Source organism: Ylistrum balloti, unplaced genomic scaffold, assembly GCF_031769215.1.
Source record: "Ylistrum balloti isolate Yb309-2 unplaced genomic scaffold, AGI_CSIRO_Ybal_v1 Utg369862, whole genome shotgun sequence".
Lineage (NCBI taxonomy): Eukaryota > Metazoa > Mollusca > Bivalvia > Pectinida > Pectinidae > Ylistrum > Ylistrum balloti.
This window is the reverse complement of record NW_026782009.1, coordinates 660,803-719,289: the sequence shown is the minus strand read 5'-3', so window position 1 is coordinate 719,289 and position 58,487 is coordinate 660,803. Positions and strand designations below refer to the sequence as shown.

Below are 58,487 nucleotides of genomic sequence, written 5' to 3'. Positions count from 1 at the left end.
AAATACAAGCTAATTGCTCACCAGCATAGGTGGATAATTTATCTTTTGTTGTAGCACTGTCGGCTCTATACAATAACCTTTAAACAAAATTATGAACAACCTATCCACGATCAAGTCGCGAGCGCGTTTACTTGCCTCGGGGCATTCGTTTTTGTAGGAGGTTTGAGGTGTTCGGTACCACAACACTTCGCTTTTCAATAGTTATTTCTAAACGGGACTTCTTGTTATCATTCTGTGGTCGTATAGCCAATCATCCTGTCTGCTATTCTCACATTTCAATTATATGAATTAACACAAAGAGGAGTAAATATTTTTAATGTATGATATTTAAAATACTAGAATAACTACGTCTTAATTTTAAAGTAACACTCGCGTATTGCAGTGGGAATGCTTTTTAGGCAATGGACAAATACACGGCCTAACACAACAAAGGCAGTGTACTGTAGACATTTCGATATTATTAACACTTGTGTATATCTAGGGCCAAAATGATAGAAATTCGGTGATTAGATAATTAGGTAAAGCTTTTCATTAACGATACGTATTTACTGCAACACAAACATTAAATGGTACATTTTAGTACTTCCCAACATGTCTGCAACATGATTTATTTTTCTTTCCCTTTTTTATCAATTTTAATTTTTTTATTTTATATGTATTTTTCTTTTCATTTGCTAATTGTTCTAACAAAAAAATCATACAATGATAACTGAAAATTCCCCCTTGTTTTGCAATATTCGCATCGTCCGTTAGAAAATACAAATCATGCATTCGTCAACTACATTTACGTCACTGAAACGAACTCTTGTGACGCTTATGATGTTCGCAAGTTACACCATGAGAGTTAATTGTATTTTTGCTTGACGGGAAACTATGACTGGTGGCACAACTTGGTGTATTAACATTGTGGTATATCATTATTTGTTGATATGTTTTGTTTGTATGTTGTTGATAGAAGGTATATACTTGCACGTGGTTTATTTAGTTCGTGTGTATCTGTGATATGTAGATGTAGTTCTATAACTCATTAGTATACTATTAATTATGTCAATCTTTACTTATTAATGTTTATATTGTTTTCTTTGTGTATTGATGCTACGCTCAATCTTAATTTCATATTATTTTGTCATCATTCATTGTTGTTAATGTTCGTTTCGATAGGTTTGTTGGGGTATTGACGCCGTGAAGTATCTGTATACATTCTATTACCACATAAGTATTGGATTTAGTCGTTTATATCCTATCCACCAAGGTTTTATATCCTATCCACCAAGGTTTTATATCGTAGTCAGGTTTTCCATCTTATTCAGCGAATGACCATATCTTATTGAGCAAGTTATAATTAATTGATTAATCAATTAATATTTATCTGTTTATTAGTTGTATCTTATCTATTTATCATTTGTTGTCTTCTATTTTTTACATTAGTAAATGCGGACTACGATCATGAAATCACGGCCACAATCAACTGGGTACCTAGACGATAGCTTAATTAGTTATGTGATAACTGTGATGAGATTTACCATTTGGATTTTATTTTTCTCATTAGTAACAACTATGTCGTGTAAACAGATAGTATCAGTATGACAGCTTTCACTGTAACACAATTCCTTGGATACTGAAATGTTGTTATAAATCTTCCGATTTTCTTTAAGTATAGAACACACTATTAGACTGACGCAGGTTGATACTGGATAGGTCTATTGTCATCACCATAATCTCACAAGAATTTTTGTTTTCGAGTTCGATAGGAAGTTTAACTCATTCAATGCTCAGTATCGGATGGTTTCAACGATAGTGGCTCTAATTGTATACGATACATAACATAGGCTTGACCTAAATATACATGGCAGGTATTGTTGATAAAGACCATTGCAAATTTCGTAGAACATTTAAGGGCCTATGTACCAAAAATAACGTTAATATTTTTGTTGATATTTTCTTAACTGTCGTTTCGCGTTGATTACTTCTAAGCGTCAGTATTCTTTAACTGATTTTTTTTCAAACAAGAAGCATATTTGTGTTATGTATTTTAAGGGTCAATCATATATTCTTGACGCTGATAAATTTTCAATAAATAAAATAAAGTGTTTTACGATTGACTGAATTCCGTTTGAATAGCACTGTGAAATATCTTAATTATAATACCAATACCATTACAACCATTTATTTCATAAATTGTCTCCCACCCCTATGAAAAAAATGTACAGGGAAGAAATAGCGATTCAGTATATACCATTAGTATACCATGTTGAATTCCATGTCTTCTCGTGGGAAGAAATCGTACTGTATTGAATTAGGAAACAAAAATAAACATTCCCAAATTTATTGAGTATTTTTACTGAAATATTTTCTTAAGTGGTTATTTTAGAGTTCCTTTGTTTCTAGATATGGTGAAAATATGAAAAAGTTCGGTTTACCAACAATTAAGATCCTACTCTCCTCAGCCTTCTGATACGAATCGGATAGCAAGCTTAACTCGAGTGTGACATCCCAATTCTTCATCTTAATTGTATCAAACGTACACCTTAAAACATAACATTTTTTATAACTTAAATAGAAATATAGCGAAAAAGAATTCAAAAGAAAAAAGATGTAAAATGTATATTATATTCAGGAACAAAAACCTTATCTATGTATTCAGTTTATTAACATGCAAAGCGGACTATACTTGGCACTGATCGTTCCATAGTCGGTTCTACACACTAGGGTTACCGCAGTGCGAACTCCTTCAGGTAAAATTATTTGCTTTTTAGTTAATTGAAATTGTATCTTTCACTTTCTCTGAGTACAGTCCTCCTACACTCAGAGTACCTTCTTATGATACAATGATGTTGACTCAGCCAAGATTGGATAAACTATTAAGTAGATTTATTTTTGAAATCCAACAATTGTTAGGGTTGCTGAGTGGTGCCTGAAATATGACTTTGTATAACAAAAAAAGTACCAAAAGATTTAATAAATAAGAATTAACAATTGTATAATTTATAACGTATTTTCGTATAAAAGAAATTTCGTTTGATCTAGCTACTTTACGTCACTATACATCCCCATATTATTTACTCTATATTTATATCCTTAAGGTTGTCACTTGATCGTCTACGTAATTCGGTACCAACATCTCTTTCGCACATCGTTTTGTTCGGGACATGTTAATATCGATAACATCACTGCAATAACGATATAAACTTTTATAAAATTGATAAATACCTGTATTTCAATGGCATTTTAAGATCCTATATGTATATCAATTATCATGATTCGTATATATGGTATCCTAATGTGAATTGTATCTGTAGTTGGACAAAAAAAGGAGGGAAAAAAATACACAGAGACTCCCAAAAAAGTTTTTAAATAATAATAATAAAGCCAGCAGTTTCGGAAGAGTAAGCATTTTCTGCTTCACCGACGACACCGGTCATGTAAATCGTGGTCAGTACAAGTAAGTAATGCAACAAACAGACAAACTATCGAACATCAAACACGTTCAGCTTCATTTAGCAGGAAAAAAGATAATATTTCTCAATGAGATCACTATGACGACCGTAAATCTTCTTCATAATTCTCATAAACCTGCATCTTTTTTAAACCATGTGCTACGACTTTGTCCGTCAGTTGACGACTTCTTGCACGTGGTCATAATGGGAACATGTTCTTGTGTATCAAATTAACTGCAACATATAAACACCACAGGTTGGGGGTGAAGGGATGTTGTTATCCAGAAATGGAGACTGATTCATTATAGGGAAATCAAGATAATCACGCTTATCATATAGCTTGGTGGGAAGTTGTCCATCATGATTTCGTTGTAGGTAAGATTGAGATATCAATATATCTGAAAGTGACATTAAATGACTTTGCGAAGTCTTTGTGACCTGGTTCCATAAGTTCTTTGATAAATTTAGCCTCGTAAGAAAACTAAAACAAGTTAGCTAATTGAGGGACACAATTAGTTCCCATAGACTTGCCTGTAGTCTGTTGGCAGATCACTAAACTCGATGAACTAGAAACGTGATCATTTTTGTGATTTCGCCCTGCATATATTTCTTCTTTCCTTTGGACGTGTTTTTCACGAGATACGCTTCACAACCATGTATTTGTACATAAGTTCACCGCTCTTGGAAAAAGAAAGTTCTCACAACAACACAGCGAATGCGTTCTTTTATGGGTGTAGTTATATTAGAATTTGGGTCGACAAAGGCGAGCTCGTTGGACCAAATAAATAAATTGAACAAAATCAACACTGGATATGAATTTAAATTTGACTGTCTATATCAATAAACGACAAGCTAAAGAACTGATTTATTTATCAATCTTAATATACATAATGTTAAAATAGCATTTGCCAAATCAAATTAAATACAAAATAACAGTTTTGGTGCAGGAGAGGGGTAAAAAAAAGTCGAATCCCAATACCATTTGAAGTACAACATTGGACTGAAACACGAGAACCAGAGAAACATACTCAAACCGAATATCTGAGTAGAAACATACCCTAACCGAATATCTGAGCAGAAACATACTCTAACCGAATATCTGAGTAGAAACATACCCTAACCGAATATCTGAGCAGAAACATACCCTATCTGAGCAGAAACATACCCTAAACGAATATCTGAGCAGAAACATACCCTAAACGAATATCTGAGCAGAAACATACCCTAACCGAATATCTGAGCAGAAACATATTCTAACCGAATATCTGAGCAGAAACATACTCTAAACGAATATCTGAGCAGAAACATACTCTAACCGAATATCTGAGCAGAAACATACTCTAACCGAATATCTGAGCAGAAACATACCCTAACCGAATATCTGAGCAGAAACATACCCTAACCGAATATCTGAGTAGAAACATACTCTAACCGAATATCTGAGTAGAAACATACTCAAACCGAATATCTGAGCAGAAACATACTCTAAACGAATATCTGAGCAGAAACATACTCTAACCGAATATCTGAGTAGAAACATACTCTAACCGAATATCTGAGCAGAAACATACTCTAACCGAATATCTGAGCAGAAACATACTCTAACCGAATATCTGAGCAGAAACATACTCTAAACGAATATCTGAGCAGAAACATACTCTAACCGAATATCTGAGCAGAAACATACTAAACGAATATCTGAGCAGAAACATACCCTAACCGAATATCTGAGCAGAAACATACTCTAAACGAATATCTGAGTAGAAACATACCCTAACCGAATATCTGAGCAGAAACATACTCTAAACGAATATCTGAGTAGAAACATACCCTAACCGAATATCTGAGCAGAAACATACTCAAACCGAATATCTGAGTAGAAACATACTCTAACCGAATATCTGAGCAGAACCAAAACATATATATTTATTTATTCAACGAAATTTTATATTGATATTCTATATCAGTAAGTCTAAGTCCGTATGTCCTTAATATAGCAGACGTCATAACTCAGTAGACAGTAGCGGGTACATTTATTATAGCTATAATTAAGTTTTACTTAAACGATAAGTCCATGACATAACCTACCAGTAGTTCACTGACCGAAACAGAGGACGTCACATGTTGGTTAGAGACTGGAACCCACTGGACAAGTTCCAACTCGCCTGGTTTAAAATAACACACATCACAACACATGGAAACAACTATTCATTAATAATAATGGTGAAGTTACTTAATTGAACGCATTATTTGTATTCTAACTTGTCGTGTGCCCCGGCAGGAGTTCATTCCATTGTGTGTACAATGTGTTCCTTCCTTCTCCGTTATTTATACACCATGTATAGCTAAATAAATTCATTTAATTATATAGAATTGTGGGGGCGTGTCTTAGTAGGCAGCCCCCTTACCCCTACAAAACATAACAGTTACCCCGCTGATGGGAACTCTGCCCTATCAATTATTTAATATCATGCTTCAAACTTCTTTATGAGATCTACATTGATATCATATATTTTAAAATCAAACATGTATTCAGTTATAAATAAAGAGTGCGAAAGTTAATTTTCTGGAGTCCTCTTAACCTAGGAATTGACACCATGTATAGACATATGTACTTATAACCGTGTATTACAGAGTGTTTATCAAATCTTCAGTCAACATTAAGATATAATCACATTTGTTTAATACCGATATGATATCAAATAGAGATCGACAATACCACTAACACAGTTTACATATGTGCATAGACATGTTTTCAGGGTGATTTGGATAGATGACAGGGGTACCCGATCCTAAACAGAACCGTTATTGTGGTTCAGCATTTCTACCTTCCTAGCAGTCAATGAATTGTATTTTTCTGCTTCTGTTTAGTTAAATTAAGCGAAGAAAATACCTTATCAATACGGAAATAGAAATAACGTTTATACTCAACATATATGACAGTAACACACACAGTTAAGACAAGAGTAAAGGAAATCTTTCTATAGACACGCTAAACCAACTGTTTCGGAATATACCTCATGATTGGCATAAATTATATGTTTATGTAGTTATAATACTCGCTTCTCACCAAGTGAGTGTTTAACATATATTTTGACTGTGATTGATAGATTTGTGGAAAACAGAACATCTAAACAGCATTTTTATTAGGGGTAAGAGCAAAACAAGAGAACAAGTATTGGAATAAAAATAAATCAAACATATTGATTTATTGGAAGTACAAGCCGAATAAGTAATTTCACCTATTAACATTTTTATTCTTTACAGAAATGAACGCAGGTACTTATTGCAAGTCATTGCTGTAATTATATCGAACATTGAAATCAATATTAAAATAAAAATGTCAATTAACATTTATTATTTATTTTGTACTTTTGATTTGGTTGAATAACGAAAATTATGTATTGTTTCGAAACATGGTTTACTTTTGTTGAATACGGCTTTAAAAAGTAGACAAACAGTGAGTTCAAATAACCTGAATTTGAACTTTTCTCTTTGTTTTGCGATTTGCAGGTATGAATTACATCAGTCCACATTGTCCTGAATCTTGTCATTTCTACTTTACCTTTATGTATCTACTACATCTGATACGAATTTTCGAATGAATGCCAAAGAAATAGGTAAGATACTTTCAAATGTAGGAAAGCAACGATGATACAATTGTCGTATCTCAGGGCAGGAGTAAATATTATGAAGTTTTTAACACACACGCATCATCAGGGTGAATAGTGTATCATTTGGTGGTATAACACTCCTCAGTTTTCACACTAATTATCCAGCTTCCATTGAATACTGAATCTACTCCCCCTGCTTATAGTGATGACCTCTCTGCAGGTCGCTAGTTGGAGCGGTTCCTTCAATGGCGGGATAACAAAAAGAAGGCGTGGTCACTGTTACATGGTTTGGTAGGCGTGTCTGGAGGCGGCTACAGGTATATTTAATTGAGTCCTCATATTGCAGTTGATAAAATGCGACACTGGTCACGTGACATTCTTTTCATCTGCAATGAAACGAAATCGATTCGTTAAATCGGAAGGTCGTCTTTCAGAAGTACAGTGAAACAATTGTATCATATGGTCACGTGGTTGCCACCTCTCGACTAAGTTACCATAAAAGAAACAAGAGTTACATTAGACAATTCATACACGTGCGAACTTTCAGACTAGAGTACGGACAGAACTTGATATTACTAATGCTATAACATGGTGGTTAGATTTCCTCAGAACTGTACAGTGGGTGTCCAAATATTCCTCTCCGAAAGTGTTCTCTCACAAATGTACATCATATAAAACCACATATGGCAGCACGTCAATTTGTTGAAACTACAACATAATCAAAGGACAATACATCAAATGGACATCGAACTGAAGAACATATTGTCTAATTGATTTTGTTTAAAAACTTGTCTTTTATATGTAAATGAATAGACATAAGACAGTGTCAGCAACCAATGAAGTATTTCTACCAAGTAGTGTCTGAGAAATAAAGGTACAAAGACAAAACGATGGATCAAAACTTTCTCAACATTGGACTGATAAGCCGTTACCATGGAGATAACGCACGTGAGGACGTACCATCACCAAGTCCAGAATCCAAATCTAAATACCCAGAATATTGTAAAACCATGGTGGTGCAGGGTATGTATGTCATATGTAAAATTCGTCATCATTTAGAACATTGAAAACGTGAATCAGTAAATCAAATACTTATTCCTGTAATTGTTGTAAATCATTCTCCTTCTTCTTCTTCTTCTTCTTCTTCTTCTTCTTCTTCTTCTTCTTCTTCTTCTTCTTCTTCTTCTTCTTCTTCTTCTTCTTCTTCTTCTTCTTCTTCTTCCTTCTTCTTCTTCTTCTTCTTCTTCTTTATTGCCTCATGCTATTTACAATGACATAGGGTAACATTACAAGTAACATTGTGTGATATTATGTACAGTGATATAGGGTCACATTACAAGTAACATTGTGTGATATTATGTACAGTGATATAGGGTAACAATACAAGTAACATTGTGTGATATTATGTACAGTGACATTCGGTAACAATACAAGTAACATTGTGTGGTATTATGTACAGTGGCATAGGGTAACAATACAAGTAACATTGTGTAATATTATGAACAGTGATATAGGGTAACATTACAAGTAACATTGTGTGATATTATGTACAGTGATATAGGGTAACAACACAAGTAACATTGTGTAATATTATGAACAGTGATATAGGGTAACATTACAAGTAACATTGTGTGATATTATGTACAGTGATATAGGGTAACAACACAAGTAACATTGTGTAATATTATGTACAGTGATATAGGGTAACAATACAAGTAACATTGTGTGATATTATGAACAATGACATAGGGTAACATTACAAGTAACATTGTGTAATATTATGAACAGTGACATAGGGTAACATTACAAGTAACATTGTGTAATATTATGTGCAGTGATATAGGGTAACAATACAAGTAACATTGTGTGATATTATGAACAATGACATAGGGTAACATTACAAGTAACATTGTGTAATATTATGAACAGTGACATAGGGTAACATTACAAGTAACATTGTGTAATATTATGTGCAGTGACATTCGGTAACAATACAAGTAACATTGTGTGATATTATGTACAGTGGCATAGGGTAACAATACAAGTAACATTGTGTAATATTATGAACAGCGATATAGGGTAACAATACAAGTAACATTGTCTCATACTATGTTTAGTGATATACAACTAATATAATACATAAAACAACAATAAAGTATACATGTATACATATTATAACATTAATTTGGTAATGAAATTAGCAGATATAATAGATATGTATATATTGCAGAAAAATAATGCATTGTTGATAAACATTTTCAAAAAATTTGAACAAGGAAATATTTGCAACGATATCACGTGGAAAACTGCACAGAAAAAAACATGACATGATGTAAGGTGGTGAGGGATTTTGTCACCTTTGAATAGATGTTTTTATACGACAACCAGTTAGACAGTTTCTGTGACGTTTCAATGACTACAATGTTTCCTCTGTTAGACGAATGATAAATGTGAAGCGTCAAAGTCCGCTAGTCTTCATAGTCTGATGAGGTTAAAGGAAAGTCATAAAAACAACATACATATTTTCCATTGGTTGCAATAATAACATCTACCGACCCGTTGAAAATGTTCCGAGATATACGTCAAATACAAACATTTACGTCCTGAAGCCCTGAAATTGAGGGTAGGGTGAAGTAAAAAAACAAACAAAAAAAAACATGAACTTAGTGAAATAGCCCCCATTTTCATACGAGAACAATAATGGCGACAATTCAAATCACAACTTTCTTTTGCATAAACAAGCGTATACACTGGCGCGATGAAACACTCTATGTGTACGATACAAAGATGTTGATAAAATAGCTTTTGCACATATGATAAAAGTATAAACAATGAAGAGAGCATTAAGTTTAAACCAAAGCAATTTTGGACCGTTGGCAAATATGCAATCCGAGTGTTTATGACATTGCATATCTGAAACCAATGAAAGGAAACTTGGATTTTTACATAATAGTATAATTCTTTTCTACCAAATATCTTCGAATGTATTTGTACATTTGAACATTATTTTTATTTTCGATAATACAATAATGACAAAAATATACTTCTTTAAAGTCTTTGGATAATACCTTACGTAATCAAACTATGACAGTATACACATTATCGTGTGATTTTAGCCTACCCGTAATTACGTATGTTGTAGGCTCTCCATACATTTCCTGGCGCTATCTGAACTAAAGTATCTTTTTATTAGATAATTTGTCGATGTGTATATTTCTTACCAATATGATCTTAGTTTATATACTTGGAAAAGTAACTCTTATCTAAAGAATTAAAGGCAAATTTATTACCATCTTTTAATGTCAAAAACAAATAACAAAGTAACAACCACTGAGACAACACAGGAACACTGTTGCTTTCATACAGCAACGTTTCAAGACAGCATCCCAGCTTGAGCAATTTGTAGTAAGTAATGAAATATTTAGTCGCTCTTAAAGCGATGCGTTCACACAAAACACGTATGTAATCATTTTATTTTTTCTACTTTTTTTACAGCTCTTTTCTACTTTTGTGTCGAGTATTTGTCTTCTTACTTTTGTTACACACTTTTTAAAGAGTATGACCTTGTCTAATAGAATTTACAAGAGTGACTCTAAATTCGGTAAGGTTAAGTAGTCTGACAGTCGCCATGATATTGACATGTATTCGAATATCTGTTTCTTTTAAAAATTAATTTTTTCATAGTACCAATAAAATTGTCTGTGTCTGTTGATCGTACATATTATAACTGCATGGCATATTTGTATTGTGAAGTCATTTCATGAAGGCAATAAATGGTTATTTAACAGCATGTATTTATCATGTGATCGTATTTTTTTTAAACCTCTCTACTTAGAAAGCCATTTTTGCTGCCATTACTTTTTGTAATTTGTGATATATCAATATTTTATCATTGTTTATTTTTTAAGTTACAATGTGCATTTAACAGATCTTTAAGATTCCTACAAAAATGATATATAAGAAATAAAAAAGAATGTCATTGCTCATGTTTATATCTGGTATTTTTATCACTATTGTATCAAAGAAAAAATCTGACAATTGAGCGTTGAAATAAAAAGTAAATCGGACATGATTTACAAAATGTTCGAAGAAATCCGTAACAATATTACATTTACAAAACAATCCATAAATACGTGCATATGGTGTTGTAGATACTTTCTTTTCAAAAAAACACGGAAGGAGTTCAGTACACTCACAAAGTTTTCGGATATTTCAAGAATTTTAACATTACTAACAACATTATCCCAGTAAACCTGCTTCCCCTAGATATCACTATCATTCCGGTGTAAAACGGTTTTACTATCAAATACCAGAACAACTTTAAGAAAATACAGTTCGTGTTTTAGAATCAATTATAAATCAATATAAGCTAAGCATCTAACGAAAGAATATATTTGTATTTATGGATATTATCATTACAATAACCGTTTGTTGGAGTTGTTTCTGTCATCAGGTTTCTTTATCATATGTAGCTATATTAACTTTCGGTTTCAGATCAATATCCTTATTGTAAGTTTGTAATAGTGTCAGTCTTATTGAGAATATATTTTGTGTACACAAACGATCTGATCACACTTGAGGTAGAAAAGACAACCTCATGTCCCCGTCATAATACAGTATCTAATGAAATATTGACCGACATTTTATAAAACGCTCCGTAGTCTGTAAATAATGGCTTTGTCCTCGGAAAGTGTTTTTAGGGAACAAAACAGTCGAGAAGGAATCAAGTGAGCTTTGTGAATGTGACAGGCTAACGTGATCAATTGATTTGTCGAGAAGTCAATATTACGGCCACATTGCTATTTCAATTAAATCTTATAATTTATTTAATATCTTTATAATTGTAATTTAACTCTATCAAAACATTAACCTTTATCTATTATGCATTTTCCTAAAAATGAAGTCAAGCAGGTGTGATTATTATTCAATATCTTACTTATTTACATAAACATATCTATGAAAACTTGTTTACGCTATTAAGCAGAGCAGTCACTTTCAATGTGTTTTGATTTTTCAAAACTTCGCTGTTTTATCAAGCTTTTAAAGCAAAAATCATGTATTATAATATCATTCAATTTTTTTTCAAGACTTTCTTAAGACATTTTGTTTCTGCAATTTAAACCAATCTTCAAAATAGTAAAACAAAAACTTCTGGAAACGACGGCTTCAGCTTAAAGTGTGATTTAGCGAACAATTTTCTCTCTAGATGCAAGAAAAAATCTGACGAAATTTGCGAGGCCAACAAAATGTTCTTGTATGAACGTATGATGAAGCATTCTGATATAGTGTCACTTGGTACAGATATGAGTAACGATGATGACAACAAAACGTTCACATTCCACTGTGTCATCCATGTTCACTATCGACGGTATTTTAATGGCCTAATTGTATCTAGTAGTACTTAAGGTATACGTCCATGATGAATTCTATCCGTCCATGAAATGTGTTTTACAAACTGGATGACATGGATCAAACGGAATTCTGTAGAAACATTTGACAATTCTTTTGTTCAAAAACCAATTAGCCGGGATGAAATTTGACACAACAATCGAATTTTTTCACCATTATTGTGATTTTTTTTATTCAACTCTGCAACTATGTTTAGACAGGTTGTCTAATGCTAGCCATAGGGTATAATCAAAACTTTGAAACCTACACGATGAAATGGGGCGTGGTGGTGTCTTCCCTGAAGACTGGGACACCAACGACGTCCTGCACATCGAGGTTATATCAATGAATGGGAATTTAATGCAGACTGTCATTTCATTTTTATTTTACAATACCTGGTTTCACGTTACCCTGTAAAGTTAAACGTGTTGGTTGTTGTGAGTATTGCTGTCGACAATTGCTATATAGAAATTTTAAAAGACTGATCGACTGGTCTATGAATTAAACCGATTCGGCCTAACAAAGACTTCTAATTATAGAGCGGTCGTCATACAATGGTTCACAACTTTAGAGCATGCCAATGGGCAAGAGGTCAGTTTTGGGAATAATAATGATAAAACGACAAACGGATTATTAAATCACATGCTGATAACAGTTGTAATATCATAGCGATCAATGCGATCATGTTCCTTTAATTACGATAGAAATATGATATGCTTACGTTAGGAATTGTATGTATGGTCGGCAATTTGATCGAGAAAGGTCAGCACCTTTCCGTAAGGGGAAAAACAGTGATTCAACGGGGATAGGCTTCTAAGGAAATAACACATGGGTCAATATTATTAAGAACAAATGCTGTATACTTTAGCAATTAATATTAATATTTTTTACTTATTTATTATTAAAAATATTGAAAATCGTGTTGACATGTTCATGTATTTCTTATTTATTACATTCACAACGAGCTTCACTCTCCAATACCAATAAATACATTTACCAAGTATTAATACATTTGATACTTGTATTGCCTTAATCTAAGTAAGAATCTCAATGAATCTGATTTGAGAGTTATCGAATTCCAACCCAGCTGATACCCTTGCCTGTCTATGTGACTGTTCCTCAGAGGACTCTGTCCATGACTTCCTCCATTGTTAACAATATCCTTAATAAACATGAGCTCTTTTTCCACCAGGAAAAGTCTTATAACTTAAAACATCCCGACTTTTCTTAATGGCTGTTACAAACTCGATGCAAACCATAACTATTTGGGAGATGATTCAAACCCCCTCTTGTATTTTCTTTTGTGCTGTAATTTCTTAGATCCTACCCTAGTTTCTCTTGTTTTGTAGTCTCCCAATTCCTCTGGTATTTCATTTTGTAGTCTCTCAGTTCCGTTTATATTTTGCTTTGAGGTCATGAATTTTCTATTGTACACTAGCTTTATTCGTTTTTTTCTTTTGTAATTTGTTTTGTTGTCTCCCAGTTACTATTGTATTTTCTTTGTGTTGTACTCATTCTGTTCCTTAGTCTGCCAGCACATGTTTTCTTTCTTTTTTCACAGTGACCTTGATTCTCAATTGACACTTTTAAACCATTAAGTTAAAGATGAATCATCCAAAATGTATGGTTTAAAACGACATCGACAGAAAGTTTACCAAGAGGACATTCACAACAAGATGATGTAATGGTCCAGTTTTTTATTGTTGCAGATTCTAACGGTGTGGTAAAGGAGTTAGTGTTCCCTAAAGCCCTTGACCTCGACCGTCCGAAGCGAGCACGGACAACGTTTTCTTCGGAACAGCTGTACCAGCTAGAGAGAGAGTTCCAGCGTAACCAATACTTAGTAGGAAAAGAGCGCACTGAGTTGTCCAAAAAGCTTCAGCTTTCCGAAACCCAGGTAATATTATATTGAGTATATTAATGAAAACGCATATTTTGAAAATTAATGCTGTAATTTTGAACATTAAACATAGTCAAGGTCTTCTAACAGTAAAACGCAATGTAGTAAAACAATGTTTAAATCAATACAAACGCATGCGCACGCGCTTCCTACCCTTTTTGACATTCTTTTTGCTGTGTGTGAATTTGTTCCAAATTGTTTTATTACATGTTTACGTTCAATGCCTTCCCTTACTGCTTCAGCTATATATGATGTGTTGGCTCTTATAATGTAACTTGCACAGAAAAAGAAGAAAGGATAGAAACTTATCATCTCATCTTCTACAGGTGAAGGTCTGGTTCCAAAACAGAAGGACAAAGTACAAACGGGATCGAGGCCGTGAGGCAGAAGTGAGTGATAGTAAAGCAGAAAGCTTGGCTGCATGTAATATATTGAGGATCCTGCAAAACCGTGCCCCAACATATCCCTCACCACTCTTACCAACCTACGCCTACCCTTACTGACGTTATCATATATTGAGGATCCTGCAAAACCTTGACCCAACATATCCCTCACCATTCTTACCAACCTACGCCTACTCCTACTGACGTCATTATATATTGAGGATCCTGCAAAATCGTGACCAACATATCCCTCACCATTCTTACCAACCTTCGCCTATCCCTACTGATATTACTTATCGAGGATCCTACAAAACCTTGACCCAACATATCCGTCATGACTGTTACCCCTACTGTCGTCATCACATATTGAGGACTCTGAAAAACCTTGCCACAACATATACGTCACCATCCCTACCAGCCTACGCCTATTCCTATTTATGTCATCACATACTGAGGATCCAAAAAACCCTTGCTTAACATATATGTTACCACCCTACTGACGTCATAACACACTAAGGATCCTACAGAACGGTGCCCCAACTGATCTCTCACCACGCCTACTTTCCTACTTACTCTTATTGAAATAATCCCATCCTGAGAATCCTGAAGATTCGTGTTACAACCTACCCGTCACCACTCCTTCCAACATTCGGCTCATCCACATGAAGCTTGAGATCTCACTGAACTGAGTTTTAGCTTAAACAACCCATTTCTACCTATTCTTCCTGTCTTCCTCCTTAATACTTGATACAGTGACAGACAAAACAAATGGCAACACTTTTACCAGCCTATACTTCAAAATAGAGACTGCAAGTAAGATGACATTCTAGCTCGGCATGTGACGTCATTTTACCGCCATGAAAGCATTCAAATATCTCCCAGGGAAAGCCTTGGTCTGTGCTTGTGATAAGGTTCATTCGGTACGCTTTCATTTATCAAACATAACCAAAGATGACTAACAAGTGTGATTAACAATAGAGGTAATGTCAGGCTCACAATTCGGAGTGAATCATTATTACCAACACTGAGTGGACCATTTCTGTACGTGCAGCAGCATAAGATAAGCTTGTGATAAGTCAACCATGAATTACTGAATAAACAGTCCTATAATCGAGACGGACATTTGTCCACACGAGGATTAGGATTGACATTTGAGCATGGTACTATAGTAACTATATACTGTGTTTTTTCACTTTTAAGTAAATGTAAGAATTGCAAACAGACGCCATTAAGAGGTAGTATATTCTTACGTAGTGATATCAAGGTTAGGAAACGATATGTCACATATCTAGAGTAAGACTAACGGTGGTTAGAAACCACACACAAAAGTTGTCTCCAGATGTCGTCCCATCAATGGTTAATAGCTAGATGTGTAATTATTTATGTCAATAAAATTCAATTAAAAATCGTGTCATTTGTATTTGATGTGACTTGATAAAATATGGTACTTTTTTCATATCATCTTACAATACTGACTTTAAATAATCGTATGCAAACCTCATGTTATTGTAACAAATGCAACACAGGGCAAACGTATTTCATACAAAACATCACATGGAGTAACAATACATCAGACAATGAGTGACTAGTAGAACGTTGATATTTTCATGGGAGATTTATGTAAAAAAAAAGTCAAGAAAATAACGAACATGTCACCATAATCCAAACTCAAATTCCATAACATTGTGGGAAAATATGATCAAAAGAATTATTTACACGGAAACACCTGACAAAGTACAAGGAGAATAATATTAGGTGTGTCGGAACAGTAAGCGTCTTCTGCTTCCTCGACAACACCAGACCATGTAAAGCTTGGTAAATACAAGTAAGCATTGTCACCTTCTCAAATGAGAGCAAGGTATACAACAACGGAACTAATAGGCAAACTAACGAGCATCAAACACGTCCAGCTTCATATCATACAAAGAAATAGACTATTTCTCAAGGAGATCCTTGTGGCGACCACAATATACCCCAATGATTTTCATCAACCGTCAATCGAACCCCTATGTTACGAGTTTGTCCGTTAGTTGACAACTTCTTGCACGAAAATCGTCATGATGGCAACAGGCCCCTGAATATCGAATCAACTGTGACATGCAAATACCATATTTAGGAAATGCAAGGATATTGCTATCAAGAAACTGAAAATTCACAATAGGGAAATTGAAATCATAATATTTATAATACTGCTTGGTGCAAAGCTGTCCATTTTAGTTCCGTTGTAGGAAAAGATCGAGATAAGCAGCTGATGTAGAAGTGTTCGTTGTGTCTGATTTCCGATTCTGGCAGGTTTATTCGATGGAAGTGGTTAATAAAAATGTTTCATACATTTCATTGTTGGAGATAAAGAGCCGGAAGTCAGTATTACAATCAAGAGATATAGTCAGGAGACAACATGTTTTAACCTTAGCTACACGTCTAAAGTCGGATAAATATGTTTCTGGGAGATATAATGTGTTGTGACTACGTCAGGGAAATATGGTTAAGAATTCCTATTAGTAGTATGAATTGATTTAAACGGATATTTTGCACAAGTTAGGATTTCACAAGATGACGAAACTATCTACTTCTGTTCATATAGAAATCGCGCAAAATTCGCCCTGTTAGCCAACCTAACCACGTTAAATTGTTATACACCATGTGGTATAATAGGTTTAATTTATACATTAGTAGTTGAATAACACCCGCGATATGAGGTAGAAAATAAATACAAAACCAGTCTCATTCCATTTACTAGGAAAGTAAAGAAATATAATACTTATTTGATATCATAAAACAAAGCTGGAGTTATTCCCCTTATCACAAGTAAACAGATACAACAGAGAAAATGGAGCGACTAGTTTGGACACTAAGGCATTCGGGCAAAAAGTACGGCATTGATATGGAGGCTGAGAAATCACTTGATAAAGCTGGTAAATCGATATTACTACCATTTTATACTCATTACGGAGGAGTTTTACAAGATAACAAACAGTATAATATAATATACAATGCTTATTGATGGCGAGGGTTTAAAGATGATAGACCTTTTGCTGATCGCCATCTATAAGTAAACTTAGTACCATACTAACCATGGATTATGCAGTAATTCATTAGCACTGTTAACATCAAAGTCGTACGTTAAAAAATTTGTAAACCCAAAAATGCCCATTGAAGATACAACAACCCTTTTATAGTAAGTGCAACACAGAACTGAACGCAGAGAGGAGCTAACAACTCCTTATTGAGTTTCCCAAATGATTGGATTGTTGAGGTTCTTTGTGTCTCGCAGCACAACTTCACACACATGTGCTAAAACGTTGCAAATACATGGTTTCTTATCATCAGTCATTTGGTTATCATTAAAATAAAACATATGACAATTGATAACTCTGTCAGTTTTTACCCTGGCCATCAATGTTGTGGTAAACTTGTTTCTAACGTAATGCACAAGTCAGTCCAAGATAGCTTGGAATAAGATCTATAAACCTGTTAGGGATTCTTACGTATAACTAGTGAGCTTTACAAACAACATATGCAGCTATTGAGGACATACCGCATCGCACATGCGTGGATATCTCGCTCCAGATGAACGATTTTTGTATTGTAGATTATATAGCGGCATTTCAGAAAAAATATAAATACAAATGTATACTAAAAGGATAAAGAAACGCAGGGTGAACTTTAAACCAGAAATTAAGTATGATACCGGGCTTCATTTAAAACGAAATTTTGTATACTTACAGATAAATTAAAGCTTAAAAATTTCCAAAGTCTGTATTTTGCATCTGACAATTGGTTTAGAGGTACTAACGATTAAATTGAATGGACCCATAGGATTTTGAAATTGAAATTGAACTGAGTCATCAATATCTTGTGTGTCCGCCGTTTGCTGTGGTCATGGCCCTTATTCTTCTGGTCATAGAGTTCATGAGAGCGTTAATCCGTCTTATGGGGATGTTGTCCCACTCTTCAATCAGAGCTCTGGTCAACTGCTCTCGAGTAGCATGGTGTGGCTGGCGCTTTCGAACCTCTCTATTCAACTGGTCCCAAAGATGCTCGATCGGGGACAAATCAGGGCTATATGGCGGCCAATCTAGTGGTTGAATGTTGTTGTTGGCCAGAAAGACTTGGCAAATCCTTGCTACGTGGGGCCTAGCATTATCCTGCTGGAGGGTTAGATTATGCTGTTGTAAGAAAGGGATAACATGGGGTCGGAGGATCTCATCTCTATACTTAGCTGCTGTTAAATTGCCATCAATAACAACCAATTGTGATTTTAACCCGTGTGAGATTCCTCCCCACACCATTACTGAACCGCCCCCAAACCTATCCCTCTCTACAACGCAAGCGTCCGTAAAACGTTCGCCACGACGTCGGTAGACACGTTGACGGCCGTCAGATCGATAAAGACAGAATCGAGAATCGTCCGTGAAGAAAACTTGTCTCCACTGCCTCAGTGGAAACCGTCGTGGAGCATGTGCATCGACCCAGGCCATACGATGCTGACGTCGAGCAGAGATTAAGGTGTGGACCTACGTAGGGGCGACGTGCTCTTACACCAACTTCTCGTAATCGATTCCTTACAGTTTTGAACTTATAGGACGCCCATGATTCCCACGAACATTAAGTGCACTCTCAACGGCAGTAAGGCGCCGATTACGCACATGAGAGACGACGATATAGCGATCCTGACGTCGTGACGTTACGTGCGAACGTCCTGACCTAGGTCGATCGGCCAATCGCCCAGTTTCCCGAAAACGTCTTACAAGACGTTCTATGGTGGAGACATTAACACCAAAGTGCCTAGCAACCTGATTTTGCAGCTGTCCCTGCATCAGCATCTGAATGGCCTGACCCCTTTGAACTTCTGTGAGTCGTGCCATTCTTAAAACGAATCAAATCTCAATTAATTTTAGGGAAGCAGTTGGTCTGTATAAAGACTAACGAAGAGTGACTTGACCAACGCTGCATGAGACCAGAACAACAGGTTGCACGAGATTCTTGTTTTTCCTTCCTCTGTTTACCAGAGCTGCGCACTGTACCGTGACTAAATTTTCGATACATGACAAGGTGTAATATGACCTAATTACTCAATCCACAAAGTTTCACTTTATTTAGAGAACGCGTTTTCAAAATATCGGAATAAATATTTCCCGGCGTTTCTTTATCCTTTCAGTATATATCGTTTTATAGGTAAAAATTCCAAAATGTATACCTCCGATCAGCAAATGTTCGGTACACGGTTTGCGGTAAGGGTATTTGTAACTGTTCGGCACACGGTTTGCGGTATGGGTATCTGTAACTGTTCGGCACACGTTTTAACGGTATTTGTAACTGTTCGGCACACGTTTTGCGGTATGGGTATTTGTAACTGTTCGGTACACAGTTTGCGGTATGGGTATTTGTAACTGTTCGGTACACGGTTTGCGGTATGGGTATTTGTAACTGTTCGGCACACGTTTTGCGGTATGGGTATTTGTAATTGTTCGGTACACGTTTTGCGGTATGGGTATTTGTAACTGTTCGGTACACGTTTTGCGGTATGGGTATTTGTAACTGTTCGGCACACGTTTGGTGGTACGGAAAATTTGTTACTATCTGTAACACATCATTTGTTTGGGGATATATGTTATTGTCCGCTACACGTCTGTAGTAGGGAAATTTGTTAATGTCCGTAACACGTCTGTAGTAGGGTTATTTGTTAATGTCCGTAACACGTCTGTAGTAGGGTTATTTGTTAATGTCCGTAACACGTCTGTAGTAGGGTTATTTGTTAATGTCCGCTACATGTCTGTAGTAGGGTTATTTGTTAATGTCCGTAACACGTCTGTAGTAGGGTTATTTGTTACTGTCCGCTACACGTCTGTAGTAGGGTTATTTGTTAATGTCCGTAACACGTCTGTAGTAGGGTTATTTGTTACTGTCCGCTACACGTCTGTAGTAGGGTTATTTGTTACTGTCCGTAACACGTCTGTAGTAGGGTTATTTACTACTGTCCGCTACACGTCTGTAGTAGGGTTATTTGTTAATGTCCGTAATACGTCTGTAGTATGGTTATTTGTTAATGTCCGTAACACGTTTGTAGTAGGGTTATTTGTTAATGTCCGTAACACGGCTGTAGTAGGGTTATTTGTTAATGTCCGTTACACGTCTATAGTAGGGTTATTTCTACTGTCCGTTACACGTCTGTAGTGGGGTTCAACGATACCGTCCGCTACACGTCTGAAGTAGGATTATTTGTTAATGTGCGTAACACGTCTGTAGTAGGGTTATTTGTTACTGTCCGTAACACGTCTCTAGTAGGGTTATTTGTTACTGTCCGTTACACGTCTGTAGTGGGGTTCAACGATACCGTCCGCTACACGTCTGTAGTAGGGTTATTTGTTAATGCCCGTAACACGTCTGTAGCAGGGTTATTTGTTATTGTCCGTAACACGTCTATAGTAGGATTATTTGTTACTGTCCGTTACATGGCTGTCGTAGGGTTATTTGTTACTGTCCGTAACACGTCTGTAGTAGGGTTATTTGTTAATGCCCGTAACACGTCTGTAGCAGGGTTATTTGTTATTGTCCGTAACACGTCTATAGTAGGGTTATTTGTTACTGTCCGTTACATGGCTGTCGTAGGGTTATTTGTTACTGTCCGTAACACGTCTGTAGTAGGGTTATTTGTTACTGTCCGTTACACAGCTGTAGAAAGGTTATTTGTTACTGTCCGTTACACGTCTGTAGTGGGGTTCAACGATACCGTCCGTAACACGTCTGTAGTATGCTTATATGTTACTGTCCGTAACACGTCCATGGTTAGCGTATTTGTTACTGTCCACAGCACGTCCGTGGTTAGAGTATTTGTTACCGTCCACAGCACGTCCATGGTTAGAGTATTTGTTACCGTCCACAGCACGTCCATGGTTAGAGTATTTGTTACCGTCCATAGTTTATAGTTTGGGATTTCTAACCAATTGTAATACGTCCATGGTAAGGGAATTCGCTACCGTCCGTAACATGTCTATTATTTGGGAATTGGAACCGTCTTTATCACGTCGATGCAATGGGGTTAGAGTTAGTGCCCATGACAGATATGTAGTATTGGGATTTGTAACCGTCCAAAATACTTCCATTGTTTTGGAATATATTACCGTCGGAAACACATTTAAAGTACGGAGATTGTTGCCGTCCGTAACATATCTATGTCTTGGGGATTTGATACCGTCCGTAACGTTGCTATGGTATAGAAATTTGTTACCGTCCGTGACTGGCCTATGGTTTTGAAGTTTGTTACGGTCCATGGTGCGTATTTAATTTGGATATTTGTTACTGTCCGTTGCAAGCCTTTAGTTTGTGCCTGTTATCGTCCGTAACACGTATGACTTATGGAAATGTGTCATCATCCGTTACAAATCTATAGAATGGGAATTTATGTATGTTTTTCATTGTTCTTACTTTTTACTAGAGCAAATCTTCGATTGATTGAGAGTCATTTTGTGCAAATCTTATACGTGACAAATCATGAGGAATTGACAGAAGTAAGTACAACGCTGTCAGCAATGTTAAATGTTTTTGTTTTATTTCTCACTACACAAGAGAAGGTACTAGTTGACAATGCAACAAATATCAGCTATACAGTTTGTACACTCTACATCAAGTATAAAAAATAAAAACTGTAAATTTTCATATCAAATCACTATTAAAACTTAACAATAATAATAAATTAACCAACAAACAACAGGCTAGATGATTCTACTGTGATCAACCAGACCTTTTAAATAGATAGTCAAAATGTCCCCATTTGCATTTGCGCATGCTCCCACACGTGTTTTGTTCTGTTAGTTTTGGACATCCGTACCCTCCATTTACCGGAAACAGGATTACATCACGTGATCTCGTTTGAATTCCGAAGCCACATGTCTTTGAACACGGTGACCATTCACTCCACTCTGATACCGTACAATCTTGTGGTTTGCCTATAACAAAAACAGAACGGTTTTTTAAATAAAAAGCGCCATCTTCGTTGTACTGGTGTACATGGTTTTTCATATCGAAATTAACCTAAAGAATAACAGGAGTGCTAGAACAAACACACAAATTATGGGAAAAATAACAATATCAATTACATGTCGAAGTTAAATATTTAGCATAATGATAATTAATTTTAACACACTCACCACCTTCATCTTCGTGTGGTGATCCAGATGATTGAGTTAGACTACCAGTTTTTAAACCATAGTATTGATAATCTTCATCCTCTTCTGGATCAAATATTACCACGTTCGGTCCTGTTGGCGATGAATCTAACTTCCGTCCCCGCCGCCTGTATTCGGCAACTTCCGTGATAACAATATGGCCTATTCTCGGAAGTGTTTCCTTTTCCGGGTAAAAGAATGCGCTGGCTGGATGGTTGGGTTGTGTATTAGTGATCTCACTGATAGGGTCGGTTGGTACGTTTGGCCAGTTCGGAGATGTAAACGTCAGTCCCTGATCAGTCCCAGCATCAAGTGGCGCCAAGTCCACAGTGATTTCCTTCCTCCAGCGACCGTTTCGGCAAAGGTCAAGGGAAGCAACTCCTACAAACCAGTCTGGACTAGGGACGATTTTCACAAGAAAAGACATCTGGAAAAGTGACGCGTGAATATATCATTATGTAGTGTGATAATATTTTACGGGTAGACGCACAATGATCAATTGACTAAACATGAAATCCCCAAACTAGTAACTATTAGCAGTAAACATATGAGGTGTTCCTCGTCAAATCACACAACCGGCGTGTAAAATCTACTCGACATTACCTGCCTTTGTATTACGTAAGCGCTCTCTCTTTTAATATCAGTGGCATTTCAACATAATCGTACACATGTTTACCTTCGTGTGTTGACCGTCTGCCAGAAAACGGACTGCGGACCTTCCCATCCCACTCTCTATCGGAGCGGCTGTGAACGAATCAAAGATGCCTCTATACGCCTGCGCGTCTTGGTCCAGCGTAGAGGAGTCAGCATCCTCAGCAAAGGCCTTAACTGCATCGCTGGCGTTCCCACCCAGTGTCCACAACTGATAAGTACTGTCATGAGAACGGCCTGAAATAAATCAATCAGTTCTCCTTCACTAGGACATGTTGTAATTACACTTGAACATTACCTAGAGTCTGTTCGGATTTCGCACCATCTAATCTTGTCAACCACAGAAAACAAAAACCGAAAAAGTGATGAATTCCGAAGTAATTTCAGTATTAAGTCTTATTGTCATGAAGGTAATGTATCATCTGACTGTATTAAGAATAATTTATCTGTATCATTGTCTTTGAAAAAACCTTACCACGGACTATTTTAACCCGGACTTGCACTAGTTCTAGCGTCCAGTCATTATTAGTAGACACTCTGGCTAAGACAAGCATGGTCTTTGTCTCACTAACAAAATTCATCACAAATTAAATTAAACAAAGCAAGTTTCAATCCTTATGATATATACTGATGATATTAAACTCAATTATCAGTCACATCATACAGCATTATACCAACCAACGTGATATGAAAATAACACGTGTGGTGTAACGTGGGAATAATCACGCTTGTAAATCTACCGTTTGTTGTTGATATTACGCAATTATCTTTTGATGGCAATGAAAAGTTAGAGGAAGAGGGCTGAAGCGTGCGGGAGAGGGGGATATCAAGGACATGGAGACATATAGGTTATATTGCGAGGCAACCGAACAGGAAATGAAATCGAAAGATCAAGCCATGGGCGAAACTGATACATTTAACTCTCTTCAGAAGAAGATTGGCTGTGAGCCAATTTTTTTAAAATTTATTTATTAATGTGTAATTATACGTTAACATTTTTTTGCTTAGGTTTTATAGAAATCTAACGAGATGACAGGGGAGTCTACTTATCTAACGGTATCTGATACCTCGCGGGGGGTCCGATATGTCTGGTAATACACGTGCGTGTCGACGCCTGTGACGTATTACTAATGCACATCCTTACACCATTAGACTGAGCTGATGAATCAGCAAAATATCACACCAGCCGTTACGAGTTTGCAAATCCACAGGTCTGCGTATTTACATCTAATTTTAAGTGATATATTGTTAGTATAAATTAGTTGTACATTATTAATCATACCTAGCTAGCTATATATTTTCCTTTTCGGTATCAACTTTGTGTGGCTACTGAGTCATCCCTGGGTTTAAGAGAGCACGTCGTTATAAAGTGAAGTTAATTACATAATGATAATTCGTTAACATCATCGGCGTAAGGTTAGTTGTGGTTCCGTAGAATCGAACCAATGAACTGATATGCAATCAATTAACTTTTTATTTTATTTCAAATATCCCAAATAAGATTACTTTACAGTGAAAAATGTCCCATTAATTCTTTACAGAAAAATACCCCACGTGCAATTGTTTCTACCATTAAAAACGGCCTAAACGTAATCACCTTATCGTTAGAAATGTCCGAATCGACATTACCTTTTCGGTAAAATTGTCACTATCTCATAAATTCTCGTGCGCGTGTTTCCGAAGCACGTGAGCGCAAATGTGAAAACATTCCATTATATGTCTGAGAGCATTCGATAATCAAACGTGGTTAAAGTTGATAGTCTGTGAACAGAACACTTGTCATAGTGGAAGGATTCGGCAGCGACTTACAAATAATCCCGTTGAGATATAAGAGTGAATTGTAAAATTGTATCAAATCTAGACCAAAGTTTCTGTATTTTTTTCATTTGACTGAATGTAATATTTAACATTTCGGAGTATTCGCAAATTGATATATTGCACGGTTAGATATTCATAACATGTAAATTATGTGTCAATATGCATATTTCGGCATCATATTTTCTGACATATAAATTTAACATATAGCAATAGGAAAAGACATGCAAACAAAAAGCCAGACAGCTTTCTAATAATAGTAGTTCAAGTCTTACCGACGAGTTTTGACCACTGTGCTGGGGGTCTGACACGAGGATAAAATCGAGGAAACGTCTTGGGGGACCAATCTCCGTAGAATGTCAAATTATACTCCGCCAACATCTTAGGCTGGCAACGGCCACGTCTTTTGGCCTTCCTGGGACGAGAGTCCACGTAACTGACCAGCACCACGCCTATTGCTGACAGAAATAGTATTGCAAGATGAACATTCATTGTCCTTATCTGGTTATAATTCACTGAAAATTTATAAATGAAAAACAATCTTCACGAATGCAAGTCAATATATTGCAATATCTTCGATTCCAAAAATCGAGTCACGTGATTGTTTCTGTATGCTAGACGTCCGTTTGGGTTGCTGATGCTGTGTGATATGGTGCATTAGGGAAGAGAAGATGGCTTATATACTCGAACGTCCAGGAAGGCGGATTAACGTAACCGATATATAGGTTAATTGTTTTCCCGTATCTATCATCTGCTGTGAGAAAGGTTAGACGAGGATAAGGTCAAAGGTCAGCCGGGATGTAGTTCACATGAGTACACCCTTTAGCATCGTTGTCTGGAGACAGATGCTTCTCGACTGGGAGTTGATAAATAACATTTGGGCAAGGTTGGGATTGTGACGTCATTGGGCTGTATCGCGGTGGATATTTGCCAGAGAACAAAAACCTTTAGGGTTTGTTTTTGAGTAGATTTCTTTATTGTGTAGTTCAAAGTGTCTTCGCTGTGCTTGGAATTAAAAACCAGAGCCACGTGTAGTAAGAACAGGTGTAATTAGTCCTAATTGTTATTATGACGTTTTAATTGCTGAGGGTGTTGTTGTTCTACACTGGTGTTTAAACGAAAAGAAATCATTGAGGGCACTCACGGAGGTATAAACATCTACACAAACTCGACAATAACTAGCGGCAAATGCACCTAAACCATTAAATGCACTTTCCCTACGGCGCGAATCTCTCTTGAACACGCTCAAGTGAAATTAAAATGGGTTTTATTGACACAGCGTTTTCCTGACTTTTATATTTGTATGTGTCATGTTTGTATGACTTTCGAGACATGATCCGTCGTAAATCATGAAAAGTTTTGACATTGCAACAATGCGTGTACGTAATTCCACTTTCCCTATCTCTCTCTTTATTCCACGAATATATCCTTTTCTCTCTAGGCCTGCTGAGATAAAGATCATTGGACGTGTTTAGGAACCAACAACCGTGAAACATCTCTTCTCATTTATTTACAGACAGGTTTTTGTGAGTGTCCTTACGTCACAGAAAGCAAAACAGTTCAAGACATAGCCGTTTTAATTTTGTATTGTATATCACCAACGCAGTTCATTGTACGAAGATTCGAAGTATATAAATTATTATGGATATTTACCTTACGAGTATGACAGAAATGTGAGTACAAAATTCACGACTTCTGCTCTGTTCACCACGTCAGACATTAAGACATGTCATTATTATCACCAGAAACTCCCCTTAACGTCAAAGAATGGCACTAAAATTTCATTACAGAAAATAAAACGGCGTTTTTACGATAAAAAGTGTCATTTGAAATGACAGTAATTTTTTTCGCTTTGTAAAGCCACCATAGCTCAGACAGGATTGATTTTTTCAATAAGAAGCTCTTTCTTCAGCAATATGACAGACCTTAATTTACTTACTTTTGCCTTTATTGTATCCTTAGAATACTGCTTTGGTTGTGAATATTTATTTTGTTCATATTTTGCCTTCGTTTGATCTTTTATGAATTTGAATTAAGGTTCTGTCGACATTCTCTTTGCTGTTTTCAAATGAAAATCTCGTGTAACTAAGCCAAGTATTTTCCATCCATCGAAGGAGTGGACAAGAGACACACTAATGACGTGACAATTTTTAATTGATGATTAAATTTGATTTCGTAGATTTCAAGGGCTCCGAGTCGAGATGGCGTTGACTGATGTTGATGAAAAGCAACACAGTTTATTTTAGATTTAACTAAAGACCACTCAAACTTAGATGTCGGTAAAGTAAGTATACAAACTAATCAAGTCAGTTTCCAGGTTAAGGAATTTTGGTAAATACTTAATTTACGTCCAGAGAAATTCACTATGCTGAAATAGTTGGTCATTGTTTAATATTGAAAGATATTGTCTGATTGATCTGTTAACGCATGCTGGATAGGAAGTGTAACTAAATTGTTTCTAACCTCCATCACAAGGATCTAAAGGATGTCATTTCAAGTGTATATATCATGTAAAGCTATGGGATACGGAAATCAACCGAAATGAAAGCAATAAAGGCTTTTTATAATACAGTACAACACGCTTGTTTGTAAGTAGAGCACGTGTTTCACAAGTCTATCGTCACCGGTACTAAAAGCTGGGCAACTCTACGAAAATTTTAGTTGATACAATTTAATTAAATTAGTTTCACTTCATATGAGATTTTTTAAATGAAAGTTTTAGTAGAAATTTTCATTTTTATGAGCCTTGGCGGGCAGAAATAAAAAAAAAATCAAAATAACTCTGCATCTTATCTGTGTTTGATGTTATTCACGGTTTAGATATAGCAGCATATTTCAAATTTTGTCTCAACCAACATATCAGCATTCAAAATTATGTCACAGACAAGAGATGCGTGCTATTTATCAATGTTTCAGTTCTTAAGTCTTATCGGATTAGGTTAAAAAAACGCACCTGCATTGTTATTTATATACTTTCGCGGTTTGTGAAGGTGATGTACTATTTTATTGTCTGTTCGTATGTGAGTGGTGAATTGAACGGCAGTCTATACTAAACTGTTTGCTGTGAAGGATAACAAAACAATAATGGTATGCTAAATGTGTATACCTGTCAGACGGCTGCCTAAATAGTACCATAAATAAGCAATTTACCTGACTTAATTATCTCTGTAAATCACAGTCGTTCTATACTGTCTAACTATATAAACACTATAATGATAATTATAAGTGACAATATACAAAACATTATCAGTTACTGGCCATGCAGTGTTGTAGTCTACATCGTCTGGGTAAGACGTCCTGTCTTTAAGCTAAAGGATATCTTACCTGATTTACTTATCATTTACCGACATTTCCTTGCATTTTTTATATATTCATACGATAGTTGTGTATATAAGCTATCGGAAATTGCAATATCTGAGTGCTTTTCTTTAACTGAACCAGGAAAACACTTTGTCCTCTAGCTGGTAAAGGCTTGCAGCCGCAGCCAAGACGATGTATTAAAAAGCTTCAGAGTTTTGCCCTTCATGGCCAATTTACAGACACGTTTTGTAATAGTTTGCTGCAGCAAGCTTACGAACCAGCTTTCTGATTTCTCTTCGCCTTGGTTTCCACTATCCTACATATATAAAATATTGTTTTTTTTTTCTAATTATGGAATTATGGTACTAGAACTTTCCGTTTCCTTGACAACAGTTAATGTTTAGTATAGTTAACCAAACTCATTAAACTGTATATATTATATATTAATGCAGAATCTCGTTAGCTTACTAAATCTTAGTTCGCGTGTTCTTAATATCGTTTTTGTCCTATAAATAATGATACAGGTGTATATGGAGAGGTTTTCGGTGGACACCCATGTGGGAATCTGTTTTACTCGCCGTTTTCTATGATTTTCATGAAGCAGTATCTAATTTGGTATCCTGCAGATTACCATTAGGTTTGATTCTGAAAGCTAACAATGAATTAACAGTTCGAGTCTACACATGAACGGCATTAATGAGAAACCTTACCTTCACATCAGCTTTTTATTCATTACAAAAGCAGGTCCAGTTGCTAGAAGCTTGGTTACAGTTAATCAGTGTTAATGCAAAAAATGAATTGATGCCACTGAAAAAAACATGGGCTTTCAAATCAAAACTAGCGTTCAAAACATATCGATCGGACATTTTATAACAAATCTTATCCGTGAAGTTGTGGCTAATTCGTATTTAAATTTTCACTGGTAGTTCTGATCATGCCTGGAGCAACTAAGGCAAGTGTCTTTTCGTCCCCTACACCACTGCCTGTGGCTTTACGTAGCGAAAAAAAAGACGACTACGAGCGAAGATTTCGTTTTCACGAAGTTTTAACAAAGAGTATAGAAAAATCTATGTTTTCCATTTCTGCAGTCTGGCCTACTTGAACATACATATCTATTTTACCAAATCAACTTAAAATATATTTTGTGGATAAACACACAAACACTTCTGCAATTGTTATCTCCCAGTCATTCAATCATTTGTAATTCCACAGTTTAAATAATGTGCGATAGATGAAAACTGATCAATAACCGCTGTGTATTGTTACCTGACAGGTGTACTAAGTCATTAACATACACTATAATTGTTGTGTAGATTGATGTAATACTGCAATGAGGTTATAACTAATTATATATGTATAATGGTTAACTTTGTCCTACCGTGATATCAGGTACAGAGTTCTCTGTGGTTTATGTCCTCGCGGGAAATGTCAGCAGTTTTCTTAGAATTTTTATTATGCCGTCAATCATCCTTAAATATTGTGATACTGTGTCTGTATTTACACCGTGTAGATGACATTGCTGAGTTTTTATTCCGGAATGTCTCGACATATCCAAGACATCAATAAGACTGACACTTATTACTGTAAAGCGGTGTACTTACATCATTATGATGATGGCGTTGCTGTTGAACAACAGATGTAATTATATAGCAATGAAATGTATACAATATATTGTATGTTGATGTAATTACATGTATTTAAAAATCAATCTGGTATCGGTCACTACTATTTCTTTTTCTATGGTGTAGCCGCTATTTACTATACTACATGTATACAGAGAAATTCCATACATTCCGATGCATACACTACAACAGCCAATTTCTGACAAGAAAACTGTGACATTTACAGATTTGCGTACAATTTCTGGAAACATGAAAGATTATCGTCTAAAACTCCGACATTGCTTTTAGGCACATCTAACATTGAGACATATTGCCTAGCAATATAGAAGACGTAATTGTGTTTTCATGTAAATAACACAGTCTTTCTACAAATAACAATTTTTGATAACTTTCTATGGATAGCCGTCCGATAAGTCCATAAAACGTATTAGTACGTGTTCTGTTGTCAAATCATTGAACTGCTTTCACAATAAATCTTCTCTCTAACAGATCTAATTCATTTTTCGGTAAAACCTACAACTCACGTGCTTACAATGCTGATACAGGTATAGTTTGTTTGGTAAGTTTACCAGCTGTACATCACCCTCATCAGAGATACCATTCTTTAGCTTAATACAAGCGCACATTGTTTGTTTATGTGTGTTTAATCTGTTATTTAGCTTAACATTGACATAAACAATATCAACAACTTCCGGTAACATCTTGCCGTAAATAACTGATAGTTAGTTTCACTTTCTTTTTCCTATAAGAACATGTAATTATACTCTCAACAAACAAAAACAAGAATTTCCATTTCTTATTTTAATCCTCACACATGTTTAACATCGATTTCAAATCGTGTCATTAACTACATTTATTACTAAGAAATCTCGGTGATACCAAAGTTTGATGCTAGTACAAATCACTGTGACTTGAAAAGTTCTCTTCAGGCGAAATGTTTCGATAAATACCTCATCCTAGGTCTCAGTACAAATCTGGTCTTTGTCTTTCCTGTCAATGATGGCAATAAGTTCTGTCGAATCGAACAATTATGATCAACCGAACCTTGAAAATCATCTCCGCAAACATTTTAACGATAGCAATGGTAATTAACAGCCTTTATACTAGTACCCTTGCACATCTAAAAGAAAGATGAAAAACGTGCGTAACCTCGCCCAATTTTATAAAGAGGCCCACGATTATTTATGTACTGAACAGTAGTAAACAAATATTGTAATATAAATTTCGAGTATTTCAGAGTAATGTGCGGTACTTATCCCGATCAGATTGAATGAATAAACCAGCGATTTTGTAGCTTAAACTGAGCACTTGCAGTTTTAATTCCGTCTTCTCCCACCATCTTAAAAATACTATTCCTTGATAGGAACGACAATGCTGACACGTCCCTGGCCGGCAAGGGAAAAGCCTGTGCTGGTATGGTATATTCGTCGCTATAAACAATGTGACACGCTAAAATTATTATACTAACAGCGGAAACATTTAGAGCAGTGTGATTAAATCTAAGATTATAAAAAACTAAGACCTTGACCGGTGACATATATATATAAACACATATATCTATCACCGACGTCACTTTTACTTTTTATTGATTATACATTGAAATCGTATGCCATCCCATCCATCACACCGTGACGTATACCCAAAGGTATGGTAGCACTACATTGTTCACCTTATTAGTGGTCACGGTTGGTCACGACCCGCTCCACTGGACATCACTACAGGTTCTATAAAATGACGGATTGGATTTGGACTCGTCCTTTCCAGTGTACAACGCCGGTATAGCATATGGAAAGTTTAAGTGATCGAGATGTTTTCACACACAAAATAAACTCCGTCGGTCACTGTCAGCATCTAAACAAATTGTCCATGTAATGTGAGTAAACAAAAGATTTATCATTACACGACTAGTTATTAAGGGCTATAAATGATGACGTAGGCTGGAAATCCCCTGCCAAGACAATTATCTATTGTGTCCAAAGTGTCTGCGGACGAAACGAGACGTAACGCGGCCTGGGGCGACAATGACCGCACGAATGCATCGTGTACCTGTCTAAGACAACATCAGTGATTAAGATCTCTGAAGATAGCCAGGTAGATCACTGTTACCTGAGGTAATGATGTGTGCAATGTTTTGGTTGAGGTAATGATGCGGTACGGCACACGCCATCCATCTGTTGGTGACGTCACAATACCAGGGGCGGAATTGGTGCTCTACCGAAAACAATGGAGGATAAGACAATCATTGTCTGAACCCCCAAGGGGCCTCCTTCTTGAAAGTGACAAATTTATTCCGAGCAAGTGACAGGTCATCATTGAAATTGACAGGTATACACAGACAGGTAAAATGTGCGATGATCGGCAGAGAGGGTAGTAGTTTAGGTGATCTAGAGACGTGTACATGTATCAGCTTCTGTTAAACTTTGGAGGAGACATCGGGAGACATATCTGAAGAGGTAACGATTTAATAACATTAATCTATGTGTGATATATGCAGTATATAGGCCTGATCTTACTTAACTCGATTTTCCTTTCCTTCGATAGCCAAAAATGATCTTCAGTGGGTAAAATGACAATTAAAACTCGGCTTGCCTAAAATGCTAGGATTAACAAGTTTTAAGAATAACTTGTTGATATTAAAGACCAATAGTGGAAATCTCACCAGAATGGTAAGTCGATTGTAATCTAATCTATAGGTCGTCAGACTTGTATGTGGATTGTAGTCTAATCTATAGGTCGTCAGACTTGTATGTGGATTGTATAATGGATAGGTCGTCAGACTTGTATGTGGATTGTATAATAGATAGGTCGTCAGACTTGTATGTGGATTGTATAATGGATAGGTCGTCAGACTTGTATGTGGATTGTATAATAGATAGGTCGTCAGACTTGTATGTGGATTGTATAATGGATAGGTCGTCAGACTTGTATGTGGATTGTATAATAGATAGGTCGTCAGACTTGTATGTGGATTGTAGTCTAATGGATAGGTCGTCAGACTTGTATGTGGATTGTATAATAGATAGGTCGTCAGACTTGTATGTGGATTGTATAATAGATAGGTCGTCAGACTTGTATGTGGATTGTATAATAGATAGGTCGTCAGACTTGTATGTGGATTGTATAATGGATAGGTCGTCAGACTTGTATGTGGATTGTATAATAGATAGGTCGTCAGACTTGTATGTGGATTGTATAATGGATAGGTCGTCAGACTTGTATGTGGATTGTATAATAGATAGGTCGTCAGACTTGTATGTGGATTGTATAATGGATAGGTCGTCAGACTTGTATGTGGATTGTAGTCTAATGGATAGGTCGTCAGACTTGTATGTGGATTGTATAATAGATAGGTCGTCAGACTTGTATGTGGATTGTATAATAGATAGGTCGTCAGACTTGTATGTGGATTGTATAATAGATAGGTCGTCAGACTTGTATGTGGATTGTAGTCTAATGGATAGGTCGTCAGACTTGTATGTGGATTGTAGTCTAATGGATAGGTCGTCAGACTTGTATGTGGATTGTATAATAGATAGGTCGTCAGACTTGTATGTGGATTGTATAATAGATAGGTCGTCAGACTTGTATGTGGATTGTAGTCTAATGGATAGGTCGTCAGACTTGTATGTGGATTGTAGTCTAATGGATAGGTCGTCAGACTTGAATGTGGATTGTAGTCTAATGGATAGGTCGTCAGACTTGTATGTGGATTGTATAATGGATAGGTCGTCAGACTTGTATGTGGATTGTATAATAGATAGGTCGTCAGACTTGTATGTGGATTGTAGTCTAATGGATAGGTCGTCAGACTTGTATGTGGATTGTATAATGGATAGGTCGTCATACTTGTATGTGGTTTGTTTAATGGATAGGTCGTCAGACTTGTATGTGGATTGTATAATAGATAGGTCGTCAGACTTGTATGTGGATTGTATAATAGATAGGTCGTCAGACTTGTATGTGGATTGTAGTCTAATGGATAGGTCGTCAGACTTGTATGTGGATTGTATAATAGATAGGTCGTCAGACTTGTATGTGGATTGTAGTCTAATGGATAGGTCGTCAGACTTGTATGTGGATTGTAGTCTAATGGATAGGTCGTCAGACTTGTATGTGGATTGTAGTCTAATGGATAGGTCGTCAGACTTGTATGTGGATTGTAGTCTAATGTATAGGTCGTCAGACTTGTATGTGGATTGTAGTCTAATAGATAGGTCGCCAGACTTGTATGTGGATTGTATAATAGATAGGTCGTCAGACTTGTATGTGGATTGTATAATAGATAGGTCGCCAGACTTGTATGTGGATTGTATAATAGACTTGTATGTGGATTGTATAATAGATAGGTCGTCAGACTTGTATGTGGATTGTAGTCTAATGGATAGGTCGTCAGACTTGTATGTGGATTGTATAATGGATAGGTCGTCATACTTGTATGTGGTTTGTTTAATGGATAGGTCGTCAGACTTGTATGTGGATTGTAGTCTAATGGATAGGTCGTCAGACTTGTATGTGGATTGTAGTCTAATGGATAGGTCGTCAGACTTGTATGTGGATTGTAGTCTAATGGATAGGTCGTCAGACTTGTATGTGGATTGTATAATGTAGGTCGTCAGACTTGTATGTGGATTGTATAATGTAGGGATCGTCAGACTTGTATGTGGATTGTATAATGGATAGGTCGTCAGACTTGTATGTGGATTGTAGTCTAATGGATAGGTCGTCAGACTTGTATGTGGATTGTAGTCTAATGGATAGGTCGTCAGACTTGTATGTGGATTGTAGTCTAATGGATAGGTCGTCAGACTTGTATGTGGATTGTATAATGGATAGGTCGTCATACTTGTATGTGGTTTGTTTAATGGATAGGTCGTCAGACTTGTATGTGGATTGTAGTCTAATGGATAGGTCGTCAGACTTGTATGTGGATTGTAGTCTAATGGATAGGTCGTCAGACTTGTATGTGGATTGTAGTCTAATGGATAGGTCGTCAGACTTGTATGTGGATTGTAGTCTAATGGATAGGTCGTCAGACTTGTATGTGGATTGTAGTCTAATGGATAGGTCGTCAGACTTGTATGTGGATTGTATAATAGATAGGTCGTCAGACTTGTATGTGGATTGTATAATGGATAGGTCGTCAGACTTGTATGTGGATTGTATAATGGATAGGTCGTCAGACTTGTATGTGGATTGTAGTCTAATGGATAGGTCGTCAGACTTGTATGTGGATTGTAGTCTAATGGATAGGTCGTCAGACTTGTATGTGGATTGTAGTCTAATGGATAGGTCGGATTGTAGTCTAATGGATAGGTCTCGTGGATTGTAGTCTAATGGATAGGTCGTCAGACTTGTATGTGGATTGTAGTCTAATGGATAGGTCGTCAGACTTGTATGTGGATTGTAGTCTAATGGATAGGTCGTCAGACTTGTATGTGGATTGTAGTCTAATGGATAGTGGATTGTATGTGGATTGTAGTCTAATGGATAGGTCGTCAGACTTGTATGTGGATTGTATAGGATAGGTCGTCAGACTTGTATGTGGATTGTATAATGGATAGGTCGTCAGACTTGTATGTGGATTGTATAATGGATAGGTCGTCAGACTTGTATGTGGATTGTATAATGGATAGGTCGTCAGACTTGTATGTGGATTGTATAATAGATAGGTCGTCAGACTTGTATGTGGATTGTATAATAGATAGGTCGTCAGACTTGTATGTGGATTGTATAATAGATAGGTCGTCAGACTTGTATGTGGATTGTATAATAGATAGGTCGTCAGACTTGTATGTGGATTGTATAATGGATAGGTCGTCAGACTTGTAAGTGAATTGTAGTCTAATGGATAGGTCGCCAGACTTGTATGTGGATTGTAGTCTAATGGATAGGTCGTCAGACTTGTATGTGGATTGTAGTCTAATGGATAGGTCGTCAGACTTGTATGTGGATTGTAGGATAGGTCGTCAGACTTGTATGTGGATTGTATAATGGATAGGTCGTCAATAGATAGGTCGTCAGACTTGTATGTGGATTGTATAATGGATAGGTCGTCAGACTTGTATGTGGATTGTAGTCTAATGGATAGGTCGTCAGACTTGTATGTGGATTGTAGTCTAATGGATAGGTCGTCAGACTTGTATGTGAATTGTATAATAGATAGGTCGTCAGACTTGTATGTGGATTGTAGTCTAATGGATAGGTCGTCAGACTTGTATGTGGATTGTAGTCTAATGGATAGGTCGCCAGACTTGTATGTGAATTGTAGTCCCTATTTTTATTCAATAATTTTCAAATTAATATTTTAGAGAAATTTTTGTTGGTTTACATTGTTTTTGGATAAACCCTGTTGGAGTTACACGTAACTTGCGATCGACTATTGAAATCTCTACTGATAGACTTTGTAACCAAGGACATTTTACAATTGCATTTATACCTTCCCAGCCACAAATACTACCATTTCTATTGAACATATCTTAATGAGATAATATGAAAAACTAGTCTATTTGTATTTTTAATAAACGTCATTTCATCACAGATAGAATAATTTGTGCCTGGGTAAATGACAAATAGAAAATATTTACATTTGCATTGTACTCTATCGAAAACAACCTATAAAGCCCAATGTATATCATATTCCAGAGACATACATTGGTGATGTGGTTAGCATAACAATATTGTACAGTTGGAGTGCAACATACATTGATGATGTGGCTAGCGTAACAATAGTGTACAGTTGGAGTGTAACATACATTGATGATGTGGCTAGCGTAACAATATTGTACAGTTGGAGTGTAACATACATTGATTATGTGGCTAGCGTAACAATATTGTACAGTTGGAGTGTAACATACATTGATGATGTGGCTAGCGTAACAATATTGTACAGTTGGAGTGTAACACACATTGATGATGTGGCTAGCGGAACAATATTGTACAGTTGGAGTGTAACATACATTGATTATGTGGCTAGCGGAACAATATTGTACAGTTGGAGTGTAACATACATTTATTTCCCTACATATTCAATATGATACGAAATAGTTAGGTATTCCCTTGCAATAAGGCCTTAATAGATTTTTAGAAAATGTGTACAAGATCTGAAAAGTTTTGGAAGAATTGATAAAATCCTAAGACTTGTTTCATTAGATTTTATACAGAAAACCAAAAGAAGTTTTCAATGTAGAACGAAACGTCATTGTCACCATCATGACTTCACAAACAATTTCTGACGGGCCCAGGCATGAGTTCACGGGAAAAGAAGATATTAGTTTAACCATAATATGGTATTGGCTTTAATAGCACTCCAGATAACACTAAAATGTATGTACATAAATAATTACACACTGTTTAATTATGCTATTACCCTGACGCAAAACAAAACACTATTTAATGATATGCAACTGGAAAAATTATATTAAGACTGTTACTACACAAAACAATATAATTCTTTGTTGTATGTTTGTTTTTTATAATTCCAGGCTTCCAGGCCGATAAAAACAAGATGGGAATTCATGATTTCTGGCGAAAACTAGGAAAATCTACAACAAAAGATCGAAAGCATGACACTTTGCAACACCATCGTCATTGCGCATCGTGCGAGAAATATCGGACCTGGACATCGAAATCAGAAGCCTTAAATCTGCCTCTTTCTGACTTACGGAAGTGGAAGCAACATTCGACAGAATTTGAAGAGAAGTGTCGTTGTGATTCAGTTGACGCATGGGTGACGACCGTCAACCGGTCGCGTGAGCGTGCGGATATAGTGGACAGAGTTCTTCTAGACGATCGTTTGTTGACATTCAGCTCCACCGATCATGTTGAGGAAACGGATACCGAGGATATTGGGGACGGGGAAAGTGATACAGGGAGTCTCCAAGAATGGAGTCATTGGCGAAAGCAGGCAAATGATCAACTCGTATCCATGATTCTTCACAGTAAAAGTAAAGACTCTCGATCCTGGGATTACACACGCAAGGCTATGGACAGCAACGTCATGAATGACGTAATACAACATGTGATAGACAGTGGAGTGTCTTCACCAGAATTGGAAGGGAAACCATTTATAATGTACGGCATTCCGAGAGTTCGGCTGGAAAAGCGATGACAATCGTTGAAAGTGTTGTTGATATCTGTTTCTGTGACTGATCTTAATTACGTTTTGTGATCGTTGCATTTCGTTCAACAATTAAAATTGTGAAATGCGTGTAGAATCGATGGATGACTTATGATTAGGAAATTCCCTCCTTATTTATATCTATTTATAAGATTACTACGTCAATAATAAAACGATAATACACATTTTGTTTGCATGATGGATTAGGTTTGGATATGTATGGAGTACACTGCATGATTCTTTTAAAGATGATGACTTGGTTGGATCCAGGGCGTTAATAGTACAAATTATTACAGACAAGGCTTGCTAGTTCGAGTCTTTGCCAATATAACTATCATAATGTTGCATTTCATACTCTTAGGTACAAATATACGGTGCTTTCTCTTACACCGATGGTTTTGAAACTAACATTCATGCTTTATTTTCAATAATATGAAACAAAATATTATTTCAAAAATCAGATATGAAAAGCAAGGCCAAACACGTTGAAGTATAGGTTGTAAACACATAACGTTTCGTAAACACCATTTTTTATTTGACTGATTTGTAAACTTTGTATGTTCCTTACGTCAAAATAATACTTAGTATCTGTTGGGCCGAGGTGTAGTTCATTACCGATTGACGTCACTAACAGAGATCATCTCCAGGTTCCAGCGGCGTCTCTGCAGCATCTTCACTTCTTCTATTGGTGCCACAAAACATCAAGGGGGTTACTTTCGAAATAAGTAAACGTTTTATCAGAGTAATATTTCTTTCATTTGGAGTTCGTACTTGTTTTTACTGTTCATGCGACTACGAGAATTTCATCTAAACTACACTTCTACTACCAAGTATGAATTCTACACTGTCTTTCGAATATCTATCTTTCGGAGTATTTACAACTTGTACAGGTAAAAACGAACAAAAATGAAGAAGCAATTTGCCAGCTACAATGGCAAAAAACAAAAAACAAAAAAACATTTACTTTCACATGAACTGAAAATACCAATCGTATTTGAAAATGCGATAGTAAAATGATACTGTAACATTAAGATTGTATTACTAAACATACATTATAGGTCTCACGGTTTCTCTAACAGTACACACTTTAACAGGTCAATTAAACTATTTCCTGACGATGGAAGTATACTATATATGTTACATTGATATAAATGAAAAGACAAGCTACATATTTATTTATTTTAAACTAGTTATCCTAATACTGTATGTCTGTAAAGAGGTTCGCCGAAATGTAAACTACGTATGGTTTGTTAAAGATGTTTGTGTTTATAATTCCAGAAAGAAACGACATGATTAGAACACTAAATAATATCGTTATAGGAAGGGGCGTCTGTATATCATCGCTTTTAAGGAAATAATAACAATGCTCTTTTATCGTACTGATAGCATCCTTCATGTTCAAAGGGGTTATGATCACTTTCGCTCTCTGCACCCCTGGATCATGTCATGGCAGAATTGAAGGTTTCATGTGTGAAAACCTTGTGGACAAGACAAATCTTGAGATCGCATAACGGTAAAGGTTTTGAAGTTTGATGTCGTCCATTTGTAATCTTCAAAAGGAACGTATCAGTCTGTGATTGGTCATTTTTTTCTCCTGGAACCAATCCAATTACTTCGCCCGTGCCTTTAATTTTGCATTGAAATGTTCCAGGGATGGAGAGAGCGAAAGTGATCGAAACCCCTGGAGTATCGAGGATGTACTGAGCGTTACTGTTGTTTGACGTCATGTGATAGCACTCAGACGCCGTGCGGAACCCTTTAAAACATATTTAACACAGAGGAACATTGTTAAGCGGTTAAGTTACAGATTTCGAATGTACAATTAAAGTACAATTTGTCAATACAGGAACACTTATTGCTTTGGAAGCTGGGTTACTAGAACTAGTAGATACATATGTATATGTACAAACTGAGAGAAGTACTTGGCGGTTTAAGTATACAGAGACTCGTTATATTTCCCTGATGTTGCTTCTTTTAAGCGTTTATCATCTGGAAGAACACAATTTCCTAAGTGTGCATAGCGTGAGAAAAACGACATTGGCAATAAATACATGCATCGAGATCGTAATCTATGTGAAACACTCGTATATATTTGTCTATCGCTCTCTGGTAAACATTAATATACCTATTTACATGCTTGTATATAATTAGCATAGTGAGTATGTTGTGATCGGTACATCTAATTGTACCTATACATGCCAAGATGTATGATCTGAATTAAGATAAAGTACCTACACTCGGCTTGCATTTTATTGACTACAACTCTTTCATCTCATATTATTTTCGCATTTAAAAAATATTATTGACAACGATGACGTAAGTAGAATATTAAAATGAAATAATTGTTGTAATCGGAGCAATGAAATCGTTTCGGGCGGGTGATATTCATTGATAGCCGTGTCATATAAACCCACCCTGTCCCTATGATACAACGTGTAAAGCCAGGTTTATGTCATATCATATGTGAATTGCTGCACTAAAATTACCCGAGCTGTGTTGTACCACCCGTCTGCATATACATTTGTCATTGTCGTTGTTGGGTGGTATAACATTTGCATGTAGTAACAGCAACGGATTCGTGTTGATGATGTCAATAACACACTTCGTTTATTTAAGGCGTATTCTTCCGTTCTAATACAAAACACGCTAGGCCATTATTTTTTCTTCAGATTTATAGCTAGAAAGGAACATTTGAATACGTGTGGCGGATGCTGATGAAATAAACACGGGTATTGAATCTTATACATGAACAATGTTTATTTATAAACACAAGAATTCAGTCACTCTTAAGCTTCATTTAGATATATCACAGACGTAGCACAAGCAAAAGATATCAGACACGTGTATGTCTGAGTATTATTTCGGCTGTAATGTCAGACAGGTGTATGTCAGAGTATTATTTCGGCTGTAATGTCAGACAGGTGTATGTCTGAGTATTATTTCGGTTGTAATGTCAGACAGGTGTATGTCTGAGTTTTGTTATGGGTGTAATGTCAGACAGGTGTATGTTTGAGTATTATTTCGGCTGTAATGTCAGACAGGTGTATGTCTGAGTTTTGTTATGGGTGTAATGTCAGACAGGTGTATGTCTGAGTATTATTTCGGCTGTAATGTCAGACAGGTGTATGTCTGAGTATTATTTCGGCTGTAATGTCAGACAGGTGTATGTCTGAGTTTTGTTATGGGTGTAATGTCAGACAGGTGTATGTCTGAGTATTATTTCGGTTGTAATGTCAGACAGGTGTATGTCTGAGTTTTGTTATGGGTGTAATGTCAGACAGGTGGATGTCTGAGTATTATTTCGGTTGTAATGTCAGACAGGTGTATGTCTGAGTTTTGTTATGGGTGTAATGTCAGACAGGTGGATGTCTGGGTATTATTTCGGTTGTAATATCAGACAGGTGGATGTCTGAGTATTATTTCGGCTGTAATGTCAGACAGGTGTAATGTCAGACAGGTGTATGTCTGGGTATTATTTCGGCTGTAATGTCAGACAGGTGTATGTCAGAGTATTATTTCGGCTGTAATGTCAGACAGGTGGATGTCTGGGTATTATTTCGGTTGTAATGTCAGACAGGTGTATGTCTGAGTATTATTTCGGTTGTAATGTCAGACAGGTGGATGTCTGAGTATTATTTCGGTTGTAATGTCAGACAGGTGTATGTCTGAGTTTTGTATGGGTGTAATGTCAGACAGGTGTATGTCTGAGTATTATTTCGGTTGTAATGTCAGACAGGTGTATGTCTGAGTTTTGTTATGGGTGTAATGTCAGACAGGTGTATGTCTGGGTATTATGTCGGTTGTAATGTCAGACAGGTGTATGTCTGAGTATTATTTCAGTTGTAATGTCAGACAGGTGTATGTTTGAGTATTATTTCGGTTGTAATGTCAGACAGGTGTATGTCTGAGTATTGTTATGGTTGTAATGTCAGACAGGTGTATGTCAGACAGGTGTATGTCTGGGTATTATTTCGGCTGTAATGTCAGACAGGTGTATGTTTGAGTATTATTTCGGCTGTAATGTCAGACAGGTGTATGTCTGAGTATTATTTCAGTTGTAATGTCAGACAGGTGTATGTCTGAGTATTATTATGGTTGTAATGTCAGACAGGTGTATGTCTGGGTATTATGTCGGTTGTAATGTCAGATAGGTGTATGTCAGAGTATTATTTCGGTTGTAATGTCAGACAGGTGTATGTCTGAGTATTATTATGGTTGTAATGTCAGACAGGTGTATGTCTGAGTTTTGTTATGGCTGTAATGTCAGACAGGTGTATGTCTGAGTATTATTTCGGTTGTAATGTCAGACAGGTGTATGTCTGGGTATTATTTAGGTTGTAATGTCAGATAGGTGTATGTCAGAGTATTATTTCGGCTGTAATGTCAGACAGGTGGATGTCAGAGTATTATTTCGGCTGTAATGTCAGACAGGTGTATGTCTGGGTATTATTTCGGTTGTAATGTCAGACAGGTGTATGTCAGAGTATTATTTCGGCTGTAACGTCAGACAGGTGTATGTTTGAGTATTATTTCGGCTGTAATGTCAGACAGGTGGATGTCAGAGTATTATTTCGGCTGTAATGTCAGACAGGTGTATGTTTGAGTATTATTTCGGTTGTGATGTCAGACAGGTGTATGTCAGAGTATTATTTCGGCTGTAATGTCAGACAGGTGTATGTTTGAGTATCATTTCGGCTGTAATGTCAGACAGGTTGATGTCAGAGTTTTATTTCGGTTGTAATGTCAGACAAGTGGATGTCGGAGTATTATTTCGGCTGTAATGTCAGACAGGTGTATGTTTGAGTATTATTTCGGTTGTAATGTCAGACAGGGGTATGTCTGAGTATTATTTCGGTTGTAATGTCAGACAGGTGTATGTCTGGGTATTATTTCGGTTGTAATGTCAGACAGGTGTATGTCAGAGTATTATTTCGGTTTTAATGTCAGACAGGTGTATTTCTGAGTATTATTTCGGTTGTAATGTCAGACAGGTGTATGTCTGGGTATTATTTAGGTTGTAATGTCAGATAGGTGTATGTCAGAGTATTATTTCGGCTGTAATGTCAGACAGGTGGATGTCAGAGTATTATTTCGGCTGTAATGTCAGACAGGTGTATGTTTGAGTATTATTTCGGTTGTAATGTCAGACAGGTGTATGTCTGGGTATTATTTCGGTTGTAATGTCAGACAGGTGTATGTCAGAGTATTATTTCGGCTGTAACGTCAGACAGGTGTATGTTTGAGTATTATGTCGGCTGTAATGTCAGACAGGTGGATGTCAGAGTATTATTTCAGCTGTAATGTCAGACAGGTGTATGTTTGAGTATTATTTCGGTTGTAATGTCAGACAGGTGTATGTCAGAGTATTATTTCGGCTGTAATGTCAGACAGGTGTATGTTTGAGTATTATTTCGGCTGTAATGTCAGACAGGTTGATGTCAGAGTTTTATTTCGGTTGTAATGTCAGACAGGTGTATGTCAGAGTATTATTTCGGCTGTAATGTCAGACAGGTGTATGTCTGAGTATTATTTCGGTTGTAATGTCAGACAGGTGTATGTCTGGGTATTATTTCGGTTGTAATGTCAGACAGGTGTATGTCTGAGTTTTGTTATGGGTGTGATGTCAGACAGGTGTATATCAGTGTATTATTTTGGTTGTAATGTCAGACAGGTGTATGTCTGAGTTTTGCTATGGATGTAATGTCAGACAGGTGTATGTCTGAGTATTATTTCGGTTGTAATGTCAGACAGGTGGATGTCTGGGTATTATTTCGGTTGTATTGTCAGACAGGTGTATGTTTGAGTATTATTTCGGTTGTAATGTCAGACAGGTGTATGTCTGGGTATTATTTCGGTTGTATTGTCAGACAGGTGTATGTCTGAGTTTTGTTATGGGTGTGATGTCAGACAGGTGTAAGTCAGAGTATTATTTTGGTTGTAATGTCAGACAGGTGTATGTCTGAGCTTTGCTATTGGTGTAATGTCAGACAGGTGTATATCTGAGTATTATTTCGGTTGTAATGTCAGACAGGTGTATGTCTGAGTATTATTTCGGCTGTAATGTCAGACAGGTGTATGTCTGAGTATTATTTCGGCTGTAATGTCAGACAGGTGTATGTCTGAGTATTATTTCGGCTGTAATGTCAGACAGGTGTATGTCTGAGTATTATTTCGGCTGTAATGTCAGACAGGTGTATGTCTGAGTATTATTTCGGCTGTAATGTCAGACAGGTGTATGTCTGAGTTTTGTTATGGGTGTGATGTCAGACAGGTGTATGTCAGAGTATTATTGCAGCTGTGATGTCAGACAGGTGTATGTCTGAGTATTATTTCAGTTGTAATGTCAGACAGGTGTATGTCAGAGTATTATTATGGCTGTAATGTCAGACAGGTGTATGTCTGAGTATTATTATGGTTGTAATGTCAGACAGGTGTATGTCTGAGTATTATATCGGTTGTAATGTCAGACAGGTGTATGTCTGAGTATTATTTCGGCTGTAATGTCAGACAGGTGTATGTCTGAGTATTATTTCGGCTGTAATGTCAGACAGGTGGATGTCTGGGTATTATTTCGGTTGTAATGTCAGACAGGTGTATGTCTGAGTTTTGTTATGGGTGTAATGTCAGACAGTCGTATTTCTGAGTATTATTTCGGCTGTAATATCAGACAGGTGTATGTCAGAGTATTATTTCCGTTGTAATGTCAGACAGGTGAATGTCTGAGTTTTGTTATGGGTGTTATGTCAGACAGGTGGATGTCAGAGTATTATTTCGGTTGTAATGTCAGACAGGTGTATGTCTGAGTTTTGGTATGGGTGTAATGTCAGACAGGTGGATGTCTGGGTATTATTTCGGTTGTAATATCAGACAGGTGGATGTCTGAGTATTATTTCGGCTGTAATGTCAGACAGGTGTATGTCTGAGTATTATTTCGGCTGTAATGACAGACAGGTGTACGTCAGAGTATTATTTCGGCTGTAATGTCAGACAGGTGGATGTCTGAGTTTTAATTCGGGTGTAATGTCAGACAGGTGGATGTCAGAGTTTTATTTCGGGTGTAATGTCAGACAGGTGTATGTCTGAGTTTTATTTCGGGTGTAATGCCAGACAGGTGGATGTCTGGGTTTCATTTCGGCTGTAATGTCCTAAAGGTGGAGATATTGTTATTTCAGCTATCATTGTACTTCTGTATATCTCGGTATCACCATTGATATGATATCCGATAGTTAGATGTCTCAGTATTATTCAGATAGGTTTGTTCAGACTGTAATATCACTCAGCCACAATATCTCGGTCGGGATGATGTACCTTGAAGATTTTAAAAATATGTTTTAATTTGGACAAAGAGATCAAATTTATGTACCGTACCAGTTAGTGTTCGCCAAACCAAGCAAGTGTTCACGGAAGGAGAGTCAGTTATCGCTGTGACATTTTTGAGATTCACATATCCCTATGGATGTACGGTTCAGAGTTACAGGAGGTGAAGATAATGCATTGGCTGAGTGAGAACACCTGTCGTGTTGGAGAGAGAAGTTCATATTTACGACGCTTTGGTTTATTGGACACCTGGGATTCAGCAGAATGTCCAGGAGAGACAGGATATGTATCCTAAAGTAACGGCTTTCTTATATGATATACTGGCCTTAAGGGAACGTGCGCTTAATGATTGGGTAAACATCTGTTATGGTGTGAGTCTAGAACATTGCTGCCCCTCCTACCGAACATTCAACCAGCACCCTAGATAAAGGTTTGTGGTATTTCTTTTCTAGCACACATATACCTACTACTGTACGATACTGGATGATACCGTAATCGTGTTCATGGTTCTAGCACGGGACTGTGAATCCAATGTACTTTACTCGGCATGTCCCTGGTGGTAGGTTTATATTGTAAACTGAGATCTATGATATACGTTCCTATGTCAACAGTACTCGCGTGTTACATCAGTATTATGTACACAGAGTGTGTAATCTTTCCTTTAAACATTGTGGTAGTTTATCTTATAAAACATCACAAGATATTTTTTATTTGGTATATACAACATTTGCTTTTCGATCGCTTCCTGCACTCTCGTTTGGAGAGAAGTACGCTAATAACGAACAAAGTTCGTTCTCATGAACATACACAATGTTTTATGAAATATTTTGCAACCAATATCAAAATATATTGTAAACCAGCAATTTTGTGATACCGAATTCATTACCAAAATATATTTCAATTTGAGCTTTATACAAGTAGGTCTGTTGATACAAACACAAAGGGATGAATACTCAGGTAGCCTGATACATCGAACACAAAACCAGGGGCTCCACATCACATTAGTTCCTGTCGCCATGTATGATGCGTATTTGTACTTTTCTCTTCGTTTCCATCCCTTCGAGTCAAGTATGGACAAAAAAGGACAAAGACGAACTTGCCTATTCAAAACTTCTCAAGATATAGCGATAATCAACAACATCTGTCGTAATCCAATATGACCGCTTGTCGTCCATTTTGTTTTTTTTTTTTTGATCAGTTGAACAAATACTACTAAGGACATAAGAAAAAATCATACAGAGGAAACACCCATCCAGTATTACTCAAGAAATAGCCAGAACAAGCTTACAAACTCCGCCCGTCTTCCTTTTTCCCGCCAGTACCTCGCAAAATCCAGCATGCACATCTAGTGACCAAGGGAATTCTATATAAGAATTCGATAAAGATCCATAAAAAAGGCTACTACCGAAATAACGATAACGAGAATAGTTTAAGGACGGACGGAAGGACGGACGGACATGGACGAATGGTGATATAAAAAGTACACGTACAATTAATGGATAGGAATTGCCCTATATTTAAGGTAATGCTATATATATCAATTGTTAACACATGTCCTGATTTCTGAATTTAATACGCCTAAGCATCCTGCAGATGTAACATAATTTAACAGGAAGTAGGAATAACACCGTCGATATAGGATACATAGAGAACACCAATATATAAATAAAACCGTTATTCTGTCTGAAAATGAGAAAACTGAAAATGAGCGTGGTCTGCATAATCGAAAATACTAGATGTGAAGTTAGATCAATAAGTAAATAATACCACCTTCTCGAAATGAGAGTAAGATTCATGAAAAAAAGGAATGAAATGAGCATTGAAAAGATCAAACTTCATATCACACAAGGAAGTGAAATATTTCTTACTAAAATCATAAAGTTTGTCGTTAACCTTCAAGTAGTACTTATCAATTTACATCTCTCGATACCATGTCTATATTTTTCTGCCGTGGACCGTCGAACAGTAGGGAGCAAGCCTGTTGATATCCAGTTAACTGCGTCATGTTATCACACGCTGGGGAAGCAGGAATATTGCGGCCTGGTAATAAAAATTCAAAATTGAAAATCGAACTTAAGTTTATCATACAGCGGAGTTGAAAGCTGTCCCTGTTGGTGAGTTGTAATATGTCGTTTCCTTGATTTAAAGTTCCTGAGGGTTTAAGTCATAGAAATGGTGAGTGCATGCTTGATTATTAAATGCAAGGAAAGGGAAATGAAGGATATGGCAGTGATCGGAATCACCTGTTCTGGTTCGAAGATAAATAAACGGAAATAAAATAATCAGACCGAGAGCGGAGCAGTGTCTTCTAATTTGTGTATAGCCACTACACTCTGTGAAGAAATTGTTGAACAGAAATTTCACATATCCTCAGTATATTTCATATTTATTTTTGAAGGGTTTTCGCGATATACGTCCAAATTTATATAAAAAATCATAACGAAAAAAATTAAGACTTTCTTTAGTTTCCGATTAAGTTTGGTAATGCTTAGTATGAAAAAGTGACATTTATAAAGAGTAGATGCTTATAATCACTGATTGAAAGATTTTTTAAGTTTAAAGTTTACGTATAATTGATTCCACTTGTAGGGTATCACAACAACAATAACATACTTTATTACACTATTGGTGGAGTAAAACGCCCGACTTAACCAGCTTAGCCAGCAATAAAATCGTTTTTGTGAAGTCAAGGAATCCAATATAATCAAGGAAGGTCTGTATTATGGATACAGCCGTAAAGAAAGTAAGCAGTTGATACCTAATGATATCATTTGAGTAATTTTCGAGTTCGGAATTCGATGTTACATTGACATTTATTGTGATACATTACGGAGGACATGCCAGTATTTCTACATGGATACCCAGCCCTTTAGTTACAATAGAAATGGAAAACTCCTCAGAAGACTATGATACTCCATTATATTAGATAAAGGATACACAAACTTATTATATGGGATGTCATTAATTATAATATAAGTAATTTACACATATAAAACTACAAAAATGGCTTTTTAGAAAGATTTCGGACTAAAAATATCTGCATAATTACACTTTGAATTGTTCATTTCACCGCTAGGTATATAATGTCTTTCATCAAAGAAATTGATGAAAAAAACTAGCCGAATACAATTTTGACTACAGTGTTAATGTTAGAACTTGGTTTCTTCAGAAATATTTGGAATATATTCATCGAAGTCACCATCAACTGAAGATTCCGCATCAAAACAACAGATGATCGTCTGTGTTTCGATATTTTTTGATTTCTGTAGATTTTGTCGTTGTAAAGTCGGTCTACTACGGTATTTTAACCAAAGTTGTCTTGATTGATCTAACTCCTGTTGTGTAGTCTGTGTACCAATATGTCCGAACCGTTCACCGTGATAAGTTCTAACAGGAGATGACCAGAACCCATAGTCCTCTGGGTTTAAACTCCTCGTATCCGTATCGTTTGCCGAATCCTGCGGCTGGTCTTCTGGATTGTTCATTTGAATTTCTATGTGGTTACCCGTGATTCTGATTCCTCTACTGTCGTTATCATCCTCGCGTTCAACTCTCACAATATCCGAGACTTCGTCATCATCTAACAAACTATCTTTCCTCTGATTGTCCATCTCGAACGCGTAGTTCTCTTCCGCGTGACGCCTGGTACGTCGTGTTCGTTTCCTACGTCGGTGTTGTTCACACGTCGCCTTAATGGTGCCGATGTCTAGGACAACCACTAACGCGATGAGACTGCCTAGTATGATGGTGGCCACGACACCGGCTCCTGTAGCAGACGGTCTATTGTCCACAGCACTGGTTCGCTTCTCCTTTAGGCGTTTCTTTCTGATCTGATCACCAATCGCCACCAGCTCATCTTTTATCTCGTCAAACGACTTTTTAGTAGTCGTTGACAGCTCTTCGGTGGTAGTTGGTTGTTTGGTTGTGGTTGTTGTAGGTGACTCTGAAAAAAATAGGCAAGTGTAAGATTCATAGGATATGCCATCAACTTAATGAAGTATAACGTCCACAATTGATCTGTTCTCTATACTACAGAGCGATGTTGTGGTGATATTTAAGCAGACCTTCAAAATTTAGAGTCCTAGAAGGACGAAACAGCTTAGCTCTACTGTATCTAACTCTAAATTTGTATCAAGATGCTATTGACTTGTGTGTCATTTGTACAATCTTCAGACCACATTGACAATTTTGACAATTCTTCACACATTTAAAAGTGTGATAAATAAGCTTTAAAGGATACAATTTGAATTGTTGTTTCCGTCTTGTAATCTTCACTGTCTTGTATTTCAAAATTTCTATTGTCATATTATTATATACCATTATTTTGATAAGATCGATATAAAGTTTTATCGGGCTCAAAACATCGGAATACCTAGTCCACCAGCTTTTTCTACCAGCAAATATGGCACATGTGACCCTATGTAGAAAGTGTGAACACACCATCTATAATAATAGATGTTGCTGGTGAGGATATTTGGTTGTTTTGCTTTGGTTGGTCGGTTTTCTAGGTGGCGAAAATTGTAGGTTGTGATGGTGACGTTTGTTAGTTGTGTAGTGATGATGTGTGTTAGTTGTTGTTGTGGTTTTGACGTTTGTTGTGGTGATAATCTTTGCTGGTTGTGGTAGTGATGTGCGTTGTTGCTTGTTGTGGTGATGAGAGTTTTAGTAGTGGTGAGGTCCGTTTGTAACTAAGGTGATGAGAGTTGTTTGTTGTGGTAGGTGTGAGATTCCCTTGTTGTTATGGCACTGGCGTTAGTTGGTTGTTTTGGTGCTCAGATTTTCTGGTTGTTTTGTTGCTGAGATTTACTGGTTGTTTTGTTGCTGAGATTTACTGGTTGTTTTGTTGCTGAGATTTACTGGTTGTTTTGTTGCTGAGATTTACTGGTTGTGTTGTTGCTGAGATTTACTGGTTGTTTTTGCTGAGGTTTAATGGTTGTTTTGTTGCTGAGATTTGCTGGCTGTTTTGTTGCTGAGATTTACTGGTTGTTTTTGCTGAGATTTACTGGTTGTTTTTGCTGAGATTTGCTGGTTGTTTTGTTGCCGAGATTTACTGGTTGTTTTGTTGCTGAGATTTACTGGTTGTTTTTGCTGAGATTTACTGGTTGTTTTGTTGCTGAGATTTACTGGTTGTTTTGTTGCTGAGATTTACTGGTTGTTTTGTTGCTGAGATTTACTGGTTGTGTTGTTGCTGAGATTTACTGGTTGTGTTGTTTCTGAGATTTACTGGTTGTTTTTGCTGAGATTTACTGGTTGTTTTGTTGCTGAGATTTACTGGTTGTTTTGTTGCTGAGATTTACTGGTTGTGTTGTTGCTGAGATTTACTGGTTGTTTTGTTGCTGAGATTTACTGGTTGTTTTGTTGCTGAGATTTACTGGTTGTTTTGTTGCTGAGATTTACTGGTTGTGTTGTTGCTGAGATTTACTGGTTGTTTTGTTACTGAGATTTACTGGTTGTTTTGATGCTGAGATTTACTGGTTGTTTTGTTGCTGAGATTTACTGGTTGTGTTGTTGCTGAGATTTACTGGTTGTGTTGTTGCTGAGATTTACTGGTTGTTTTTAATTGTTTGCTGAGATTTGCTGGTTGTTTTGTTGCTGAGATTTACTGGTTGTTGTTTCTGAGATTTACTTGTTGTTTTGTTTGCTAGTTTTACTGGTTGTGGTTTTGCTGAGATTTACTGGTTGTTTTTGCTGAGATTTACTGGTTGTTTTGTTGCTGAGATTTACTGGTTGTTTTGGTACTGAGATTTACTGGTTGTTTCTGCTGAGATTTACTGGTTGTTTTGTCGCTGAGATTTACTGGTTGTTTTGTTGCTGAGATTTACTGGTTGTTTTATTGTTGAGATTTACTGGTTGTTTTGTTGCTGAGATTTACTGGTTGTGTTGTTGCTGAGATTTACTGGTTGTTGTTGCTGAGATTTACTAGTTGTTGTTGCTGAGATTTACTGGTTGTTTTATTGCTGAGATTTACTGGTTGTTTTATTGCTGAGATTTACTGGTTGTTTTGTTGCTGAGATTTACTGGTTGTTTTGTTGCTGAGATTTACTGGTTGTTTTATTGCTGAGATTTACTGGTTGTTTTGTTTTACTGTTTTGTTGCTGAGATTTACTGGTTGTTTTGTTGTGGTTGTTTTTGCTGTTGTTTTTGTTGCTGAGATTTACTGGTTGTTTTGTTGCTGAGATTTACTGGTTGTTTTGTTGCTGAGATTTACTGGTTGTTTTGTTGCTGAGATTTACTGGTTGTTTTGTTGCTGAGATTTACTGGTTGTTTTGTTGCTGAGATTTACTGGTTGTTTTGTTGCTGAGATTTACTGGTTGTTTTGTTGCTGAGATTTACTGGTTGTTGTTGCTGAGATTTACTGGTTGTTTTGTTGCTGAGATTTACTGGTTGTTTTGTTGCTGAGATTTACTGGTTGTGTTGTTTCTGAGATTTACTGGTTGTTTTTGCTGAGATTTGCTGGTTGTTTTGTTGCTGAGATTTACTGGTTGTTTTGTTGCTGAGATTTACTGGTTGTTTTGTTGCTGAGATTTGCTGGCTGTTTTGTTGCTGAGATTTACTGGTTGTTTTGTTGCTGAGATTTACTGGTTGTTTTGTTGCTGAGATTTACTGGTTGTGTTGTTGCTGAGATTTACTGGTTGTTTTGTTGCTGAGATTTACTGGTTGTTTTGTTGCTGAGATTTACTGGTTGTTTTGTTGCTGAGATTTACTGGTTGTTTTGTTGCTGAGATTTACTGGTTGTTTTGTTGCTGAGATTTACTGGTTGTTTTGTTGCTGAGATTTACTGCTTGTTTTGTTGCTGAGATTTACTGGTTGTGTTGTTGCTGAGATTTACTGGTTGTTTTGTTGCTGAGATTTACTGCTTGTTTTGTTACTGAGATTTACTGGTTGTTTTGTTGCTGAGATTTACTGGTTGTTTTTGCTGAGATTTACTGGTTGTTGTTGCTGAGATTTACTGGTTGTTTTGTTGCTGAGATTTACTGGTTGTGTTGTTGCTGAGATTTACTGGTTGTTTTGTTGCTGAGATTTACTGGTTGTTTTGTTGCTGAGATTTACTGGTTGTTTTGTTGCTGAGATTTACTGGTTGTTTTGTTGCTGAGATTTACTGGTTGTTTTGTTGCTGAGATTTACTGGTTGTTTTTGTTGAGATTTACTGGTTGTGTTGTTGCTGAGATTTACTGGTTGTTTTGTTACTGAGATTTACTGGTTGTTTTGTTGCTGAGATTTACTGGTTGTTTTTTCTGAGATTTACTGGTTGTGTTGTTGCTGAGATTTACTGGTGAGATTTACTGCTGAGATTTACTGGTTGTTTTGTTGCTGATATTTACTGGTTGTGTTGTTGCTGAGATTTACTGGTTGTTTTTGCTGAGGTTTAATGGTTGTTTTGTTGCTGAGATTTACTGGTTGTTTTGTTGCTGAGATTTACTGGTTGTGTTGTTGCTGAGATTTACTGGTTGTTTTGTTGCTGAGATTTACTGGTTGTTTTGTTGCTTAGATTTACTGGTTGTTTTGTTGCTTAGATTTACTGGTTGGTTTGTTGCTTAGATTTACTGGTTGTTTTGTTGCTGAGATTTACTGGTTGTGTTGTTGCTGAGGTTTACTGGTTGTTTTTTGCTGAGATTTACTGGTTGTTTTTGCTGAGATTTACTGCTGAGATTGGTTGTTTTGTTGCTGGTTGTTTTGTTGCTGAGATTTGCTGGTTGTGTTGTTGCTGAGATTTACTGGTTGTTTTGTTACTGAGATTTACTGGTTGTTTTGATGCTGAGATTTACTGGTTGTTTTGTTACTGAGGTTTACTGGTTGTGTTGTTGCTGAGGTTTACTGGTTGTTTTGTTGCTGAGATTTACTGGTTGTTTTGTTGCTGAGATTTACTGGTTGTTTTGTTGCTGAGATTTACTGGTTGTTTTGTTGCTGAGATTTACTGGTTGTTTTGTTGCTGAGATTTACTGGTTGTGTTGATGCTGAGATTTACCGGTTGTTTTGTTGCTGAGATTTACTGGTTGTTTTTGCTGAGATTTACTGGTTGTTGTTGCTGATATTTACTGGTTGTGTTGTTGCTGAGATTTACTGGTTGTTTTGTTGCTGATATTTACTGGTTGTGTTGTTGCTGAGATTTACTGGTTGTTTTGTTGCTGAGATTTACTGGTTGTTTTTGCTGAGATTTACTGGTTGTTTGTTGCTGAGATTTACTGGTTGTTTTTTCTGAGATTTACTGGTTGTTTTTTGCTGAGATTTACTGGTTGTGTTGTTGCTGAGATTTGCTGGCTGTTTTGTTGCTGAGATTTACTGGTTGTTTTTTCTGAGATTTACTGGTTGTTTTTGCTGAGATTTACTGGTTGTTTTGTTGCTGAGATTTACTGGTTGTTTTGTTGCTGAGATTTACTGGTTGTTTTTGCTGAGATTTACTGGTTGTTTTTGCTGAGATTTACTGGTTGTTTTGTTGCTGAGGTTTACTGGTTGTGTTGTTGCTGAGATTTACTGGTTGTGTTGTTGCTGAGATTTACTGGTTGTTTTGTTGCTGATATTTACTGGTTGTGTTGTTGCTGAGATTTACTGGTTGTTTTGTTGCTGAGATTTACTGGTTGTTTTGTTGCTGAGATTTACTGGTTGTGTTGTTGCTGAGATTTACTGGTTGTGTTGTTGCTGAGATTTACTGGTTGTTTTTGCTGAGGTTTACTGGTTGTAGTAGTTTGTTGGTTGATGTTGTTAACTGGTTGTAGTAGTTTGTTGGTTGATGTTGTTTACTGGTTTTAGTAGTTTGTTGGTTGATGTTGTTTAGTGATATTCACCGTTTTTACCACATCTAGTCTTGGTAGTTAAAATATGTAACTATCTAATATCAAAAACAACTTGTATTTTGTCCTACTGTAAACCCACGTGTGAAATGCATTAAATAACACATGACCTTTGCTGGAAGTATTCTTATCACGAGCAGTATTTCTCGGGCGTATCCTGGTGTGTGCACGTCTGAAGTAGATATATTAATTTCGTGCAATACAACAGGATGTTACTCGTTCACATTGGAGTAAACGAACTGAACTCTGTAGAAAGCTTTAAGTGAATGCTTTGATGGTCTCCATCAACAACAAGTATGTACTTTCCTAGATTTGTGAACAAATTCTACGCAGTTATTTCATGAACAATCATACTATTTACTTCTGCATGCTTTGTACAATCTTTCAGATTGCAGGTGGTAGACACTGATGGTGGATATTTAAATCACCGATGCTTGCCATAATATACAAGCTATGTCTTATTCATTTAATTCATTCTAATATTAACACAGTTCAGAATATTCACAAATATCTGACGGGCTTTTGAAATTATCAGATATATGGAAACTACGAATTTTATTGAAACATGGGGATAGTGTACCTGCCTATCCATAGTTTGACATCCCTTTCGATCAATTTTTATTTTCGTCAGTCGCCTCATATGTTTTAAAAGCCCTTGGCACCACAGACAAGACCTAGAAGGACCGAACAGCTGTACAAGGAAGTCTAACTCATCATTTATCTCATCAACCCCACTATAGTAATTGCTGGTTTATGGAGGTGACGTAAATGTAGGGACAACAATCTAGAGAGAAACTGTTATAAACACAAGTAGAAACATCTTCTGATACAGACAAGTAGCACGTAAAACTGGACGTTTATTTTGTGTTTTGGACTAGAACCAATTCGCCTCTGATCAGCCTACTATTCTGTGAGGTTTATCGTAATGACCTTCGTCTAAACATTTATATACTATGTACCGCGCGAAGGTCATTAATTGAAGTCGTATTCAAGAATATCTATAGACTGACGTCAAAGTATTAGAGAAGATTACTAAACAACAAAAGAAAGAAAAGTACGGCATGGAGTAAGATACAGCATTGTCTGGATATAAATGAACTAGAGGAGAAGATACTTAAGTTATAGATACCAATATAAATTCTATGTTACAACAATTACAAAAAAGCTTATATTAATAACTCTTGTTGGCCTGGATAAGCTTGTATTAATAACTCTTGTTGGCCTGGATAAACATTTTCCGATCGGGGCAGTGAACCTTGGACGTCTAAGTAAAAAGAGTGTGGTTATTGAAAAATTCAGAAAGAATTGTTGAAGAAAATAAAAATGATAAAAACTCAAACAGCACCAGCACTACCCAAACCACTAACAACAAATATACGCACGATATACATCACTCTGGCTTTTCGCAAAAGAGCAGGTGCGACTAACTAACTAACTAACTAACTAACTAACTAACTAACTAACTAACTAACTAACTAACTAACTAACTAACTAACTAACTAACTAACTAACTATCTAACTAACTAACTAACTAACTAACTAACTAACTAACTATCTAACTAACTAACTAACTAACTAACTAACTATCTAACTAACTAACTAACTAACTAACTACAGTTGTGATGTAAAAGATGGGGATATCGTTAACTAATGCTATAATCTAGAACATGAAACACAAAGCTATAACTGTCCTGAATATAACATTACAATTAGCTCAAGTATTCGTATGCTTATTTGATATTATTATTGAAATATTCATAGTTACCTAAAACATCCTAACATAGTTTGTAGAATATAAAAATGACCAAAACAAATATCGATTTACTAAAAAAATACGTTGAGAGCGATGCGATATAAAGTATCAAGCTTGAAGGTTTAGTATGATAAAGTACAAAAAGCATTAACATGATGCGTTTATATTGACAGGACTGTATTTTAGTCAATGCCCTCTTTTAAACATAAATCAGTACCAAATAGCTGTAATTGTTAGGACAATATATAACCCGCATTATACCGCTACATCTAAGAGAAGTAACTTTCATGTAGGTATCAGTACTTATCCAACTAACAGGCCATTCATTACCAGTTCTGGCCAGCTTCCTCCCTCGTCTACCCGAGCGCGATTATATGATTACATGTAAAGTTACCGTTTGACTTCACTTTGTAAAATAATAAAAGACGGAACATGCCGCCAGCACCACATTCGAAAGTCAGTTCTGAGATTTAATGCTTTGTCAATATCAGACGTACTTTTGATACAACATCGTTAACCTGTAATTACACCAGTATCAAGTGATGCGTATTACGATATAAACATCATCTTTGCGGGATAATGATGTTCAAAGTGGACACTAAGTGTGTACTGTGTCGGTGCCACGTATTTCATTACGGGCAAGCTCTTCTATATGCAGTCATAAGTAGCATTATGATATTTTTGAAACAGCGTTTGATAACAAGTTTACGAATAAAAAGTTTTGTGAATGTAATTATAGTCCATATGATTATAAGTGTCGTTTTGGCAAATACCATAAAACTCTTTTGGATTGATGGAAGAACATTTTCAAAATATCTAATGTATTTTGTGCAATACTAATAAGGTATTCGTTTATTTTTGCAGGTAAATTTCATCTTACAAGATGGTGTAGACCTGATAAGAGAACCAGCCATAACATAGAACGACCGGCAAGAGTATTGCGATGAAACAATACCGAGAGACCAGATTTAATCAAAGTATCATAATTACATTGGTCGCCTAGTATTGTTGAAATGGGCAGATGTAAATATACAGCTATGATGTATAGTAAACACTGATAGTTATAAGTAGGAAGAAAAAAACCATGATCAGCTGTAGTTTCATAAACGTACATACCGTAGCTTTATAGCATCCATCAATGGCCACACCCCGTTAACCGAGACTAGGTGTGAGTATGTTGTCCCATTTGTAAGACTTCTACAGAAATTAAGTTAACTTTCATATGTAATTATTTTTATTTGTTATAAACGTACAATATAACTAGTTATTTGCTCGTGACGTCAGCAAATACGTTTCTTCAACATTGTAACATTGTTTTTAATCCAAATAAAAATATATTTCCGTAATACTTTACGGAAGAAAATTAAAAACCTACCCATTGTTTAGTAAGTAAACAAAAAAGTTTGAATTTCATTGTTTCTTTTCAACCATCATACGGACAATGAATCCCTTTATTTACCTGCGCCGGCTTGACGTAGTATCTGAGCTTTCTATATGATTGTGTTTCATCTTTCTCGACTAGGTAACAATATGATAGATAATCAACATGTTAAAACCGCAATGATGTTTACTTGTTAAATTCATCCTTAATCAGGAAAATTTCACACAAACTAAATATTGAAACTAATGATATTCATCTATTTCTAAATATTTGACTACACTAACTCCCAAGACAGATATGATGCGAAACTCAGTAAAATACATATTGATTCTAAAGATTTGCTCCGGAAAAAATGGACGATACATGAATGTATGGTACACATTGATGTCAGCCTTTGTGGAGAGTGTGGAGGGTGATCAAGGAGATGATGTAAGTCGCGAAATTCGTCATAAACTCGATAATTTGTTGATATGGCAGTAATTACAGACTGTTTACTTCTTGATCCCAGATTTGTTTGGAGACATCCCTAAAACTATTACAGCCTTTGATGAATTTATTATGACAAAATCAACGTTTTATTCTCGAAGTCACAAACCGATCGATAGGTAATTTTATAGAACTGGTGATAATTAAATCGTTATGTTATCGCACCATAAACACAAACCAGGGATTTTTACGATGCTTTTATTGACTAACCCGTGCTTAGGTCCGGGCCGACAAGACTGATTAGTATACTATGAAATAACTTGTTTCGCAGTTGTTGTAAAATAAATAAAGGTTATATTTACAACCTGCGCCTTTTGAGACCCTGTGTTGTGATTTGTCTGTTGACCACACGAAAATCATGTTATTG

General features: G+C 36.3%; 3 protein-coding genes across 3 annotated transcripts; 2 read left to right on the top strand and 1 right to left on the bottom strand.

Moving 5' to 3' along the window:
* The first annotated feature begins 7,941 nt into the window (after positions 1-7,941).
* On the top strand, positions 7,942-14,842 carry LOC132545903 (ventral anterior homeobox 1-like). Its single transcript, XM_060209585.1, has 3 exons — positions 7,942-8,074; positions 14,149-14,336; positions 14,666-14,842. The coding sequence occupies exons 1-3, from the start codon at positions 7,942-7,944 to the stop codon at positions 14,840-14,842; spliced, it is 498 nt and encodes a 165-aa protein (XP_060065568.1).
* Positions 14,843-22,456: 7,614 nt separating this feature from the next.
* LOC132545915 (spondin-2-like) lies at positions 22,457-25,848 on the bottom strand. The gene is made up of 4 exons (XM_060209596.1): positions 25,632-25,848; positions 23,567-23,778; positions 22,873-23,317; positions 22,457-22,671 (listed from the first exon to the last, which is right to left on the bottom strand). The coding sequence occupies exons 1-4, from the start codon at positions 25,846-25,848 to the stop codon at positions 22,457-22,459; spliced, it is 1,089 nt and encodes a 362-aa protein (XP_060065579.1).
* Positions 25,849-31,649: 5,801 nt separating this feature from the next.
* LOC132545914 (uncharacterized) lies at positions 31,650-38,385 on the top strand. The gene is made up of 3 exons (XM_060209595.1): positions 31,650-31,691; positions 32,215-32,320; positions 37,760-38,385. The coding sequence occupies exons 1-3, from the start codon at positions 31,650-31,652 to the stop codon at positions 38,383-38,385; spliced, it is 774 nt and encodes a 257-aa protein (XP_060065578.1).
* The last annotated feature ends 20,102 nt before the right edge of the window (positions 38,386-58,487 follow it).

Excerpts from the sequence above, each read along its gene's own strand:
- LOC132545903 (XM_060209585.1), top strand. The coding sequence starts at position 7,942 with ATGGATCAAAACTTTCTCAACATTGGACTGATAAGCCGTTACCATGGA. Across the intron at positions 8,075-14,148 it reads TAAAACCATGGTGGTGCAGG|ATTCTAACGGTGTGGTAAAG; the intron begins GTATGTATGTCA and ends TTATTGTTGCAG. Across the intron at positions 14,337-14,665 it reads TTCAGCTTTCCGAAACCCAG|GTGAAGGTCTGGTTCCAAAA; the intron begins GTAATATTATAT and ends CATCTTCTACAG.
- LOC132545915 (XM_060209596.1), bottom strand. The coding sequence starts at position 25,848 with ATGAATGTTCATCTTGCAATACTATTTCTGTCAGCAATAGGCGTGGTG. Across the intron at positions 23,318-23,566 it reads CAGACGGTCAACACACGAAG|ATGTCTTTTCTTGTGAAAAT; the intron begins GTAAACATGTGT and ends TCACTTTTCCAG. Across the intron at positions 22,672-22,872 it reads ACCACACGAAGATGAAGGTG|GCAAACCACAAGATTGTACG; the intron begins GTGAGTGTGTTA and ends TTTTTGTTATAG.
- LOC132545914 (XM_060209595.1), top strand. The coding sequence starts at position 31,650 with ATGCTGACACGTCCCTGGCCGGCAAGGGAAAAGCCTGTGCTG. Across the intron at positions 31,692-32,214 it reads CAAGGGAAAAGCCTGTGCTG|GCTGGAAATCCCCTGCCAAG; the intron begins GTATGGTATATT and ends ATGATGACGTAG. Across the intron at positions 32,321-37,759 it reads TGACCGCACGAATGCATCGT|GCTTCCAGGCCGATAAAAAC; the intron begins GTACCTGTCTAA and ends TTATAATTCCAG.